This window comes from Dipodomys merriami, unplaced genomic scaffold (assembly GCF_024711535.1).
Source record: "Dipodomys merriami isolate MVZ:Mamm:240054 unplaced genomic scaffold, mDipMer1.0.p SCAF_26, whole genome shotgun sequence".
NCBI lineage: Eukaryota > Metazoa > Chordata > Mammalia > Rodentia > Heteromyidae > Dipodomys > Dipodomys merriami.
In genome coordinates, this window is record NW_027204048.1 from 4,353,332 (window position 1) to 4,421,916 (window position 68,585).

General features: G+C 57.0%; 2 protein-coding genes across 5 annotated transcripts in view; both read left to right on the forward strand.

The window, feature by feature from the left end:
• Positions 1–29,901: 29,901 nt before the first annotated feature.
• On the forward strand, positions 29,902–60,013 carry Eln (elastin). Of its 3 annotated transcripts, none has more exons than XM_070035540.1 (37): positions 29,902–30,067; positions 35,669–35,719; positions 37,068–37,100; positions 37,438–37,470; positions 39,598–39,624; positions 40,293–40,328; positions 40,720–40,815; positions 41,008–41,121; positions 41,203–41,265; positions 41,976–42,023; positions 43,052–43,123; positions 43,322–43,351; positions 43,966–44,037; positions 45,058–45,096; positions 45,297–45,341; positions 45,537–45,581; positions 47,344–47,469; positions 47,557–47,616; positions 48,387–48,524; positions 49,223–49,276; positions 49,587–49,757; positions 50,136–50,177; positions 50,450–50,563; positions 51,062–51,121; positions 51,798–51,863; positions 51,953–52,012; positions 53,047–53,154; positions 53,844–53,882; positions 55,608–55,661; positions 55,738–55,797; positions 55,940–56,041; positions 56,678–56,716; positions 56,829–56,882; positions 57,361–57,405; positions 57,579–57,608; positions 58,119–58,169; positions 59,226–60,013. In XM_070035540.1, exons 1-37 carry the CDS (start codon positions 29,986–29,988, stop codon positions 59,267–59,269), a joined length of 2,403 nt encoding a protein of 800 aa, XP_069891641.1. In that variant the 5' UTR covers positions 29,902–29,985; the 3' UTR covers positions 59,270–60,013. The 3 variants fall into 3 exon arrangements, with proteins under 3 accessions (XP_069891641.1, XP_069891642.1, XP_069891644.1); XM_070035541.1 differs by having other exon boundaries at positions 47,347–47,469; XM_070035543.1 differs by lacking the exon at positions 58,119–58,169.
• A 3,774-nt stretch (positions 60,014–63,787) lies between these two features.
• The window catches only part of Limk1 (LIM domain kinase 1), a 22,962-nt gene continuing 18,164 nt past the window's right edge, over positions 63,788–68,585 (forward strand). The window contains exons 1-2 of one of the 2 annotated variants that reach the window (XM_070035544.1): positions 63,788–63,966; positions 65,535–65,631. In XM_070035544.1, the coding sequence (XP_069891645.1) occupies positions 63,912–63,966; positions 65,535–65,631 (152 nt within the window). In that variant the 5' untranslated portion in view covers positions 63,788–63,911. Of the gene's footprint in view, positions 63,967–65,534; positions 65,632–68,585 lie in introns of those variants that run through there. The other variant, XM_070035545.1, reaches the window with a different exon arrangement.

Sequence of the window (68,585 nt, forward strand, 5' to 3'; positions counted from 1 at the left end):
TTCCCTTTGCAGCCTGCAGGGGTTTGGTCAGGTGGGGACAGGCCTGTGTTGTCCCCTACATCTGGGGTATGGCCCCCAATCACGGCAGAGGCTGGCCCGGGGATACCCCACCTTGTGCTTAGCCCCGTCCAAGCAGAGGACTGGGCCTCAGGGTCCCGGGAACCACCGTGAGCCTCAGGACTCATGACAGCACTGAAGACAGAGACGGCGGTTTGCACCTCGTAAATCACAGTCCCGCTCCCCCTTCCCTGTGTCACCCCGCCCCGGCCCCCTTCCACCAGACGCCCATAAATCTGTTGAGCTGGGTCCACACGCGCTGCCTGGGAAAGGGCAGCACGCCAGCGTCTGCACCCCTCCCCGCCCAGCGCCTCGCGGAGTTTATGATCTGGGATTAGTGCCTTGGCCTCCAGGGTCCCCTGAGGTAGGCAGACGCTGAGAGCGGCCAGAGGTTTGGGGTGACCCCAGCTTCACCCCTTGCCTGGCTGGACAGGGGAGATCATGCACAAGCCCGACGTCCACCTCTCTGGGGGTCCTGGGGAGCTGACCTTGGGCTGTGCCCACAGCGGCTCGGGACCGTTTTCCTCTGCTGCAGCTGCACATCCCGCCCACCTTCCAATCGTGTGTGTGTGTGTGTGTGTGTGTGTGTGTGTGTGTGTGTGTGCGCACGAGTACACACATACCAGTACTGGGTTTTGAACTCAGGGCCTGGGCACTATCCCTTAGGTTTTGTTGTTGTTTTTGTTGTTCAAGGCTGGTGCTCCATCACTTGAGCCACAACTCCACTTCTGTTTTTTTTTTTTGGTGATTCATTGGAGATCAGAGTCTCATGGACTTTGTTGCCTGGGCTGGCTTCAAACTGTGATCCTCAGATGTCAGCCTCCTGAGTAGCTAAGATGACAGGCATGAGCCTCAGTTTCCCCACCAGGATGAAAGTTAATGCTGAGCCTCTGTGTGTTTGTCCCTTCGTGTCTCTTGCCCTCAGAAGTCACCTGTGTCTGTCAGTGAACAGCCTCGCCCATCCCTCCCCCATGCCCTCAGATCAGCTGCCAGGTAGACTGGCTTCCCAGCATCCCAGACTGTCCCCCTCCCCAGGCCACATCCAACCAGTGTACATCGGTTTGTTTGTTTTCTCAGGGCAAAGAATTGAGGAGACTCTATCTCAAAAGAAAAACAAGCCAGGCACAGTGGTGCATTCCTGGAATCCCAGTTATTCACAGAGGTAGAGGCAAGAGGATTGAGAAAATGCTTAAGACTTAATCTGGAAAAAAAAAAAAACACCAAAAGACTGAAGTCAAAAGAGTTCAGGATGTGGCTCAAGTGGTAGGGCACCTGCCTTGTAAGGGCGAGGCCCTGAGTTCAAAGCCTGGTACTGCACAGAGCAAGCAGGCGTACAGTTCCACCCTTGTTCTGACCAAGTAATACCCACACCCCTTGGGGTCCCAGTCAGGACACACACACACACACACACACACACACACACACACACACACACACACACACACACACCTACAGAGCTATGGCCAGGCATAAGGAGAGTTCAGAAGGAAGTCTCCAGCTCCTTCTGCATCTTCCATTGGAAGCCCTGGGCAAGGGGGCCTAGGGAGGTCAGCTCTGTGCACCAGGGCCAGTAGGGCTGAGTATGGTGGTGGGGCAGGGGGCACAGAATAGTCAGGGCCGGGGCCACCTTTGCCCCCGTTGCATTGTTCTTCATTAGTGTATTTTTTTCCATGTCCCCCAAACATTCCTATTTATTCACCTCATCACCCTCCTTTCTTGCATGGCTCTCCCCAAATAAAATAAGTCCCCCCTTTTACATTCTCATATGAGAGAAAACAGGAAACATTTGCCATACTGAGTCTGACTTTTCCCCTTTCACTTGATGATCTCCAGTTCCATTTGTGTTCCTGCAGATATGATAATCCCATCCTTCTTTATGGTTGAGTAAGACTTCACAGTCTGGAGAGAAGGATGCAGTCTTCTTCATCCCTTTGTTGGTGGTTGGGCCCCTTGACTGGCTGCCCCAGCTTGGCTCTGGTGAGCAGAGCTGCAGGAAGCTGGGGTGTGCCAGTGTCTTTTTGAATTTCCTTTCTTTCGGCTGTAGCCCCACCCTGGCCGAGCCTTTTGAGCAAGCTCCATAGTGGTCACCACAGCGGCTCAGCGGTGTGGGTGCGCACGCCCACCAGCCATGTGTGCAATGGCTGCCGTCCTAATGGGTGGCACTGAATCTCAGCATGGCTTTTGTTGATTTGCATTTCCTTTGTGGAACTTGAAATGGGGTACACAGGTTGCAGAGGGGAGGGGCCTGTGGTTCAAGGAGGGTCCCCCCACCTCTCTCTCTCCAAATGGTGACCTCAGCCTGTCCCTCCTTGAGCCAGGGCCCCGGGCCCGGCCACCTCCCTGTCTGGTGGCTCCCCGTGGCTGTCACGTGGCCCTGGCTGACAGATGGGGTGTCTGCAGGCCGCGGCTGTCACTAAGTGGCTTCCTGGCAGAGGACCAGGGGTCACCTCATCGCTGCTGCACTCCAGGCAGCACTGGCCTCTTTGGGGGGCACCTCCCACAGCCAGTCCCACCCACACGCAGCTGTGTTTAGTATCGGTGCTGAATCTAGGCCTTGCTGGTGGCTGGGCCCGACGGCACCCTGGCCGGCAGTCCTGGCCCCCGGTGTGAGCCGCTGGGGCTCTCCTGATTGCCCAGTGCCATGCAGGAGGCCTCGCATGGAGTTTCTAGGCCACAGCCTGTGGACGAGGCCTGGGCACAGTTGGAGCATGGCCAACCTGAGAGAATTCTTCCTTCACTGCATGGTGATGTGACCCCATGGCCCCACAGCTCAGAGACAAATCTGAGCCCAGGGAGGCCTCCCAGTCCACACTAGAGCTGGCGGGAGGCCAGGCAGAAAGGAAGCCATGACAGGCATTTCAGATGGGGCAGCCAGCACGTGAGGAGAGAGGGGTGCTGGGGAGCGTGGGGGGCTTGTGGTCTAATAGAAATACAGGAGGGATAGCAGGAAGTCATTTGGAAAACCCTCAAGATAGCCGGGCATGGTGACTCATGCCTGTAATCCCAACTGCTCAGAATGCAGAGATTGCAGATCATGGTTTGAGGTCAGCCCAAGTGAAAGCTTAGAGAGCCCATCCCAATGAACAAGCTGGATGAGTAGAGTGATGTGCACCTGGGGTTCCAGACACGAGGGAGGTGTAGGTAGCCAGAGGGGTCCAGACCAGCCTAGGCAAAAATGTGAGACTTAGATGAAAAATAACAAAAGCCCCAAAGCACTGGGGCTGTGGCTCTAGTGGCAGAGCCCCTGCCTGGGAAATGCTGGGTCCTGAGTTCAAATCCCAGCATTGCCCCTGAAAAGGAAGAAAGGGAAGAGTCTAGGATCAGCAACCTGGCCAGCTGGAGACTCAGCCCTTAGTGGACAGGTGGGCAGGACGGGAGGGGGTGTATGGGGAAGACAGGTGGAGGACAGGTGTGGTCATCTGAGGGGTCGCAGAATAGATACTCAGGCCGCAGCACCATCGCCCAGACAGGCTGGTTACAGAAGAGGCAGGGGAGGCCAGGCACCGGTGGCTCACACCTGTAATCCTAGCTACTCAGGAGGCTGAGATCTGAGAACCACGGTTCAAAGCCAGCCAAGGCAGGAAAGTCTGAGAGATTCTTATCTCCAATTAACTACCAGAAAACTGGAAGTGGCACTGTGGCTCAAGTGGTAGAGCGCTAGCCTTGAGCTGAAGAGCTGAGGGACAGCGCCCAGGCCCAGAGTTCAAGCCCCACAACCGAAAAAAAAAAAAAAAAAGAGGCAGGGGAAGAGAGAGAGAGAGAGAGAGAGAGAGAGAGAGAGAGACTCCATCTCAGTTCAGGGCCGAGGCAGCTTGGGGACTATTGAGGGGAGCAGCTGAGATTGGGAGAGCAGATAGGCATTCTTGGGGTTCACACCCCACCCAGGTCCTGGTTCAAGCTCCACTTAGGTGCCCAGTGCTACTCGGGCATACAGATCCCGTCGCACCCCTCCCTGCAGGGCCAGCTGGCCTGGCTTTCCCCGGTCTCAGGCAGCGGGCAGCGGGCAGCGGACACCAGCCGCACACTCACTTCTTGTCCGCCTCGCAGTGGGAGACGGGCCAGCCTGGAGTCCAGCCGGGTGGCAGTGCGAGGTTTCTGGGCATCTCTGAGGGGGGGATCATGATGGCTCCAGGGGCCAGGAGCTGGTCCTGGGTGGGGGGACGTAGGGCAACCACAGAATGAGACAACTTTTCCCCATCCCAGTGAGTGCCAGGTCTGGGCAGAGAGGGGAAGCCCCAGAAGCTGGGGCTGGTGAGCCCCCCTAACTCGCTCCAAATAGTTTTGGGGTTCTGGATGCAGAGCCCCCAAGCCTCCCCAAAGCCCAGGAACAGACTTGAAGTCACCCCTAGTAGGGGGTGGTGGGGAGCAGCCAGGACAGGGTCCAGGCGGGGCACAGGGCTAGCGGGGCTTGGATCGGGAGCCGCGCCAGGCCGGACTTGGCCCGGGCCGAGCCCCCCGGTGCCTGGCGCAGGCCGAGGCGGGAGACGCTTGGCCCTTCCTGAAGCCCTCTGGCGGGCAGGCCGGGCAGGGCGGGCCCCCTATCTCCCCGTTACTTCATCTATTTTCCTCTCACTGATCCTTGTTTATCTTACTGGGAATGGAGCCGCCGGGCAGCGGGGGCCAAGGAACCTCCAGAGTCTGGGCCACCTCCGGCTATTCAGGGCTCCTCACCTTACTTCACCTGGGGCCTGGGGCCTGGGGCCCAGTGCACCTGGGGCCAGCCAGCCACCGAGGCCCTGGCCCCTCATGGGGTGCGGAAGCCATGTCCAGGGTGGACGCTCACACTCAGGCTGTGCAGCCTATGCTGGGGGACTTGGGGGACAGTGGATAAAGGGTCTCTGTCCTGGCTTTATCTGTCACCCCAGGTGCCCAGCACAAAGCTTAAGAAGGTACCTGCTGGGGGCTGGGAAGTTGGCTCAGTGGTAGAGCGCTTGCCTTGCAATGCATGAGGCCCTGGGTTCAATTCCTCAGCACCACATAAGCAAAAAGAAAAAAGCCGGAAGTGACGCTGTGGCTCAAGTGGCAGAGCGCTAGCCTTGAGCTGAAGAGCTGAGGGACAGCGCCCAGGCCCAGAGTTCAGGCCCCACAACCGGACCCAAAAAAAAAAAAAAAAAAAGAAGGTACCTGCTGTCCACCTGCAGCGCTCCGAGCCCACTCTGCTGGTCCCAGAGGCCCCCCTTTTTAAATTTTTTTTTGGCCACTACTAGAATTTGAACCCAAGGCCTCGTGCTTGCTAGGCAGGCGCTCTATGGCTGAGTCATGCCTCCAACTCTGTTCTTTGCTGGTTATTTTTGAAGTAAGGTCTTGCTTCGGGCCCAGGTATGTTCCTGGACTGTGATCTGCCTATTTTAGACTTCTCATTGTGGCTGGGATGACAGGTACCTACCACAGCACCCAGACTCCTTCCACCAAGCGGCAGTCTTCTGCCTTGGCTAGCCCGGAACCATGATCCTCCCAGTAGCAGCCTCCTCTGTAGCTTGGGACAACAGCGGAGAGCAACCCCACCCCTCTATCCTTCTCTGTGGGGTGAGAAAGGATTTTAGGAATTTTCTCGCCTCTGCTGGCTTCAAAGTGAAATCCTCCCACTATTGGCCTCCCAGATAGTTAGGATTGCAGGTGTGGGCTACTGGCCCCTGGATCCCTGAGGTCCCTTCTTGGGTTTCTGAAATCTCATTTTAGAGATAAATGGAGAGGGGTCCAGTGCTTCCCAACAGCTTTTATACTCAAGGCTGGTGGTCCACCACTTGAGCCACACCTCCACTTTTAACTTTTTGGTAGTTAATTGGAGATAAGAGTCTCATGGCCTTTCCTGCCCAAGTTGGCTTTAAACCATCATCCTCAGATCCCAGCCTCCTGAATAGCTAGGATTGTAGTCATGAGGCACTATGTAGCACAAGTGGCCTGGAGCTTGAGATCCCCAATGCTGAGATTACAGGCATGCACAACCATACCTGGTAGTCCTTAGGTGTTAACCAGACCTGTCTCAGCCCTTATCCTTAAGGATGATCTCAAGATCACAAATCCGCAGGGAAGGCGCTGCTGGCCACCATCAGATGTGGACAACAATGTCCTGAGAAGGGGATTCAGTTCCTAAAAGTCACACAGCTGTGAGTGGCAAAGCAAAGCCTGAAACCTTCCTTTTTTCCCTGCCCTCTCTCCACTTCCCCCTTTCTCCCCTCCCCTCCTTTGCTTTTTCTTTGTGGTAGTACAGTTCAAATCCCACCATGAAATGACCCAGATCCCTGTCTAGAACCTGGAGCAGGATGAAGTCATCTCTTCCGGAAAAGATGCTCCAGTAGAGATGACAACCATTGTCCCCTTTCCAGGCCTCCAGCCAGTCCACCCTCAGCCACACCCTGGGCGGCAGCCCTGCCACAAGTCCCCTGGGCCACCATCTGCTCAGAGAGATTCAAAGCCTGCTCCCTTCCTGTGGGTGGCGCTGACAGGAGCCAGTGCCCCCATCAAAGCTTTGTTGGGGTGTCTGGGACAGAGGCTGCACAAGTATTTCCCCCCTCGATGCTCATTGCCCCCCTAAAGTGGCCTTTATAGCTGTGACAGCTATACAGAGTCAGAGCATGGGTCCTGGTCCACCCAGATCCTGACACACTGGTGTGGAGAGGGAAGACAGGAGTTAACTGGGATCTTTTTGTCTTCTAGAGTTCTGCAGCCAGGTAGGGCACTCGTAATCCCAGCGACTCAAGAGGAACCTAGAGGCACACTGTGGACTACCAGCACGGGGCAAAAGCATGAGACCCCATCTGAGACATGAAGAGCACCAGGGTGGGACGCAGCTGGCCAGCCAGAAGCCTGGGTTCTGTGAAAGGGCCAGGGGCACAGGCCGCACACATACTCAGAGTCCTGAGCTCATACAAGGTGGGAATGGGCTTCAAGAGTTCCAGGACACCACGTGGCCTGGCTGGCTCTCACGGCACCCCGGGCCCAGCCTACCTTCCGTCTCCTCTGGCAGGAAATGGCCCCACTGCCCGCCCGAGGCTCGGGCCAGCCGTGGGGGAGGCAGGCGTGGTCCTTCCTGTCCTCGCCTGCTGCATCCACTGCCAGGCCAGGGGCTCTTACTCCAAGGTAAACGCCCGCATGCCCTCCTGGCCCCAACAGGCTCCAGCCCAGCCCGGACCTTCCCAGCCTCCAGCCTCCCTCAGCCTCTTCCTCTGTTCCCCACATAACCCAGGTAGGAATGGGGGTCACTTGAGCCACCCAACCCCCACAACGACACCCCTACATTGCCCATGCACTGAGCACCCCTTCCTCTCACGCAATTATTTCCTCTTCTGTAGAGAGTTCCCACTCCAGGCCCCTCCACCTGGAACCCTTCCCCTTTGTCCCTCGGGGGACCCTGTGCCTCAGTTTCTTGTCCTCCCAAAATAAGCCTTCTCTCCTAAAAGTCTCAATTGTCTCCTTGCCTTAAAACTTTACAGGCAAGCAGGGCGCTGGTGGCTCACGCCTATAATCCTAGCTACTCAGGAGGCTGAGATCTGAGGATCGCGGTTCAAAGCCAGCCCAGAAAACCGGAAGTGGCGCTGTAGCTCAAGTGGTAGAGCGCTCGCCTTGAGCTGAAGAGCTAAGGGACAGCACCCAGGCCCAGAGTTCAAGCCCCACGACGGACCAAAAAAAAAAAAAAAAACTTTACAGGCAGATGTACAGAGGGCTCTTGTGTGGGTCCTGGGGCTTGAGCTCCGGGTCCTATACTCTCCATAACTCTTTCACTCAAGGCTGGCACTCTACTACTTGAGCCACAGCTCCACTTCAGGTTTTCTGGTGGTTCATTGGAGATAAGAGTCTCACCACAGACTTTACTGCCTGGGCTGGCTTGGAACCGTGATCCTCAGAACTCAGCCTCCCGAGAAGCTGGGATTACAGGTATCCACCAACAGCCGGCAGGCTGAGTACTTTTGATATAATAAAGAATTTTAAAATTACAAAAAGAATCCCCAACTCTATATTTAGAATCCAATTTTTCTTCTTTTATTAGCCTTCATTAACAGTCTGAGCGTCTTAGGGCCTTTATGTGCTCATCCTGGACTCCTCTCAATACCATGACTGGATTACTATTTTTCCCCCCTGGTGCTGGGGATTGAACCCAGGGCCTCCTGAGTTCTAGACAAGCACTGAACCACTTGAGCTCCAGCCCCAGCTTTGTTTTTGCTTCTGTTTGCTAACTTTGTGTAGGCTGGTCTTGAACTCAAGATCCTGCTTCCTCTACCTCTGCAGTGACTGGGATTACAGGCATGCATCACCTCACCTGGCACCTCCATGCGTCTTCACAGGGTGGACCTGGCCAGCTGTAAAGGGCACTGCCGGGCTCCCAAGCCACTCTGAGTGGTCACAGCCTCCTCAAGTCCCCTCCAACCTACCAGCCCAGCTTGGAAGTCATGGATATGGGGCTGACTGAGAGTCAGTGAACTGCGTGGTGTTGAGAGAACAAAACCTACTCAATCCTTCCGGGCATGGCAACGCACCCCTGTATCCCAGCCACAGGGGGTGGCTGAGGACAAAGTGATCAAAATCCTACCTCAAAACGCAAATAAAGCTGGGTGCCAGTGGTCCAAGCCTGTAATCCTAGTTACTCAGGAGGCTGAGATCTGAGGATCACAGTTCAAAGCCAGCCCTGAGCAGGAAAGTCTGAGAGACTCTTATCTCCAATGAACCACCAGAAAATGGGAAGTGGCACTGTGGCTCAAGTGGTAGAGCACTAGCCTTAAGCTGAAGAGCTGAAGGACAGCACCCAGGCCCAGAGTTCAAGCCCCAAGACCGACACACACAAAAAAAAAAAAAAAGAAAAAGAAAACAATAGGGCTGGGAATGCAAGACTCTGGGTTCAAGCCCCAGGAAGTCTGAACAATACTTGACTTTGGAAGAAACCGATCAAGGACAATGGAACATGATGGGGTGTGTCTGAGCGCAACAGCGGGACCCCAACCCTGCAGGGGAGGCAGCCTCCAGGAGACGGGGTGGCTGAAGAGGACCCGGGGGGCAGGCAGGGAGCCACCACTCAGGCCAAGCCACGCCCACCCTCCTCCCTCCCCTCCAGGGAGCCACCCAGAGCTCTGGGGCTGGAGTTGAGATGGAGTCTGGCCAGGCCAACGAAGGAGCTGGGGCGTCCCCTGCATTACAGGAGCCCATGAAGTGACCATGGGCAGCATGTGGCAGGGTGGCATTCCCATGTTAGAGGTGTCATCAAGAACCTGCCTCCCCCTTGGGAAGGGTGACAGATGGCATTGGGTCACACCCTGGCTGGGGGGGGGAGGAATGGAGGGGCTCCCTTGGCAGAGCTGGGTGCCCTGGGGCAGCAGGGTGGAGGGGAGGAGGGCGGTGTCCCCCGCCCAGGCCTGGGAACGTCCGGCTGGCCAGGGGCCCGGCGGAGGCTGGTGAAAGGCCCACTTACCATGACGGATGGGGGCCCCGCCAGGCCACGCCAATTAGGCAAGATGGAGTGCCAGGCCAGACTATAAATATCTGGACTGAGGACTGGCCCAGGAATGTAAATGGTGGTGTGGAACAAGCAGAAGAGAATGTTCCGCTTAGACAGGACAGGTTTGGGGTGGGGGGTTCACAAAACACGCTGTTCCCTGCACCCAGAGTTCAAGTAGGATGACCGCAGGGCTGGTGGGGGCGGAGTGGGGTCCTCCAGCCTCCAGTCCCTGTTCAAAGTCTAAGACAACGCTTCCCCTCACCCCCCACCACCCCAGCAGGCTTGGCTGGATCAGAGGGTGCTCAGGTGGCCAAAGGTGCACCCGCGCAGATAGATACAATCCCCTGACCTTGGTTTGTCCTTCAGAGTGACATTGACCTACAAGATTGAGGCCTCTGCTGCCTTGTGGGGGTCCAAGAAGGATCCACAAATCTCAGGCCGCCCATCTCTCAGGGCTGTGGGCACCCCCGCCAAACAGGCCACTGAGCCTGTGGGGTGCCAGTGTGACCGTGGGTGATACTACGCAGAGTCCCCCCGCGAAAGGTGCTTTGCATTGAGATTGCAAACCAGGCGCAGATGTGAGGGACCAGGGGACTCAAGGCAGAGCTGGCCCCCAGGGGCCCCAGGGGGACCGGCCTGTGAGCTCACCCGTCTGTGGCGGGGTTGGCAAATATCTGCTGAGAATGTGGCATGTGCCTGGCACCAAAGCCCCGGACATGCAGCCAGGAAGGGATCTGGACTTCCAGAAAAGGGTTCTCAAGGAGACCAGAGATGGCACAGGCTCCGGGCCCACTTCAGAATGGGGGAGAGCCAGGCAGACCCCAATTTCTGAGTTGGACCAGCATAAGCAGCCTGGGCTCAGTGGGCAGGGACAGAACCAAGATGCACAAGGCCGGGACCCACGCTGCCCAGGCCTGCAGGCGGTGTCCTGCTTGGGCGGGGCAGGGTCTGGGGTGAGCCTGAGCTCCCCACACTGAAATCACAGGCTTCCTCTGGGCCAGGCAGCCTGGGCGGGGGGAGGGGCTGCAGGACCCTCCACTGTGATGGAATTTGTGAGCATCATGGTTGCCCACGGGCGCCCAGGCCATCCAGACAGATGAGCCTCAGCCCGTGCCCAGGTCTGCGCAGAAGATACTCCTCCCAGGGACTCTCTGAGGACCAGTTGGGCTTCGTGGTGCACACCTGCAATTCCAGCTACTTGGGAGTTCGGGAGGTAGGAGGACCTCGAGTTTGAGGTCACCCCCTGGGCAAAAGCAGACCTTACCCTAAAATAAAATAAAGAAAGAATATGCCAGAGGACTAGAGGATGTGTGGCTCAAGTGGTAGATCAACTGCCTATCCAGAGCAAAGCCCTTGGGTCCAATCCCCAGTGAGCAAGACTCCAGCCGGGAACCATTCCATCAGGAGAGCCTCAGGATGCAGGGTACTGAGGGGAAGCCTCCCCCCGCCCCCCGCCCTGTGTGGCCCCCAAGGGGGTGTCCAGAGAGCTCCCTGTGGGCCCCAGGGAGTTCCAGTGTGCTGCTATCCATGACTCCATCTCACACGTTCAGTAAGTGCCTGTAGCGTTCTTCTGCAGGACCGGCCACGCTGTGACCCCATGATAATTGCCCCTCCTGTGCAACACAAAGCATGTGGCCGGAGATGTCCTTCCTTTTTTATTTTTTCTTTTCTGTGTGATTTCTCTTCTTACTTGAAAACTTACTTTAAAAATAATAATAAAAACACCTCCTCTATATGGAAGGGAAGTGGGGCAACACCTATAAATGCTTTTCCAGAGGGTATAAAAGGATTCCACGCGTCTCCTCCTGGCTGCTCTGGGGCTGGCCTCGCAGCTCGCGGCCACTTGGCATGTGTTTTCCACTCTGCGATCACTAGTTCGTGTTGGATACCGAGCAGCTGCTCATTCCCCTCTCCCCCCCTGAGCCCCGGGCCCTTTGCTTTTCGCCATGATGGAAGCCGGTTTATTGTGTGTTGCATTTTATATGTGATTGGTTCTATTCTGCTCCAGGGTTTGTGTTCCTACCCTCGCGCCAGGATTGTTCCTCTCGAGCGTGTTTTATTAAAGGCTTTATAGTGTAATAATTAAGATGATGGGCTTTGAAATCCAACTGGCATACGCATTTTGCCACTTAATAAACATGCAACCTGGGGCCAGTGACCTCACAGCTCGTCAAGGGTGAAATGGAATCTTGGGAGACTTATAAAAATAATAATAATAATAATAATAATTCCCTTCACAAGCTCAGAACAAGCTGGGAGCCTCATATACCATTTGGTGAGACCACAATACAGCACAGGGGATCTTACAGAGTTCAGGGCTGGGGATTCTGGCTCAAGGGCGCAGTGCCAGCTGAGTAAGCAGGTGGAGCCAGAGCAAGGCCCTGAGTTCAAATCCCAGGCCTGGCCTGGCCTGGCCTCTGTGGGGTGGGGACGGGACCCGCGCAGGCCCTGTCTGCATCCTAGGTCCAGCAAGGACGAAGGGCAGAAGCTGGGGGACTGTGGGGGAGACAGGATGCCCAGAATCAGCCTGGGGCTAGGGTCAGAGGTCACTACAGGTCACAGGTCATGGTAGAACCAGAACCTAGACTGAGTTCAAGACAAGACTCAGCTGGAGAGTTGGGAAGGCTTTGTGTGTACTGGGGAGCAGGTGGTTAAAGTCCAGAGCAGCCCCCCCCACCCTCTGGGGTCAACCCCAAGCCACAGAGGTCAGAGGTGAGCTCCCCCACATTCTCACCGTCCCGAGGTCTGCCCTGCATCCACTTGTCCACTTCCATCCAAGAGCTCTCCACCCCAGGGGGAAATGCCAGCCCACACCCCCACTCTTTCTTCAGGCCCGAGTGCCCCCCCAGCCCAGGCCCCCCTTCCCCGACAGTTAGGCGGGGAGCCCAGTCCTACCCCGCCCAGACAAGGGTGAGAATTCCAGCCCGCGTCCCTGTGATGTGGTCACGTCGGAAAAATGCTAATCAAACCTTCTCCTTTCTTTCCCAGGCCGGATTCCTAGAAGACAGGAATTTATGGTGTGAGAGGCCGCGTGCCCCACAAAGCCCGCCAGGGCAGACAAGCAAGCCCTGAACCCCAGGCCCCACACTGGGGCTCAGCCAGAGCCCCTGCCCAGCCTGGGGGGACCACTGTCTGGAAGGAACGCCCCTTCCCGGAGTCAGGGCCTGCAAAGCCTGGGGAAGTCACCCCACCCGAGCCCCCCACTCTGTACCCCCACCTGGCCCCCAGGGGGAACCGGCCAAATGTGAAGACTGTGGGTCTCCTGGGGGATTTGGGGTGCTGCCTGGGAAGGGGAGAAGCAGCCTGCACCCCACTGGAACCCCTACTCCGACATGAGCCCCCACCAGTGCCATCCAGGGCTGGGGTGTCTGAGCACCCACACACCTGATGTTGAACCTCACTGTGTGCCTGGCACCTCTGGACCCCACCACTGAGGGGAGGGGAATGCTGGGTCCCCCCTTCCTGTGGATCGTGACTCGGTTCACCAGGAGGACATGGGGGGGCGGTATCCAGCCCAGTCTCCACATGCGCAAAGGCCCCACTGTTTATACCTTGGGAAGACTTTTCATATAAATAAATTCTCAAATAAAATGTACAAAAAGGTCAGTCTTTGGCAACGCCACATGTCTGGATTTCGTGCTTAGAAAAGGAGGCCCCATTGTCCTTCCAGGGTTTCTGTGCTCTAGTTCTCTCTCTCTCTCTCTCTCTCTCTCTCTCTCTCTCTCTCTCTCTCTCTCTCTCTCTCTCTCTCTCTCTCTCTCTCTCCCCCCCCCTCTCTCTCTCTTCTCCCATGCCCTCCTCACCCCCATTTCTGGGGCTTGATCTCAGGGCCTGGGTGCTGTCCCTGAGCTTTTTCACTCAAGGCTGGTGCTCTACCACTTGAGACACAGCTCTGCTTCCAGCTTTTCACTGGTTCAGTGGACATAAAAGTCTCAGCTTTTAGCCTTGAGCTGAAGAGCTGAGGGACAGTGCTCAGGCCCAGAGTTCAGGCTCCACGACCGGACCCCAAAAAAAAAGTCTCAGCTTTGTGGGGCTGGGAAGGTGGCTCAGTGGTAGAGCACTTGCCTTGCATGCCTGAGGCCCTGGGTTCGATTCCTCAGCACCACATAAGCAAAAAGCCGGAAGTGGCGCTGTGGCTCAAGTGGTAGAGCGCTCGCCTTGAGCTGAAGAGCTGAGGGACAGTGCCCAGGCCCAGAGTTCAGGCCCCACGACCGGACCCAAAAAAAAAAAAGTCTCAGATTTGTCTGCCCAGGCTGGATTTAAACTGTGATCCGCACATCTCAGACTCCTGTGCTGTTGCGGTTACTGGTGTGAGCACAGGTGCCCAGCTCCTCTGTGCTCTCTCTCCCTCCTCCCTCCCCCCTTCCGTCTTTCAATCTCTCTTCTCCCTCTCTCTCTGCCTTGCCTCTGGCTTCTGTTTTATTTTTGAAGCCTTACGTGGGTCTCAAGCACACAGATGGTATGGGACCCGTCTCCCTTGTGGACACCCAGAACCATGGCCTGCCCTGATTTCCTGTGTGCTTGGCTCTTCCTGCGCCCATGGAGATATCACCAGAGCTCATTTCTCTCTGGTATAGCAGAGTGGCAGGTCTGTTTTACACTTCCAGGCCTTATTAAGTACAATGGATGTTACTAGGTTACTCAGACACAAACACTGCAAGATACTGACTGTAGGTTTGAAAACAGAGGCAGCTGCTACTGTGCTGGCAGCATATACAGTGTGGACCCACTGGATAAGGGGTGATTGGTGCTGGGTGATCTGTGCTGAGTGATCTATGCTAGGTGCTGGGTGCTGGGTGATCTGTGCTCAGTGCATTGCAGGTTGAGATGGCAGGAGAGATTTCATCATGCTCCTCAGAATGGATACAATTTAAAGCACAAATTGTTTATTTCTGGAATTTTCAGTTGTGTGTTTTCAGCCTGTGGTTGACCACAGTAGACCACAAGTGCAGAAAGGACAGCTGGAGAAGAGGGGTCAAGTGTATTCACTCAGCCCCATGGCCCTGGTCCCCGGGACAGCAGAATGAGCCACATGACATGGTTCAGGGCTGCTTTTGGTTTGGGGTTTTTTTTGAGGGGGGAGGGTGTGGTCAGTTGTGGGACTTGAAGTCTGGGCCTAGGTGCTGTCCCTTAGCTTTTCAGCTCAAAGCTAGCACTCTATCAATTGAGCCACAGCGCCACTTCTGGTTTTCTGAGTGGTTTATTGGAGATAGAGTCTCACAGTGCTGGGAATGTGGCTCAGTGGTAGAGTGCTTGCCTAGCATGCATGAAGCCTTGGGCTTGATTCCTCAGTACCACATAAACAGAAAAAGCCAGAAGTGGTGGTATGGCTCAAGTGGTAGAATGCTAGGCCTTGAGCAAAAGAAGCTCAGGGACAGTACCTACGCCCTGAGTTTGAGCCCCAGAACTAGAGGAGGAAAAAAAAGGAATGAACTGGCATGCCAGAAGCTGGTAGCTCACTCCTGTAATCCTAGCTAGATCTGAGATCTGAGGATCACAGTTCAAAGCCAGCCCGGGCAGGAAAGTCCATGAGACTCTTCTCTCCAATTAACCACCAGAAAAGCGGAAGTGGTGCTGTGGCTTATGTGGTAGAGCACTAGCCTTGAGCTGAAGAGCTGAAGGACAGCGCCCAGGCCCAGAGTTCAAGCCCCACAACCGACAAAAAAAAAGAAAAAAAAAAAAAAAAAAAGAATCTCACAGACTTTCCTGCCCAGGCTGGCTTTGAACCACCATACTCAAATCTCAGCCTCCTGAGTATCTAGGACTATGGGCATGAGCCACTGGTGCCCAGCTATTGCTTTTGTTTTGCCTGTACCTGAGTTTGAACTCAGGGCCTTGTGATTGCTTACAACTGGCACTCCACCGCTTAAGCCATACCTCCAGCCCTGCTTTTTGCTGGCTATTTTGGAGATCAGAGTCTCACAGACTTTTTTTTGATCAGGCTGGCCTTGAACTGCAGGCCTTCCAGATCTCAACCTCCTAGGTAGCTAGGATTACGGGTGTGTGTGATTGGTGCCCAGGTTAGGATTTGGTGCTAGATTTTACCTGTTTCGAGGGGGACTTTTGTTGTCGTCTTATTTTGTCATGGTGGTACTGGGGTTTAAGCTCAGGGACTTGCTCTCACTAGTCAGGTGCTCAACCATGTGGACCATGCCTGAGTTCCTTTTGCTTTAATGACTTCTCAGGCAAGGTTTTGCAGTTTTGTTCAGAGCCAGTCTGGATCTCCATCCTCGTTCATACGCTTCCGGCGTGGCTGGGACACCAGGCGTGTGCCCCCCCACAAAGCCTTTCAATCAGTTGAGATGGGGGAGTCTCGTGAATCTTTGCCCAGGCTGATGTTCTCCTTCTCAGCCAACCAAGTAGCTGGGACTACAGGCATGAGCCACTGTGCCTGGCTGAGGGGAGTTTTATTGATGCGATCGTATCAGCAGCAGGGAGGTGGTTTGTGACTGCCTGGCCCCGTCACAGATTTAGATGGAATATTGCTACCCTGGAAATAGATGCAAGTGCAGAGTTGAAACGTTACAAAGGTCAGAGGTCAACCGTCCCCCACCGCCCCACCCCGGCCCCATGGTCCTACCAATACTTGGGGTGGTCCCACCGATGGGGGCCGCGGTGTAGTTGGGGCAGAATAAATGTTGGAGAAGGCCTTGGGAGCACAGGGCCAGGGAAGAGCTGTGCAAAGAGAACTCCCCGTACCCAAACCGAAGGCCTCAGCCTTATCCACAGGAAGCGGCCTTCCTCCTGGACAGGACGCGGCCCTGCCCCAGGCTGGCAGCGTGGCCGCCCTTTCCGTCCTCTCCCGGGGGAGCATGTAATCCCACCTTATCTCACCCGCCGCCCGGCAGACATGAGGTCAGGGCTGGGGGCCGGGATGGCAAGGGTCAGGGAGAGGGCAGGGGTCTCGGGCCAGGCTGCCTCTGGCATTGGGGGCGCAGCAGCCTCTGGGGGGCTCCAGCCTGCCTCCGGATCTAGGGCTGGGTACGGGGAGCAAGGACAGGGGCTGGCAGGGAGACCGTCTTTAAGGTTGAATCTCCAACCCTGAGACCCCGTCAACCCCCTCCCCCCATCCTCTATCATTTTCCTCTCTGCAGCCTTGAACCTGTTGGAGGTAATCACCCAATGTCCCTGGCATCAGCGCCAGCCTGTCAGGACAGTGCACCCTGGGTGGTGCTGTGACGCCCAGGGCTGGGGGGTAACATGGAAGGGATCAGTCAGTCAGTCAACAAACATCTGTTCAGGCCTGGAGATGTGGGCTGAGGGGCAGAGGACCTGGTTGGCTTCTGCCTAAGGAACTGGAATGGGGAAGGGCCAGGCCCTGTCCTTGGGCCCGCAGGGTACCCCGCAGCTCTTCCCTGCCATGGGGTGTGTGGGCCTGTAATATGCCCACTTCACAGACATAGCACATGAGGTCTACAAGCCGGTCCATTTGGAGCAGGGCCTTCCAGGTCCATGAGTGGAAGTGGACCTGGGATGACCCCAGTCCATGCTGGCCAGTCCCTCAGGGAGCCCCAGTGGGCCAGGCCGGGCTCCGCCATCCTGCTGTCTTGGGTACAGTGTCCACTGTCCTCCAGCCACCTGGACCACAGTGTCCACACCTCCTACAGCTCACTCACTCCTCAGTCAGGCCCTGGAGTCCTCAGCCTGGGCCTGACCCTGGTCAGGAGCCCTGGGAAGTCCCTCCTCCCTGCCTTCCACCCTGCTCATGCCCAGCTTTCCTGGCAGCCTGCACTTCCTGCTTGTACCCAGTATTTTTTGCTACCCCTGGGCCTTTGCACCTTGGGCAGACTACACGCCACCCCATGCCCAGGCCCTACTCTCCCTGAGCCTCAAATCTTATGGACAGGGTAGAGGCTGAGGCCGGAGGCTCCAGAGTTCCAGGCCAGCCTGGGCTACACAGTGAGTGTGGGTCTTCATTTTATTTAATTTATTTTATTTTATTTTTTTGCTGGTCCAAGGACTTGAACTCAGGCCTGGGCGCTGTCCCTGAGCTTAAGTACTCAAGGCTACCTCTTTACCAGTTTGAACCACAGCACTATTTCCGGCTTTTTGCTGCCTAATTGGAGATGAGTCTCACGGACTTCCCTGCCCGGGCTGCCTTTGAACCATGATCCTCAGAAATCAGCCTCCTGCATAGTAGCTAGGATGACAGGTGTGAGCCAGGGGCACTGGCTTCTGTCTCAAATTAAAAGAAAAAAGGGCTGGGAAGGTGGCTCAGTGGTAGAGTGCTTGCCTTGCATGCATGAGGCCCTGGGTTCGATTCCCCAGCACCACATAAGCAGAAAAAGCCAGAGTGGCGCTGTGGCTCAAGTGGCAGAATGCTCACCTTGTGCTGAAATAAATAAATAAGTGGAGGAAGGGCCAGGACAGCTTATAAAATGTCACCATGGCCCCCCAGCACCCAGCTAAGCCCCAGCCTAGATCCTGGAGGCGTCCAGTCTCCTTCCTGTCCCAGACTGTAGGGTCCCCCATGAAAGCCATGACCACAAGCCCTCCGTCCTTCCTCCTCCATCACTGCCCTTGCACTATAGGGTGACCCAAACAAGGTGAGGTCTCTGCTCTCCTGAGGACCCAGGCACAGCCCTGGGCAGCCTCTGATGGGCTTCCCTGGAGTCCCCAGGTGGCCAAGGAGAGAAGAGCAAGGCGCTGCACTTTTATAGCCCCACTCAGTCCTCAGACAGGCTGGGCCCAGGTTATGGCTCAGGCTGTGAGGTCAGCTAGCAATCTGCATGCAGGCAAAGCCAGGGAGGAATCCAGGAGGAGGAGGCTGTGCAGGAGGGACAGGCTGCGGGGGGGGGGGGGGGGGGGGGAGGGGGGAGTCTCTCAAAGCTGAGATAGGTGCAGCCCTCACTCCAGGCAAAGAGAGCTCTCACCTCTTCTGTTCCCCGGGAGTTGGAGATCTGGGGGTTCGGTTTGGTTTGGTTTTTGCTGATTCTAGAGTAAAGCTGTTTTGCTTCCTTTCTTTTTAAATCCTGGGACTTGAACTCAGGATCTCACACTTGCTTCAGCTTTCTTGCTTTACAGCCAATGCTCGACTGCTTGAGCCATACCTCTAGCCTGAGTTTTTTTGTTTTTGTTTTTGTTGATTATTTTAGAGATGGAGTCTTGGGGACTTTCCTTCCCCAGCTGGCTTCAAACTATGATCCTCCAGATCTCAGCCTCCTAAGTGGTTAGGATGACAGGTATGAGCCCTGGCACCCAGGTGAGTGATCTGAGGCTTATCGGGCCTCTTTCTCAGCTCTGTGTATCAGGCACCTGCCGGGGGCCCTGGGGCCGGTCTGCAGGAGGGGGTAGAGGGAGGCTCCTGGCCTCACCCTCTGCCTGGCCTTCAAGCACTGGGAGCCTCTAAATGCTAATCCTCCACCCAGTGACCTTCCCTCTGGCTGGTCAGCTGGAGTCCAGAGGGGATGCTGAACTTGGTCTTGCACTTGGATTTCTTGTCCTGCCGGGCGGCCCAGCCTGCCTGCCCCCTGCCCAGCCTCGTTTGCCTTGGCCTGCCTCCCCGCCAGTCCTCGGAGGCCCGGGGGTCTGGAGGAGGTCACATCCGGCCTCGCCGTCTAAACAAGCCTGAGGCCCTAGCGCTCCGGGGCCCAAGGGGAGCCCAAAATAACATCAGTGTCAGTGTCCCTGCAGACACCTCCTCCCCCTTGCCCCCCACCCCGGCCGCCAGCCCAGAGCAAGGGGCCAGGGCTGGACCCAGCCCAGATGAGGCCCAGCCAAGCCAGGCAGCACCTGCTGGAGGCTGGCAGCCGGGGGGGGGGGGGGGGGAGGGCGGGGAAGGGGAGACAGGGGAGGGAGGCCAGGGAGTAGAGAGAAGAGGGGCGGCCTTCCACAGGGGGCTATGATCAATGGCCCTGAGAAAGAAACTGGGGGTTCAGGGAGATGAGCCAGAGCCCAAAGCCCAGATGGGGGTCAGGGACAGGTGGGTCCTGAAGGGTGGGTTCAGGGCAGAATAGGGGGGACACAGCTGCAAAGGGGTGGCGACAGACATCCCCATGAGCAGAGTCAAGCCCCATGTCAAGTTGGGCCCCTCTGCCCCCCAGCAATCGGACAGGCATCCTATAGCTTTGACCCCAGCTCTGTCACCCCAAAAGTTCCTGTGACAGGCAGACACAGAGGCCTGTGTACCCTAGCAGGGTGCACAGGGCCCCGGAGAAGGGGCCACCCTCTTGCCTGCACCCCAGGATGGGCCAGGCCCTGGACCTTCCACGGCCAGCAACACATCCACAGGGTCTAGTCCAAGCGGGCTCGGGACGAAGCCCCAGCCCACGCAGGGATGCCACCCCGGGCCATGAGACCCAACCGTCCTCACTTGACCTCAGCTCACCCCACAACGCTGGCCCCGAATAGGTCATGTCCCAGTTCCCAGGGGTGACCGGAGCTGGGGAGGTCGCCCAGTCCCCGGTCCACAGGCTGGGCAGGGCTCCCCGGGCCTGAGGGCTGATCCCCGGCTTTCCTGAGAGCGGCTCTGCTGTCCTTGGCCCAGGGCCTCCTCTGAGCCTGGCACGGCCTGGGCTTGGCACAGCCGGGCTTGGCACTGGGCAGCGAGTGAGACCTGGCTGCAGCCCAGCCCGGGTGGCCGCCATCATTCAAACACAGAACACAGCCCCGTCAGGCAGCAGGGGTCTAGCCAGGCTCCGGGCGGTGGTCTTCACCCCTCAGGCCTTCCCGGTCCTAAAGGGGTGCACAGCTTTGCTCCTGGCCCCCTTGACAAAGGGAACACACAGGCTCTGGCTTCCCAGAGAGAATGAACGAGGCAAAACCCACGATCCCACCTGCAAGCCTGAGGCTCCGCTCGCCAGGTGAGGGGCCACACTCCAGGCAGGGGCACAGATCTTTCCACGGAACTCCTGCTCGGCAGTTTCACAAGGTGCCCTGGAGCCGGCCAGCCGAGGGGCTGCAGGGAGACCCAGCACCGACACCCCAGAACAGGCACAGCTACTCAGCCCTCTCTAGCAGTGGAAACTGAGGTAGAGCAAGTCACGTTTCCAAAGACAAATGGATCCTGGGGAGGCAGGTGGGATTTAAATCCGTGCTCTGTGGGCCAGAAGCTTGGCTTTGAATCTCTCTGGAAAGGAGACAGACAGACACACACACACACACACACACACACACACACACACACACACACAGAGTGTGAAACAATGCAGCCCCACAGACCGACCTGAGGATCTGCTCCTGTGCGAAGCCCACGCTCACAGCGCAGAGACCCCAGAGTCCCCCCCAGTCTCAGCCTGGAGACAGAGATCTGAGGATTGTAGTTCAAAGCCAGCCAGGGCAGGAAAGTCCATGAGAGTCTTATCTCCAATTAACCACTGCAAAAGCAAGAAATGGAGCTATGTCTCAAGTGGTAGAGCACCAGTCCTGAGCAAAAGAAGCCTAAGGATAGTACCCAGACACTGAGTTCAAGCTCAGGACTGGCACTAAATAATAAACAATCAAACAAATAATGTGATTTGATGCCACTGGGTGATCAGTGACCTACTAATTCTGCATGTGACTCTTGGCGTTAGGAAATAGCGCCGAGCCCTGAGCTGCACCCCAGGCCAACAGTTCAGACCCAAGGCTGTGTCACACTGGGTCTATTCACCCTCAAATTCTCAATGCCCACAACAGAGCCAGAAATACATCAAATGTCCAGTCAGTATTTATAGAACTGTCTGGTGTGATAGTGCACACCTGTAATCCCAGCATTCAGGAGGCTGAGGCAGGAGTATGGGGAGTTTGAGGCCAGCCTAGTCTACACAGTGAGACTCTGTCTCAAAAAAAAGGAAAAGGAAAACAAGAAAGAATAAGGGAAGGGAAGGGAAGAAAGTTGGGATGCTACAATCCTAGCTACTTGGAAAGTGAGATCATGCTTCAAGGCCAGCCCTGGGCAAAAAGGAAGTTTGGTAGACTTTATCTTAACCAATGGCTGGGCACGGTGGCCTGCCCCTGTAACCCCAGCTACTACAGGTCAGGCACCATGGTGTGAGCACCTGTCATTCCAGGGACAGGGGAAGCACAGATAGGAGGACCCCAGCTCAGGCCAGCCTGGGCCTCAAGCCAGTGCCACCCACGAAAATAACTGCAACAAGGGGCTGGAAGTATGGCTCAAGTGTTAGACACCTGCCTAGCAAGGGCAAGATCCTGAGTTCAACTCCCAGCACACAGAAAGAAGAGGGGGGAGTATGAGGGAGAAGAGGAGGAGACGGAGAACAACCGTCTCTCCGTTCAATGGATAATACATGAATTTCCAAACCCACTCTATTATTAATCCATCCCTGAGGTCCCCTGCTGGGAAACTGAACCAGACTCAGGACATCACAGGCACTGCCTGCTCCCAGGCAGACATTACTAATCAACCACAATCATATGATTGCATTTGGCTGCAAGTAACTCCAGAATCCTTATTCTCAGGCAGTTAGACTCCGGGGCTGATGGAACCCCTTTGCCGTCCAGGGATGGGGTGAGCTCTTCTCAGCCCCGATATTCATGAACAAGTAGAGAAAAGCAAGTAGGAGATTAGAAGAACTGATAAGGAGGTTCCTGGGGTTCCTCCAGGCAGTCTGGGGCGCCCGGGAGAGATGTTTGGGAAAGGAAGCCCTGGGTTGGTAAAGGAGATAGAGGCCCCCTGCCTTGTTCCCCAAGTCCTGGCAGACATCAGAATCCGCTGTCAGCCTGTAAACCACAGCTTTTATTAATTCCAGGGCCCTGGCCATAAGCTGTAAGTGGTGCCAGGCGGGAAGCACAGGCTGGGGAGGGTATGGCGGGCAGGCGGGTGGGCCAGCCCTGACTGCTGAGACCGTTGCCTTGAATGTGAGAAAGTCTTCTAAAATAAAACAGAGCATTTCTGCGTGGCCTTTGGGGTGGCAAATGTTTCCTAAAACTCAGAAAAGGCACAAACCACTAGAGACCAGCTTCCTTAAAATCAAGGACATAGCCAGGCGTGGTGGTGCACGCCTATAATCCCAGCCAAGGGGGATGCATAGGCAGGAAGATCGTGCAGTCTGAGGCCAGCTCAGGCAAAAGCCAGACAGCTGCAGTATTGTCAAACTTGGAGACATTCGCTGGGGTGTCTGCCTTGGCCTCCAGGGTCTCCCTCCACCCTGGGGGCTTCCTCCTGGTCTTGAGGTTCAAATCCCACCCACTGTGACGCAGTGTGATACCATTGTACCTGATCCTATCGGCAAAGACACCCGGGCCTGGGACTCCATGGTGACTTTGGATCTAATGACAGGAGCCCCTGGAGCAAATACACACTCGTGCACATGTACACACACACACACACACACACACACACACACACACACACACACACACGCTTCTTCCTCTTCTTCCTCTCAGTCCCCCCCTGAGTACAAACAGGCCTGGGCTGTGAGCAGGACACTGGCCTTGACCTACAGTCCAGCCTCCTCAAGTCTGAGATCCACCATTTCCTGACTATGGAATCCTGGGAGGTCGCTGAGCCCCTCTGGGCCTTTGGCTTTACTGATTAAAACCTCAGGAGTGAGGGTGATTTAAAATATGAGTCTGTTTATAGTTCAGGTTTGTGGCCATCCACAGATCAGGAGACCATTGCCATTGAGAGCTAGTTTGGAACTAGGTGTGAATGGCACTTGCCTGTAATCCCAGTATTTGCCAGGCTAAAGCAGGAGGATTATGGTTTGAGGCTAGACTGGGCTTCAAACTCTGTCAATTAAAAAAAAAAAAAAGGAGCCAGGTGCCCGTGGCTCATACCTGTAATCCTAGCTATTCAGAAGGATGAGATCTGAGAATTACAGTTCAAATCCAGCCCAGGCAGAAAAGTCCATGAAACTCTTATCTCCAATAAACCACCAGAAAACCGGAAGTGGTGCTGTAGCTCAAGTAATAAAGCGCTCGGCTTGAGCTGAAGAGCTCAGGGACAGCGCCCAGGCCCAGAGTTCAAGCCCCATGACTGACAAAAAAAAAGGAAAACAGAAAAGACAGGGACAGAGGGGAAGAAAAGAGAGAGGAGAGGAAAGAAGAGGGAGAGAGGGAGAAAGAGGGAGAGCTATAGAGCCCAGCAGAGGATTTACTCCCCTCTGACCTCTCTAGGCCGGCAGACAACTGTGTAAGCTCATACACAGTTTCTTTTCTTTTCTTTCTTTTTTATTTGGTCAGTCGTGAAGCTTGAACTCAGGGCCTGGGCATTGTCCCTGAGCTTTTTTTGATCAAGGCTAGCGCTCTCTACCACTTTGAGCCATGGTACCACTTCTGGTTTTCTGGTGGTTCATTGAAACTAAAAGTCTTATGGGCTTTCCTGCCTAGCCTGACTTCAAACTGTGATCCTCAGATCTCAGCCTCCTGGGGTAGCTGCGGTTACAAGCGTGAGCAGCTTTGAATACGGTTTCTTCAACACATTTTGCTTCCATACCATTTTAAAGTGGAAAAGTCGGAAGTCCAGCCTGGGCTGTGGGGGCTCTGATTTCCTGTTTCATTCTGTTCTATTCTGCACCCTCTTGAGATGCCCTTCCTCACCCATGAACTGGGTGTCGGGCATCACAGGTGGGCCACAAGCAGCCATTTGCAAAGGTCTGGCAGGGCGTGAGAGGCTGGTCATCCTGCTTCTTGGTGCAGAACCCACGGCCCCTGGCGGACCGAGCCTGGGGCAGACCCTCCCAGGGGAGGGAGCTCCCTGACTCCCTTGCACCCTGTATCCCCGGACTGCAGGCACAAGGGATGCACAAGGGGTGAGGGTCCCCTCTGCCAGCCTCCCCAACCAAGGCCCAAAGGTAACCAAGGACACCGCACCAAGCACTGCCAGTAATCCCCGCACTCAGAAGCCAAGGTAGAGGACGGAGACTTCTGGACCACAGAGTAAGACCCTGTCTCACAAAACCAAAGCAAAAGGATCCCCAGCCCCTGTGGCTCATACCTGTAATCCCAACCACTCTGAAGGCTGAGATCTGAGGTCATGCTTTAAAGCCAGCCCTGGCAGGAAAGTGCATGAGACTCTTCTCCAATGAGCCACCAAAAAGCCAGATGTGTGCTTGTGGTTCAAGTGGTAGAGCACCAGCATTGAGGGGAAAAGTTCAGGGAGCACGCTCAGGCCCTGAGTTCAAGTCCCTGGACTGGCACACACACATTATATATAGATAGATAGATAGATATGGAATACAGCGTTCAGGACAGAGATAACAGAGACACCCCCCCTTCACCCCTCCCCGTATCCTGGCTGCTTCCCCGGCTACTGCCTCAGGATCTGCCCGGCTGGCTGCAGTTCCGGGCATGGGTGGAGGGCGCTGCCAGGGCTGGGCAGGGTGGAACGTGGTGTGGGGATGGAGACAGGCAAACACCGAGGAAGAGTCCGCACCTGCCGGCCTTGGCAGGTCTCCTAGGCACGCAGCACAGATAAGCCCGGGCCAGGGCGCCAGCAAGGCGGGCAGTGGCGGGCAGGGGAGCCTCAGCTGCTCTGCCCACTGCTGGCCAGCCCGGGGGTCCCGGCGGGGCTGGCGACTCAGTCCCAGAAGAGCCCAGAAACATCCCAGCCTGGGCAGTGGTGGACACAGTGCCTTTGAACAACCTTGGCCCGTGCTTTCTGGAGACTCAGTTCCTCAGTGGTATGGCTCAGGAAGTTCTGAACACGTAGGTGTCCACCTCGAACCCCTTTTCTCCCACACCTTTTTAAGCAGCACCCCACAAGGGAGGATTTAACAGAAAGTCATGAGTTGAAAGTACCTCCAAGGTGGGCTGGGAAGGTGGCTCAGTGGTAGAGTGCTTACCTTGCATGCCTGAGGCCCTGGGTTCGATTCCTCAGTACCACAGAAGCAAAAAGAAAAAAGCCAGAAGTGGTGCTGTGGCTCAAGTGGTAGAGTGCTAGCCTTGAGCTGAAGAGCTGAGGGACCAAGGGAAAATTCTATTTCTTCTTTTTCTCCCCCTCCTCCTTATGTGCCCATTCTGGGGCTTGAATTCAGAGCCTGGGCGCTGTCCCCAAGCTTTTTTGCTCAAGAATGGTGCTCTAGCCAGATGCCGGTGGCTCAAGACTGTAATCCTAACTATTTAGGAGGCTGAGATCTGAGGATCTCAGTTCAAAGCCAGACCGGATAGGAAAGTCTGTGAGACTTTTTTTTTTTTTTTGTCAGTCGTGGGGCTTGAACTCTGGGCCTGGGCGCTGTCCCTCAGCTCTTCAGCTCAAGGCTAGTGCTCTACCACTTGAGCTACAGCGCCACTTCCAGTTTTCTGGTGGTTTATTGGAGATAAGAGTTTCCTGGACTTTCCTGCGCAGGCTGGCTTGGATCCACAATCCTCAGATCTCAGCCTCCTGCGTAGCTAGGATTATAGGCGTGAGCCACCAGCGCCCACTCTGTGAGACTCTTATCTCCAATAAACCACCAGAAAAGCGGAAGTGGTGCTGTGGCTCAAGTGGTAGAGCGCTTGCCTTGAGCAAAAAAACTCAGCAATAACGCCCAGGCCATGAGTTCAAGCCCAATACACATGAGAAAAAGAGAGAGACAGAGACACAGAGAAAGAGCCAAGGGCATGTTGTAGAAGGTACGATTCTGGGCCGAGCTGGGCCGGGGAGGTGTGCTCTGCAGGTCTGCTCCGGGCTGGGGTGCACTCTGGGACTCTTGCTAAGGTTGCCTCAAGCATCTCCCCAGCCAGTATTCATTTCCTTCTCAAACCTGTTTGGTCCCCATGAAAATTCCTGTTCTCCCACCTAATGTAGCATCGAACACATTTCTTTCATGGCTGGCTGGAGGGCCCTTGCTCTCACACAAGTGTAAATGACTACCAGCAGGTCTCCAGCAGCCCTGTGGCTGTGCCCAGGCTATCCCAGCTGCCCGTCCACCCCTTGCTGTGTGAGCGGCAGTGTGTAGGCTACCTCTCCCATCGATGGATTTGGCGGCAGCCCCTATAGGGGTGCCTAGAACCTTCTGGAATGCCTGTTAGTAGAGATCTAGGACAGGATGGGACCCAAGCCCTGGTAGCAGCCTGGAGTCTACCCAGGAAAACGCCCTCCAGCCCCAGCCCAGCCCGGAATCAATCAGGCTCTGAGTCGGTTCCGGCCCCTGGCATGCCCCTGGAAACATGGGGCCCGCTCCCCACCGCGCCCCAATTCCCTCCCTGGCTCAGGGCCTGGACCTGCCCCAGCACCTGCCAGGAACGGGGTCCAGGCCCTCAGAACCCCACTAGGCTACCCCAAACCCACACACACACATCAACCCAGAGCAAAGTCTTCATATTTTCTCTGTCTCTGTCTCTGCCTCTGTCTCTCTCTCCATTGCTATGTTATGTGTGCATGTGTGTGCATGTGTGTGCCAATGGTGGGGCTTGAACTCAGGGTCTGGGCACTGTCCTTAGCTTTTTCCCTCAAGGCTGATGATCTACCACTTGAGCCACAGCTCCACTCTGGCTTTTTGGTGGTTCACTGGAGATAAGAATCTCACAGGGGCTGGGAAGGTGGCTCAGTGGCAGAGTGCTTGCCCTGAATACATGAAGCCCTGGGTTCGATTCCTCAGCACTACATAAGCAGAAAAAAAGCCAGAAGTGGTGTTATAGCTCAAGTAGTAGAACAATAGCCTTGAGCTGAAGAGCTAAGGGACAGTGCCCAGGCCCAGAGTTCAAGCCCCAGGTCCGACACACACACACACACACACACACACACACACACACACACACACACACACACACACACACACACACCTCACAGATGTTCCTGCCTCAGTTGGCTTTAAACTGTGATTCTCAGATCTCAGCTTCCTGAGATGCTAGGCTTACAAGTATGAGCCGACACTCCCCACTTAGTACTGAGTTTGAAGTCAAATCCTCACATTTCCTTAAAGAGGTGCTCTGCCACTTGAACCACAACCCTAGTCTTCCCTCTTTCTTTCTTGAGACACAGACTTGCTATGTAGCCCAGGCTGGCCTCAAACTTGTGATCCTCCTGCCTCAGCCTTCCAAGTAGCTGGGATTACAGACATACACCACAGCATCCATCTTTGAACTGACCAAAATTCTGGAGTATTTCCATAACTAGAGACTCAAGGAGGACTAGAAACCAGAAGACTGCTACTCCAGGAACAGTAGTGAGTGCAGCCCAGCTGGTAACTATCATGGCAGTATGGGATGCAGATAAGACTTTTTTTTTTTTTTTTGGTCAGTTGTGGGGCTTGAACTCTGGGCCTGGGCGCTGTCCCTTAGCTCTTCAGCTCAAGGCTAGCACTCTACCACTTGAGCTACAGCGCCACTTCCGGTTCTGGTGGTTACTTGGAGATAAGAGTCTCATGAACTTTCCTGCCTGGGCTGGCTTTGAACCTTGGCTAGGAGATAAGACTTTTTATAAAGAATTTTTTTAATCTGGCATGCACAGGGCACAAATAGAAGAATCCATTTTATCTATATTTGCAACAACCTTGCCAGGTAGGCCCAATCACCATCATTTAGCAAATGAGAAATAACTCCATTTTAAAAAAAAAAGTGGCTCACGCCTGTAATCCTAGCTACTCAGGAGGCTGAGATCTGAGGATCACAGCTCTAAGCTAGCCAGGGCAAGAAAGTCCATGAGACTCTTACCTCCAATAAACCACCAGAAAACCAGAAGTGACGCAGTGGCTCAAGTGATAGAGTGCTAGCCTTGAGCTGAAGAGCTGAGGGACAGCATTCAGGCCCAGAGTTCAAGCCCCATGAGGGAAAAAAAAAAATACTAGAGGGGCTGGGAAGTTGGCTCAGTGGTAGAGTGGTTGCCTCACATACATGAAACCCTGGGCTTCATTCCTCAGTACCACATAAGCAGAAAAAGGCCACAAATGGTGCTGTGGCTCAAGTGGTAGGGCTCTAGCTTTGAGCTGAAGATCTGAGGCTCTCAGTTTGAAGCCAACCTATGCCAAGAATGTCCATGAGACTCTTACCTCCAATGAATAACTAAAAAGCCAGAAGTGGAGCTGTGGCTCCAGTGGTAGAAAGCCAGCCTTGAATGAAAAAGCTAAGGTATAGCACCCAGGCCCTGAGTTCAAGTCCCTGGCACAAAAAAAATGAAAAAGTACTAGAGTCAGTCAGGTGTAGTGGTAATCCCAGGCCTCCAGCCAATGGAGGCTGTAGAATCTGGAGCCCCAGGCCTGTCCTTCTAGCCTCTGCTCTGGCCTTCTCTGGGCAGGTGGCTGGGTGAGGGCTTTTAATCGCCCACCCCCACCCCCCAGGGCAGGGAAAAGCCCCAGGACACATGGTCTGAACTCCCCCCTTCCCCCCCAGGACAAGTAGACCGTTTCCTCCCATCTCACATTCTCACTCACTAGTGTGGGCTCAAAAGGATGTGACCTTCTCTACCCTCCTCTGCCCCCCCTGCTCCGTCCCCCTAAAACCTGGGGATCCCCCTTCACCTAGGACAGGCTGGCCGGCTCCCCTGGCTGGGCTGGGCTGGGGTGGCTCGCCCCCTCCTGGTCACTAGAGGAATTGCAGCCCTGGACATTCCCAGAGACAAAGGTATGTGTGTGCATGTGATGTGTGTGTGCCTGTGTGCATGTGTGTGCATGCACATGGGTGTGCGGGTATGTGTGGGTGTTGTATGTGCAAGTGTGTGTGTGCACATGTGCATGGGTGGGGGGACACCAGGGGCTCCTGGATCCATGGGGGTTACTGGTGGTGACCCTGCTATGGGGGGCTTCGTGCCATGGGGAAGGGGCTCGCTCCCCCATTCACAGGATGCAGGGTGCAGCCTGACCTTTGCCAGAGGCTATGCAGAGCCTGAGCCCTGTGTGTCTGGGTGCCCTCCGTGCCCCACGTGTCCTCGTAGAAGGCACTGGCCTGGCCTTCGCTTGGGACAGCCCACCCCGCTCCTGCAGTGCGGACCCCACACCTGTGTGGCTGAGCCCTCGGCCTCACTGGGTGCACCCTGTCCCCAAGGCGCCCACCTGGCAGGGCCAGCCTGCTGTCCCCCATCAGCCCTTCACCCGGGAGCCCCAGGCCTACTTCACCCCAACCCCAGTCAGGACAGAGCTTGTCTGTAGCCAGGCCTGGGGTGGGAGGGGGGTGTAGGGTGTCTGAGGGCCAGGGCGGAGGCGAGGCGCGGGACAGCTGGCCCGTGTCCCCACACTGGGCCCGGGGCCCAGCCGGAGGGGGGGGCGGGGGCCTGGCCGCTGGGCCTTGGCTGGGGCGCAGGTTTTTGGCGGCCGGGCCGGGCCAGGCCTCCCTCCCGCTTCCTCTCCCAGGGCTGAGCTGGCAGAGCGCCCCTCGCACTTTGGGGCGGGATCCGGGCCAGCCGGGCCAGAACAGCCACACAGGGAAAGTGGGAAGGGAATGGGAGGGGGACGTGTGTGTGCGCGCGTGTGCGTGTGCGTGTGTGTCTATGTGTAGGGGAAAAAAAAATCCCAGTCGGGGCAGACCCAGCCCAGCGGGCTCGCAAGCAAGCGGGGCCTTTCGTAACTGCCCCCTCCCCGCGCCCCCTCCCCCAGCTCCCCTCCGCCCGCCCTCCCGCCCTCCCTCCCTCCAGCCAAGGAGGCTGCAATTAGGCCTTGGGGATAAAACGAGGTGCAGAGAGCAGGCTGGGCGCATTCCTCCCCGAGATGGCGGGTCTGTCTGCAGCGGCCCAGCACCCCGGATTCCTGCTCTTCTTACTGAGCCTCCTGCACCCCGCGCAGCCTGGAGGTAAGGGCCCCCACAGCAGCTCTGGGCCCTGGGCCCTGCCAGCCAGGTGGCTGGACTGACAGGAGGCCTGGCAGCTGGAGGGGGCCAGAGGGAGCCCTATACCCCGAGGTCTCCCCACCAGAGCCAGCCCCGCTCTATAACAACCTGCCAGACAGACACCCCAGGATCCAGTGTCTGCTGCCCTCCCCCCCCAGGGTATGGGGAACCCAGCTTTCCCAGGGGTCCCACGGGTGGGCAGACAAGGGCCCCCTGCACTCCTGGGAAGAGGGGGCGGGTGACTTCAGCAAGGTCCTCATCCCTCAAGAATCCCTCAGTTCCCCTGGGATTGGAGAGTCTGTGGGTAGAGCTGGGTGCGGGGGGGCTCAGGTCCGAGCGTGTGTGCGTGTGTGAGGTGTGCAGGCGTGTGGCAGGTGTGCAGAGGTGTGCCTGGCTTGCAGATGCTGAATGACTGACTGCAGATGCCGGGCGCTCAGTCCACACCTGGGACCTGGGCAGGTGGACATCTAGGCTCAGGGCAGGGTGTCTGGGATGGCAGCCGGGGTGCAGAGCCCCGCAAGGATAGCGAGGCTAGCTAGCGGGGGACAGTGGAGCTCAGTCCTGCTGGCTCTCACAGGGGATGCTGGGGGCCGGGGTGGGGGACCAAAGCAGGCCGGAGGGGCGTGGCCACTGCTCCTGCAATTGTGAGGGGCGCTGCTGGAGTGCAGGAGGGCCCCATGTTCCTGGGCTGGGACAGTGGGGGTCAGAGGGCACAGCACAGACACCTGACTCCCTCCTTCCCAGGCATCCAAGTGTTGTCCTTAATCCTGGGAGAACCCAGAAATGTGAAAATCATCCCCTGAAGTGGGGAAACTGAGGTTCAGGCAGCCCCTGGTGGAGGTGGGGGAAGGGGGAGGAGATGTCTGAGCAGCTAGTTGGTAAATCAGCCAGCTTGTTTTTCCTGGTCAAAGGACAGGGGAAGCCAGACATTGGTGGTTCCCACCTGTAAGTTTAGCTACTCAGGAGGCTGACAGCTGGAGGACTGAAATCGGAGATCAGCCTGGGCAGAAAAGTATGCTAAGACTCTATCTTCCAAATAACCAGAAAAAATGCCAGGCTAGAGGTGTGGTTCACATGGTAGAGCACCAGCCACGAACAAGCAAGCCAAGTAAGCATGAGCCTCGGAGTTCAAACCCCGGAACCACCCCCCAACCTCCCCAAAGACAAGGAAGGTGGAGGTGAGGGGCCAGGCAGCCTCTGGGGTGGGGCAGGCCTGGCTGAGTCCCACCACTGTGTGACATCGCTGGGCTCTGCGGCTCCCTCCCTGCAAGGATAAAGCTCAACTCAGCTGACTTCAATCCTCCATCTCAGACCTCAGCCTCCTGAGAGCTGGAATTACAGGAGTGTGCCACAGCACCTAGCTGAGCCTTCTCTTATACATATAGGCGCTCAGGTGTCTATGATGAGCCACCAGGCCACACAGCTCAGGTTCAGTTTGATCTCTGGGCTGCTGTCACTAGGGCAGGAGGGCAAACATTGTCCCCATGGGGGCAGGGACAGTCACAGTCACCCATCCACAGAGGACAGCTTGGTTTTGAAAAGCCCTTGGCCATGCGCGGTCTTATCTGCTTACCAGGTGGGCCCCTGGACTTTGGTTTAGCAAAGCCTGTTGCTAATGCCTGCTGGCCCAGCCCTCACTTACCAAGCCGGCAGCCTGTGGGTCTTTGAGTCTGGAGCACAGTGTCCAGGCAGGGTTTATGTGACCTGTATTTACTGACCTGACATCACTGTAGTTTGGTCCCATGTTTAATGTTTAGGGTTGATTTCCTTTGGGAATGGGAGACAGGCAGTTGATGTAGATATAGATGAAGAAAGCAGCCAGGCTGGGGCAAGAAGGGAGCCCCAGAGGAGCCCCAAGAAATCCAGGAGGGCTTCACGGCAGAAGGGACATCTGAGTTAGAACTGGAAACCAAAGTGAGTGTTGAACGAAGTGCAAGGGGGCATGCCTGTAATCCCAGAACTCAGGAAGTGGAGGCAGGAGGGTTGTTAGAGGCTGGCCTGGGCTACATAATGAGACAAGAGGGGCAAGGAGAGAAGAGAAGGGGAGGGAAAGGAAGGGAAGGGGAAGGAAGGGAAGAGGGGGGAAGGGAAGGGGAGGGGAGAGGAGTCAGCAAGTGGACAGAGGAGCAGGCCAGGGGAGATGGCAGTGCCAGGCTGTGTCCACTTTGGAAGTCAGGCATGGGTGACCTCATAGTTGAGGGTAGCAAGCGCCCATCAGGGCCGTGTGCAAGCAGAAATACTAGGGCTGTTTGAGGAAAAAGCTCCAGCCCAGACCAGAAAATTGTTCTGATCCTGATTCTTAGACGCGAGAGCAGAGTCCCGCCCCAGGCTGGCCGGTGCTGCGAGCCAAACCCACATAAAACAAGACGAACGTGTTCCAGGCTCGCTGCTTCGGGCCAGACAAGCCGCAGGCAAGAAGAGCCCCGGGCTCGGGAAAGCTGGAGGGAGATTTGAGCTCAGCCTGGGGTGGGAAGGATTGGCAAGCCGGGAGGGAGGACATTCCTGGCTTGTGCCAAAGAGCGGAGGAACGAAACAAGACTGGGCTGGGCATGGGGTGGCATGGGAAGGGCTAAGACCTTCTGGAAACCCTTCTACACACTGCTTATGTGATCCTCACCTGTCCCACACTTGAAGAGACACAGGCAGGGACCTTGGCACCTTCTCCACTTCCTCTGCAAAATAGGGACAAACAACAACAACAAAACCCACCAGGTCCAGCCAGGCACAGTGGCCCGCTCCTATCATCCCAGATAACTTTAGAGGCAGCGATCAGGAGGCTGGAGATATTAGAGGCCAGCCAGGACACCAAAGTTATCCAGATTCCCAACTCAATCAATGTGAGCCGAGCGTCGTGGCACACACCTGTCATCCCAGATACTCAGAAGGCAGATGTGCAGGCTGAGGCCCCGCATGGACACAATTGCCAGGCACTGTCTGAAAAATAAAGGAAAAAGAAGACTGGGGGAGGGCGTGGCCCAAACTGCATGTTCATGGAGTGGGCGAGGCTAAAACCACAGGGCGTGGCTCGCGGTGGGGGCGTGGCTAAAACGATGGGCAGTGGCTGGTCTGCTGTGGGCGTGGCTAACACAAAGGGCACGGCTCGCTGGTGTGGGCGTGGCTAACGTGGTGGGCGTGGCTCCCATGGTAAAGCGGTCTGCAAAGCAAATGTGAGACCCTAGAGTTGAAACCCCAGGACCAGCAAAATATAAAAATACAAATACAAAAAGTAGCCAGCTCTCTCCGGTTCGGGTGTGGCATTCAGCCAAGGCTTTGGGGTTGTGAATTGTGGGCGTCTTCCTCCGGAAAGTGCCGGCCACAGGCAGGGTAATGAGAGAACAAGAACCCCAAGAGAAAGGAAGTGGGGTTCAGCCAGGCCAGAGTGCTGGACAAACACATCAGGAAGACAGCCCCGCCTGGGCAGTGCAGGGTCAGGAGATGCAGTGGTCTGCCTTTCCCTCATGTTACTGATAAATTGAGCACCTATTATTTCCTCTGCCCTGGGGACCAGGTACTGGGGCAGCAAAACAGGAGAGAATGGAGATTTCAGGCCACCAGCTTTTTATGTTTGGGGCAGCCAACAAACACTTCCTTCTCAAAAAGAATAGAATGAATGCAGAATTCTTTTCATTTGGGGTTGGTTTTAAGACAGGGTCTCACCAAGTAATCCAAGCTGTTCTCAAACTAGAGATCCTCCTGCCTCAGCCTCCTGAAATGCTGGGATTACAGGAGAGCACCACCACACTCAGCTGGCCATCTGATACTCTGTGCTAAGTATAGACAAGTCACGGACCCTTCCATACCCCCCCCCTTGCAACGCGATGAGGCAGGATCAGAAGGTGAACAAGGTTCCGAGAGTTTGCATGACTCCCTTGGGCTCACACAGATGAGCAGGATTCAAATCCAGAGGCCAGGCTCCAGGTTCCCACACTGTTCCTGCCCATCTCTCTGTTAAAAGGCCATGAATGAGGAAAAAGAAAATCCACGGGGAGGCGGAGGGAGGCAGAGGCGGAGAAAGATGCGCTCCTAGCTGGAGGCCCAGTGGGGGAGGCACGGAAGGCCTCAGACCAGCCAGCCAGGGGTGGGTTTGGCAGCCAATGACAGGACCAAAGGCCTCCTCCCCACAGCCTGGGCCCCCTGTGGCCACGGCGCTGAGCTCTGGATGCTCTTCCCAACTGGCTGACACTCTTTGGGCCTGAGTCCCTGGAGTGGTGCCAGGCTGTGGCATGAAGTGGCTTGACAGCCGGGTGCCCTGGGCTCTGGCTCTGGCCAGTGGCTCAGCAGAGCTGACCACGTCTAGAAGGTGGCTAGCGAAAGCTGGGTGGCATCTTCAGGCAGACCTCAGGGACCAGATGGACACCATGCTGAGCCATGTCACTGCTTCTCCCTGTATCCCGCAGATTCTCCAACCCCATCCTGCCGGGAGGGGCCAAGGTGACTGGTCCAGGTTGGAGACATTTTGCAGTGGAGTCCAAATTTGGGACTCTATGAGTTGCCATGACAACAGCTAGCATTGTCAAACTCCCCACTGTGGCTTCATGGTCCCAGACCAGGAATTGGCTGTTCCCACCCAGCCTCCCCACCCCACCCCCAGCCAGAGCCACACCTGAGCACTGTGGCCCAGTGGCTGAGGGCTCACACGCCACACCAGCCTCTCAGTGTGCAAAAGGCTGTGTTTTCCTAAGGCTCGCTGCTGCTGAGCCTGCCCAGCTGGCCCTCTCTTCAGTGCTCCCAGCCCACCCCACACAGGGCCCTTTGCCTCCTAGGAAAGCCAGGCAAGCACAGGGCCAGTCATTCACACTCAGAGCAGCAGCTGGAATGCAGTCCAGGCCCTGTCTCTTTCAAGCTGTGTGACCCCAGACACCTCACTCAACCTCTCTGAGCCTGATTTCACATCTGTTAAAAAAAAAAAAAAAAAAAAAAAAAACATGATGCTAATCCCGACCTTTCCATCCTCCCAGAGCCATCTGGAGGAGGAAGAATGAGATGATATGAAAGGCACACCTCTAATTCCAGCATGCAGAGGGCTGAGTCAGGAGAAGCTCCAGTTTGGAAGACCAGGCTGGGATAGATAGTGAGACCCTGCCTCAAAAGAAAAACATTTTAATTATAAAACAAAACAGAGCCAGGCGCTGGTGGCTCATACCTATAATCCTAGCTGCTCAGGAGGCTGAGGTCTGAAGATTGCAGTTCAAAGCCAGCCTGGGCAGGAAAGTCCGTGAGACTCTTATCTCCAATTAACCACCAGAAAGCTCTGTGGCTCACTTTGAGCTGAAGAGCTCAGGGGCAGCGCCCAGGCCCAGAGTTCAAGCCCCATGACCAAAAACAAACAAACAAACAAACAAAAAACAGAAAGAGTGAAGAGGAGGAGAAGGAGAGGGAGAAGGAAAAAGAGAAGGAGAAGGAAAAGGACGAGGAGAAGGAGGAGGAGGAGGAAGAGGAGGAGGAGGAGGAGGAGGAGGAGGAGGAGGAGAAGAAGGTGGAGGTGGAGGAGGTACAAATTGCTTGGTTGACCAGGCTGAGATCCTCACAGGCTCGGATAGCTAACTCTACTTTCCTTCCTTGCAGGGGTCCCTGGAGCTATTCCAGGTGGAGTTCCTGGAGGGGTTTATTATCCAGGTAAGGTACTGGGACTTGACACCCAGCCACAGAAGGCCGATTGTACCTGGCACTGGTGGCTCATACCTGTAATCCCAGCAACTCAGGAGGCTGGGATCTGAGGGTCATGATACAAAGCCAGTCCTTTGCAGGAACATCTGTGAGACTCTTATCTCCAACCAACCACAGAAAACCACAAGTGGAGCGAGCTGTGGCTCAAGTGGTAGAGCACCGGGTGCCTTGAGTGAAAAAGCTCAGGAAGGGCTGGGAAAGTGACTTAGTGGTAGAGTGCTTGCCTAGCACGCATGAAGCCCTGGGTTCAGTTTCTCATTACCACATAAACAGAAAAAGCCAGAAGTGGTGCTGTGGTTCAAGTGGTGGAGCACTAGCCTTGAGCACAAAAAGGTTCAGGAGCAGAGCCTAGGTCCTGAGTTCAAGCCTCAGGATTGAAAGAAAAAGAAAAGGCTCAGGGGCAGCAGCCAGGCCCTGAGTTCAAGCCGCAGAACAGGGAAAGAAAGAAAGAAAGAAAGAAAGAAAGAAAGAAAGAAAGAAAGAAAGAAAGAAAGAAAGAAAGAAAGAAAGAAAGAAAGAAAGAAAGGAAGGAAGGAAGGAAGGAAGGAAGGAAGGAAGGAAGGAAAGAAAGAAAGGAAAGAAAGAAAAGAAGGGAGGGAGGGAGGGAGGGAGGGAAGGAAAGAATGAGGGAGAGAGAGAGGAGAGAGAGAGAGAGGTGGATGGTGAAGGCAGGCAGGCAGGCAGGCTGGGAAGGAAGGGGAAAGAGAAGGAAAGAAAAAAGAAACCTAGGTGCCAGTGGCTCACGCCTGTAATCCTAGCTACTCAGGAGGCTGAGATCTGAGGATCACGGTTCAAAGCCAGCCCAGGCAGGAAAGTCCATGAGGCTCTCATCTCCAATAAACCACCAGAAAACAGAAGTGGTGCTGTGGCTGAAGTGGTAGAGCGCTCGCCTTGAGCTGAAGAGCTGAGGGACAGCACCCAGGCCCAGAGTTCAAGCCCCACAACTGACAAAAAAAAAAAAGAAAAAGAAAAAGAAAAAAAGAGGTCTTTGAGCCAGGCATAGTAGCACACATCTGTAATCTCAGAATTTGGTGAAGGCAAGAGAACCACAAATTTGAGGGCAGCAAAAAAGGATTGGGGTGTTGGAATTGAGTGTTCTGACCTGATGAGGAATAGGAGAGACACCGGTGCTCACCAACCTGGGGTCATTGCCCCAGTGGACAGACAGGAAAACTGAGGCTGGTACAGGTTGACTTACCCAGGGTATGCAGCTAGCTGAGTGGTGGGCTGGCCTGGCTGGAAGAGTATGGAAAAACCATTGACACACTCACCCCCCACCTCTCTCTCTCTCTCTCAGGGGCTGGTCTTGGAGGCCTGGGAGGAGGAGGAGGTAAGTTCAGAAAGCAATCTTGGCTTCTCCCTGCAGGGATCTGGGTGTCATCCTGACCCCGCCCCCCTCCAGCCCATCCTCAGCCCTGACAACCCCCAAAAGGCCCCAGGCCCTCATTTTATCCACTGAGCACACCGCCCTGGACTGTCTCCTGACCTTCTTCCCCAAAACGCTGAGGAAACAGCGCTCAAAGTGAAGAAGCCACACAAATGCGGCAGAGCGGGGCTCCTGGGGCTGAGACAGGGTGGGGAACCACAGAGCCCACACTCTGCCTCAAGAGGGGGAGGGGATCAGCCCTAAGAGGGGAGGCCTTGACCTCTGTCTTTTCTCTCTGCAGTGCTGGGTCCTGGAGGCAAACCACCCAAGCCAGGTAAGCCCCTGCCACGGAAGGCCAGGCCACAGAAGGGCCTACCACGTGAGATCTCAGGGCTCACAGGCCTCTGAGAAAAGGCTGAGAGGCAGGGGAAAGGTCCCCTGAGCTTGAACCTGGCAGGGGAGCCAACAGATGGGAAAGAGGGAAGGAAGGAGGGATGGACAATGACACCCCACTACCGGAAGACCAAACCCGGCTCCCAGAGATGTAGGCTAGCAGGTTGGGGCGACTCAGTGCACCCCTCTGTCAGTTTCTCCAGAGATGACCTCTGCCCAGGGCCTCAGGAACAGCCCAGTAGTGGGCAGGGGTAGAGCCTAGGGTCCCTGTGGCCCCCAAGCCTGTAAAATAGCACCTGGGGATTCAGACCCCCCCAGACTATGCCTGCATTCTAACCCCAGGCTGAGCTCTGAAGGGGCCACCACAACCCCCTGCCTTCTCCTCCCTGGGCAGGACCTGCCACGGGTGGGGGGGGGGACACTGGGCTCCAGGGAGGGCGTTTCCCCCCCAGGGGGCCCTGGCTGAGGCCCCGGGCATCCCCACCCTGTCCCCATGCCCTGCTGTTCTGGCTCCAAAGCCCCAGCTGGGGACAGTGCCCTGTCCAATGGCTCTTATGAAATTTCCACGGCCCCTGATTCAACTGCACATGAATCTGAGACCCGGACTCTGGATTGTGAAACTCCTGGGCTGGGCCAGAGCAAGAGGACACAGCAGGCGGGCATCAGGGCAGGGAGGGTCCTGGGGTCCGTGGGGATGACAAGGCTAGGGTCTTGGAGTTGGTAAGATCCAGAAACTCTGGGGTTTGCTGCTTCCCCCCCGCTAGGACCAGCAGCAAATCTTCTGGAGGGTGCTACTCTCAGAAGGAATTTTTTTTGGGGCGGGGGGATGTTCCCAATTCTGGGACTTGAATTCAGGCCTTTTGTGCTCAAGACTGGTACTCTACCATTTGAGCCACAGCTCCACTTCCAGCCTTTTTCCCTCTCCCTCTCCCTCTCATGGACGTTCCTGCCCTGGCTGGCTTTGAACCTGAGCCTCAGATCTCTGCTTCTTGGGTAGCTAGGATGGCGGGTGTGAGCCATCACGCCTGCAGGGTGATAGCAGTCAGGTGATGTGGAAAGGGGGTTTTCTTTAGCCAGGAAGACTCAGGAATAGAGAGAGGGGCTTCTTTGAGGTCACACAACCAGATAGTCTCTACCCAGAACACTGCCACAGCGCCCCACCAGGAGCCGGACCTCACTAAGGCTTTGCCTGATGAAAGACTCAGGTTAGATTTCCAAAAGAACTAGCTCAGGCAAAGGAACAGGCTGGAAGGAAGGCAGAACCCGAAAGCCTAGTTACATTCATGCCTCAGAACTCAGGGCTACCAAGCCTCCCCCAAGAATGTTCTGCCCCCCCCCACACACACACATCTGGCTGAGGGGCTAGGCCCTGGGCGTGCTCAGACAAGACACAATGGGGCACCCAGGGAGAGCATGGTGTCACGCTCGGGAACAACTAATCCCTTGGCAGTGGAGGGTGGGTGGCCTGGCAGTGGCTTGTCCACGTGGGCGCCCTCCTTCCTTGGCTCGCAGCAGGGGACCCAGCAGCTTGGAGCTAGCAGGAGGCCAGCCACCCAACCAAAGGACAGCAAGCCAAAACAGGAAGGGGTCGGGGCACCCCTAGGTCCCCGATGTGCCACACATCCTGGGGGCTTTCTGCTCACAAACTGACTTTAGGATGGTAGGAAACACACAAGCCACGTGGAGATGGGGGAACTGAGGCACGGGGCAGGGAGGCCATTTGCTGGTACACTCAGACTAAGTAGGTGTTGGATCACTTGAGCCTTGGCCTCAGTCCTTCTTTATGTGTTAGCTATTCCTCAGGTTTTTGTCCAGGGTTGGCCTCAGACTGCAATCCTCCTCTCTGTGCCTCCTTCAAGCATACATCACTACAACTGGTTTATTGATTGAAGTGAGGTCTTGCTAACCCTCCACCCCCAGACTGGCCTCAAACTAAAATCTTCCTCCTTCTTGCCTCCTGAGTAGCTAGGATTATAGGCATAAGCCACCACTCCTGGCCTGTGTTCAGAAGAAATGGAGGCGAACTGGTGGGGCTGTGGTCAGCTCATCCTGTCTTCTTTCTTTCCAGGTGCTGGAGTTGGAGCATTTGGGGCAGGTAAGCCTAGAGGAAAGTGGGTGCTGGCAAGCCACCCTGGGATCAGGGACATCTGGGGGAAAGATGGAGGCCCCTCCCTCGCCCAGCTACCCCTCCTGGCCTTCCCACTGATCACATCTTCCCCTTGAAGCTCTGGTGTGGAAGGGAGGGCCGAGTGCGCTCACTGTCCGAGGCTGAGTTTGAGGGCAGCAGCTGACAGAGCCCTGAGGGGTGGGGGGCCCCTGGGAAGTTCCCCAGCCTCACCTGTCCCTGAGAGATGCAGGCCCCCGGGGGAGACGCGTGGGCAGGAGGTGCAGCTGGCCCCAGCGGTCAGCAGCCCAGTGCTGAGGGTCCCCAGCCCTGGGACTCTGCACCCCGCAGCCGGAGCTGTCTCCTCCAGAAACTAGAAAACAACCCATCATGTCTGGGACGCCCACTGGCCTGACTCCCCACCAGTGGAATGTCACCTGTGGGGCTGGAAGAGCCAGGGTGCCCGGATGTGGCACCTAGAGAAGGAGCTGGGTCCATTTAGCTTTTCGGTTTCATCTGGACACGAGGCCCAGACAGACAAAGGGGGACAGAAGAGGCTCCCAGCAAGGAAGCCAGGGAGACCCGGAGGGACTCTGTGAACCCCTTCCCTGTGTGGGCTCGGGTGGGAGCCCCCTACCCATCCTCACCTCTTCCCACAGGTCCTGGAGGGCTTGCTGGTGGAGGCCCTGGGGCAGGTAAGTGAAGGCCCCGGCGGGATGCCCACCCACCCACCCCCAGCCCAGTGCCGGCACCTGGCATCAAGGGCAGTCAGGGCAGAGCATGACAGATGCCAGCCTGGGCACCCGGTGGCTTGGTAGCATCTGTCTAAGTAGCTTCCAAGGGGTCCCCTGAGGGCTTTGGGCATGGTGAAGACCTGCAGATGAGGGCTAGGTAGAAAGTCCCAGCCAGTGGCATACAGAGACATCTTGGCGGGGGGTGCTGGGTCAGGCTCCACACAGCTGCCCAGCAGCTGGCTCCAAGACAGAACCGGGTCGTGGGAGTTTCCCCTGTGCTTCCTGGGTGGGGTGGGGTGGGATGCAGCAGACAGGGCAGTATGTGACCCCACCCCCTCCCCCCTCTCCCCAGGCCTGGGGGCTTTTCCTGGAGGTGCCTACCCTGGGGCGCTGGTGCCCGGTGGGGCAGCCGGAGCTGCAGCAGCTTATAAAGCGGCTGCCAAGGCGGGTGAGTGGCATGGCCTGGGCCCGATCCTTCTCCAGGTCTGGGAAGGGGTGGACAGGTCTGCATTTCCAGCCCAGCAGGGCTGAAGGAGGCAGCTACTATGCCTGGCTTGAATGGACTGGTGGCAGGGTGGTGGCGGAGCCCCCAGGGCAGTGTGGGCCCCCAAATGTCACCTCTGGCTCTTGGGCCCTGCAGGTGCTGGGCTTGGAGGTGTTGGTGGAGTTGGTGGCCTTGGTGGCGTCGGTGGCATCGGTGGTGTTGGCGGTGTTGGTGGCCTTGGTGGAGTCGGTGGCTTAGGGGTGTCTACAGGTAAGATGGCTAGAGCAGGGTTCCTTTGGTGAAGCCCCCAGGACACCCCCAACCAAGTCTAATGCACCCCTTTCCACACAGGTGTGGCGGTGCCACAGGCTGGAGTGGGAGTCGGAGCTGGAGGAAAGCCGGGGAAAGTTCCGGGTCAGTGCGGATACTTGGGGGGCTGGAGGGCAGAGGTCAAGGAGGACCAGCGCATCTCCTCCATGGCCAGGGGGCGGGGCATGGGCTCTTAGGGGGTGGGGCCTGATCACATGGGGCATGGCCTGACTGCCATAGGGCAGGTCTGACCATCAGGGGAGGGGCCTGGCTGTTGTGGGCAGGGCCTGGCTGTCATAAGGCAGGGCCTGACATGGGGCAGGGCTGACTATCTCCAGTATGAGGATGAGGCTGCCTGCCTTCCAGGCCCTGCTAAGATCAGAGACCTCAGAGACCAGCTTTATGGCATGGTGACTCAGCATGAAGAGAGTAAGAGCCTGAGGGCTGAGGAGTTGGTCCTGGCAGAGCTGGGGTGAGCCTGACACCCCATCTGGAGCTCATTGAGCTGCTCCGGCTCTGTAGGAAGTGACTTCAGGTTAGACAAAGGCTGCCTGAGTCCACAGCAGGGGAAAACATCTGGAAGCTGTTAGCCAGGGAGAGGTGGGCTGGCCGGGAAATAGGCTCCAGGAGACGAGATAAACCAGCACGGAAAACAGTTGGCAGATGACTTCCTCATGGGAGCAGGGCCAAGGCCACCCTGCTCTATGTGTCCCCTGCAGCCCCGCGGGCATGCTGGCCCCTGAGGCCAGGTGGATGGAGGGGCTAGGTGGACTGGGGGCGGGGCTGAGCTCACGCCCCTCCTCCTTTTGTTACAGGTGTGGGCCTCCCAGGTGTGTACCCAGGTGGAGTGCTGCCAGGCACAGGTGAGGACCAGAAGGGAAGGGGGGGGGGACTTGTAGGAAGAAGGCCAGCCTCCCTGGCTTCCTCCTCAGCCCCATGCAAGAGCCACCAGAGACCGTGGTCCTGGCCCACAGCCATTCTGAGCTCTAACTAATGACTATTGGTCCCTGTCAAGCCCCACCCAAGTCCTGACCCCAGGCCCGCGCCCTCCCCTCATCATGGCCTAAATCAGGCCTCACCCCCCCCCAACACACAAGCCCAGTCCCCCAGAGTGGGCAGCTGTTTCCCAAAAGCCATGAGTCACCAGGGGCCCCACCCAGCCAGCCTGCCCCACAGGGGACCCTAACAGCTCTCTACTCCCTTCCCTGCCAGGGTCTGCCACCCCACCCAACCTGAAATCCCCCAGACTTGGGCCTCTCTGTGAGATTTGCTGGCAGAGTGGCCGCCTCTCCTTCTCCCTGTTCTGAGGCCCACCGCACCTCGCCATACTGGCTGTAGGTGGACTTAGCATCAACCCCAGTTTAGGAATGAGGCCTACTGAGGCATGAGCTCACCCACAGGCAAATAAGATTAAAATGTAGAATCGGGAAAGCCAGTTGCCTGTGGCTCACATCTGTAAACTCAGCTACTCAGGAGGCTGAGATCTGAGGATCAAGGTTCAAAGCCAGCCTGGGCCAGCAAAGTTCTTGAGACTCTTATCTCCAATGAAGCACCAGAAAACCAGATGTGGCGCTGTGGCTCGCTGGTGCAAGAGAGAGCCAGCCTTGAGCTTAAGGCCCTGAGTTCAAGTCCCAGTACTGGCAAAAATAAGCAGAACGTGGGCTAAGGACACAGCACAGTGGCAGAGCCTCTGCACTATGTGCTTATAGCCCTTATTCCATCCATAGCATAATTAAAACAGAAAATAGGATTTTCCTGATTTGGGGTCACAAAGCCTTTCTCTCCCTGCCCCCGGGCCACACTGGGGCTGATGGGCATGAGTGAGGGGACCTGAGACAGGATAGGTACCAAGGATCATTGCCAAGCAGACAGGTATCCCTTTGTCCCTCAGGAACTCGGTTCCCTGGTGTGGGGGTGCTCCCTGGGGTTCCCACCGGTACAGGAGTCAAGGCCAAGACCCCAGGTAAGCATGCAACTGGGGGGTGGGGGGGAGGTGGACCATCCTCAGGGCTGTGCTGAGGGTAGCGTACGTGGATGCCCAGCTTGTGAAGAGCCCTTTGGCGGGGCGTTCTCATGCCCAGGCCCAGGGAATACAAGGGGACATGGGCTGCCTGTCCATGCACCCTGCCACAGAGACAGTGACTACTCTTTGTCATTGCAGGTGGAGGTGGTGCTTTTGCTGGAATCCCAGGTGAGGCAAGGCTGGTTCTCCTCTTGTGGGCTGGGGAGGGCATGCCCATGTCCAGGTCAAAGGTCAACCCTGGGAGGGGGGTCAGGCACCCCAAATCCCACCCAGGCCTGGCCTTTTCACAAATGGCATTGGCCCAACTCCTATTCATACAGAGTCCAGCAGTTGTGTGAAGGGTTCTGGGGACTGACTGCAACCTGAGCAGTTAGCTGGGGGAAGGGGCCCTGGGAAATGTGCTGTTGACCCAGGACAGAGAGGCAGGGGGCACCTTTAGGATGGTTCCAGGAAACAAAAGGGAGCTGTTACATCTGCTCACAAGTGGCACATCAGAGATCCAGAGAGCAGGGTGATACACGCTGCGATCCCAGCTAGTCAGAGGGCAGAGACAGAGAAAGATTGTGGTGAGAGGCCAGCTCAGGCCAGGTTACCTTCAAACCCTATCTGAAAAAGAAACAAAGCATGGAGGCATGGCTTAAGTAGTAGAATGTTTGTCTGACAAGCATGAGGCCCCAAGTTCAAACCCCAGTGCCACAAGGAACCTCAGGTCAAGGGTTTGGAGGGAGGGGACTACTGGCTCAAGTCAGGGGCTTGACTTTTTGCTCTTTCTATTCCCATAGGAGTTGGACCTTTTGGGGGCCAGCAGCCTGGTGTCCCACTGGGGTACCCCATCAAAGCACCCAAGCTCCCAGGTGAGTCAGAGGGAGGCTTTAGGAGCCTTGGCTTAGCCTGCCTGCCTGGCCCAGAGGGTCTGTCTGTGGTATGGGCGAGGGGACTCTGGGTCCAGATGCCACCTGGTCCCCAAAGCCTGAGGAGGTAGTCTTGAGCTGTCAGACACAGGCCTGCACACATCTGTGCACACACACACACACACACACACACACACACACACTTACGTACACAGAGGCCCACAGCCCTGAGGGAAAGCCATGCTCACTGGTGGTTAAGAAACAAAATGCCAGCCAGACACCAACAGCTCACGCCTGTCAGCCTAGCTACTCAGGAGGCTGAGATCCAGATAATCACAACTGCAGGCCAGCTCAGGCAGAAACATCTGTGAGACTCCATCTCCAATTAACTGGCAAAAAGCTGGGCTGAAGCCTGGCTCAGGTGGTAGAGTGTCAGCTGAGCGAGCAAGCCCAGTGAGCATGAGACCAAATTCAAGCCCTAGTACTGCCCCTCAAAGAAAGAAAAGGAAGGAAGGAAAGGAAGGAAGGTACTGGTGGCTCACACCTGTAATCCTACTATTCAGGAGGCTGAGATCTGAGGATTTCCAGCCTGGGCAGGAAAATTATGAGACTCTTACCTCCAATGAACCACCAGAAAACTGGAAGTGGTGCTGTGGATCAAACTGGTAGAGCATTAGCTTTGAGTGAAAAAGCTCACCAACAGCATCCAGGCCCTGAGTCCAAGCCCCACAACTGACAAAAGAAAAGAAAAGGGAGGACAGAGAATGGACCATGCTTACGAAAGACCCTTCCCAGCTCAACCACCCCCATTTCCACCCCTACCTGAGCAGTCAGCTTCCCTGCAAGGTGACAGACAGTATCAGAGCCTAGGCCCAGAGCACAAGCAGGCCTGAATTTGCAGAGGGCCAAATGTCCCATCAGTCCCTGGGGCAGGGCCACCCCCCCACCCCTCCCCAGGGCAGAGTCTCGGCACCTGGCCAGGCTTCGGGGCCTGGGCAGCCCTGAGTCGCTCTCTCTCCTCAGGTGGATACGGACTGCCCTACACCAATGGGAAGCTGTACGGTGAGTGAGAGCCTCCCAGACCTGGGCTCCCAGCTCCTCCCAGCTCCTCCCAGCTCCAGGGACCTGGAAAGGGAGCCTCAGCCTTGGGCTGCTTTTCCACCCTCCGACCCGGAGGGTCAGGAACAGTCAGGGACCTGTGGGTAGGGTGGGGCAGGGAGGCCCAGTGCCACTGGTGACCCCCAAGCCTCTCCTGTCCACAGGTGCTGGTGGAGCAGGGGGCAAGGCTGGCTACCCAACGGGGACAGGTAAGGAACCCCCGCTTCCAGCCAAACAGGTGCTGGTCACCCCAGAGCTGGGACCTCACCATCCCACTGTGGAAGCCAGTGCAGGTGGGGCAGCTCTGAGGCCTCTGCCTGCCTAGAAGCCCCCAGCTGTGCCCAGCTGTCAAGGCCTGGGGCTGGACACAGGTGGGCTCACCTCCTTCCCCCTCTCCTCCTCAGGGGTTGGTTCCCAGGCAGCTGCCGCAGCTAAAGCAGCCAAGTATGGTGAGTACCTAAGGTCTCTGCCAGCCTCCAGCAGCCCCCGCCGCCCCCTCCCGCATCTTGTTGAGGCTGCCTCCCTGCCCAGCTATCATCACCCATCCTTCCCTCAACTCTTCCTTCCCTCCCCATCCACCCATCCATCCCATCATCCATCCTTCTATCATCCATTCATCATCCTTCCTTCCATCATCCATCCATCATCAATCCATCCACCCATCCGCCCATCATCCATCTGTCATCCCATCCATCCATCATTCTTCCTTCCATCCATCCATTCAGCCAGCCATCATCTTTCCTTCCATCCATCCATCATCCTTCCATCCCTCTGCCATCCTTCCTCCCTCCTCCATTGCTCCCCCTGTCTCTTCCCCATCTGTCCATCCATCCCTCATCCCCCCTTTTCATCCTCCCCCAATCCCTCCTCCCTCCATCCTTACCTCATCCCTCCCTCCTTTCCTCTGCCCATCCACCTCAAGGACAGGGACAGGTGAGTCTGCTAGACAATAAAAGACATTTCTGCCTGGGGGCAATGAGGGAGACTCCCAGAGAAATGAACATTGGGTCCAGGTTTTCCAATAGAGCTGAGTGTGTCACATGCTTAAAAAGGGAAGGAGCAGCGTAGCTGGTGGCGCCAGGTAGTTAAAAGCCGGACCAATGCTCACACCTGTCATCCTAGCTACTCAGGAGACTGAGATCTGAGGATCGTGGTTCAAAGCTAGCCCGGGCAGGAAAGTCAGTGAGACTCTTATCTCCAACAAACCACCAGAAAACTGGAAGTGTCGCTGTGGCTCAAGTGGTAGTATGCTCGCCTTGAGCTGAAGAGCTTAGGGACAGCGGGGTTCAAGCCCCACAACAGCAACAAAAAAAGGGGGGATAATTGTAAGTGACACCTAGACAATTTTTTTACATATATTCACACATCAATTTACCATGTACTATAGAAATGTAACTTGTTCCCCAAGCCCAATGGTGCCCCATATCCTCACCCTATACAGAAGCGGTGGGCAGAGTGGGGGACCTGTGCACCCCCTAGAAAAGCCTATGGACCCCCCAGTCCCTCCTCCATGCCCAGAGTCTCTCACGATGGCTGCCATGTGCGAGCTGGAGAGCTGGCAGCCAGGGGTGCCAGAGCCTGGAGACCAGACACTTGGATTACAAACTTGGCAGAGTCCTTGGAACACAGGGAAAGGAAACCTGGAACATTCCTTAGGGGCCCCCTGCTGGCCTAGAGAGCAGCCGCAGTACTTTCTCAGTATGTGGCAGTGGAGGGGGTGGGGAGCTGTCTGAGAACACAGCTCCCTTAATGAGCATTTAAAACTTGGGAACCATCAAGGAACTTCAGGGTGGGGGCTACCCAGGCAGACTCAAGTGACAGGCCAGGGCCTCCTCCCCCTGGGGCTAGCTAAAACACAGCATCTGGGGCACCCCTCTTCCCCTCCACCCCATCCTTCCTCCCTTCTTGCCATCCTTCCTTCCTCTCTGCCTTCCTCACTCTCTTCCTTTTTTCCTTCCTTCCTCCCTCTCTTCCTTCCTCCCTCCCTGCCTTTTTTCCTTCCATTCTTCCATCCATCCATTCCTCCTTCCTTCCATCCATCCTTCCTTCTTTCCTCCCTCTGTCCCTCCCTTCCTTTCCTCCTCCCTCCCATCCATCCATCCTTCCTCCCTCCCTGGCGTCCCTCTGTCCTTCCCCCTTCTTCTTCCATCCCCCTGCCGGCCTCCAGGGGCCCTGGGAGGAAGCGGGCTCACCCTGTCCGCCCTCTCCCAGCAGGCGCGGGCGGAGCGGGCGCCCTCCCGGGCTTCCCCGGCGTTGGAGCGGGCGGCCTCCCCGGCGGCCTCCCCGGCGGCCTCCCCGGCGGGGCTGGCGCCATCCCCGGGATCGGAGGCCTGGCAGGTAGCGCGGGCGGCAGGTGAGGGCGGAGCGCCGGGGCGGCCGCGGGCGGGGCAGGCAGCCCCTCACGCTCTGTGCGCGTCTCTCCAGGGGCGGGGACGCCCGCGGCGGCGGCGGCGGCCAAGGCGGCGGCGAAGGCGGCCAAGTACGGTGAGTGACCCGGGAGGCCGCGCCCCCAGTACAGACCCTCCCGCCGGCCCCGCCCTCCGCGGGCTGGCCACGCCCCCTGCGACCTTGCCACTGCGGCCTGGCCACTCCCCCTTCGACCTGGCCCCGCCCCTGTGACCTGCTCCTGGTCAGCTGCCAGAATTGAGATGTCCTTCAGAAACTGATCACCTACTCAGAAGGCTGAGATGTAAAGATGGGGTTCAAAGCCAGCCCTAGCAGGAAAGTTGAGGAGCCTTTTTTTTCCGTTCGTGGGGCCTGAACTCTGGGCCTGTGCGCTGTTCCTCAGCTCTTCAGCTCAAGGCTAGCACTCTACCACTTGAGCTACAGCGCCACTTCCGGCTTTTTCTGCTTATGTGTTGCTGAGGAATCAAACCCAGGGCCTTATGCATGCAAAGCAAGCGCTCTACCACTGAGCCACCTTCCCAGCCCTGAAGAGACTTATCTCCAACCAAAAAGCTGCCAAGTGTCAAGTGGTGGAGCGCCAGATTTGAGTGAAAAAGCTCAGAGGCAGTACTCAGGCCCTAAGTGCGAGCCCCAGGACCAGGACATGTTATCATGTGTACACATGCGTGTGCCACTCACATGAGCTAGGCTCCTTCAGGAGAGCTGTTAGCCCACCTGCTGTCACCCCAGAACCCCTCCCCCATTACATACACACACACACACACACACACACACACACACACACCACCCCCAGAGGCCCATCAAGGTCCCCAGGGCCCAGGACAAGGACAATCCTTTTCCTTCCACAGGAGCTGCTGGAGGCTTGGTGCCTGGCGGACCAGGAGTTAGGGTCCCAGGCGTTGGGATTCCTGGTGTTGGGGTCCCAGGTGTTGGAGTCCCAGGCGTTGGAGTCCCAGGTGTTGGGGTCCCAGGCGTTGGGGTCCCAGGTATTGGAGGCCCAGGCATTGCGGGTGGACCAGATAAGCTGGGCTCTTCGTGTGTGTGTGTGTGTGTGTGTGTGTGTGTGTGTGTCCTCCCTCCCTCATGCTACAAAAACCTATGTGGTGACTGGCAGAGAGTCTCTAACACCCCCCAGGTCCCCTTCCCCAGCAATCTTGTCTTTCTCATCTCTGAGTTCCCAACTGAGTATGCGCTCAATGAATGGCTGGCGGATAGGCGGGTGGTGGATGGGCAGGTGAGCAGGTGGACATGTGGCGAGCAGGCAAATCGATGCAGGAAGGAGTGAGGACAGGAGGAGAAAATTCAAGATGGCATGGATACAGGGACAGACAGATGGACAGGCAGGTAGAGGCCACACAGTACATTACGAGGATGGATGGATGGTGGTTAGATGGGAGATGAGCAGATGGACAGTGAGGGCTGGAGAATGTGAACGGGTAACTGGATTGGTGAGTGGATAGATAGGCATATAGGTGCATGAGCTGATAGGTGGATGGACAGACTGAGGTCTAAGGACAGACAGACATGAACAGACAGATGGGACAATGGATGAATGGATTGAAAAGCTCTATATTGGCTCCAGAGATATAAAGCAAAGGGACCAAGAGGCAGGCGGACAGATGGACATGGGCTGGGCCCCTCCCCTCTCCCCCACCTAGCTATGTGTGTCCCCTGGTCTTTCCAGGAGCTGTGTCACCAGCTACTGCTGCCAAAGCAGCCGCCAAAGCAGCCAAATATGGTGAGTGCTGTCCCCTCTCAGGCCTGGAGTCTGCTTATCCAGGTCTGAGAACCTAATCCACTCCCTCAGAGAAGTGGCATGACTTTCCTAGCATCACACAGTAAGGGCAGGCCCTGGGCCCTTGTGGGACCCCAGGAGTGTTACTTCACGACCCCAGTGTGACCCTTCTGCTGGACCAGAGCCCTCTTTGTGGGGTCCAGGCCCAACCGTGGAGAAGGGTCCCCACAGACTCACCACACAGGGTTCTTCCACTGGTTCAACTGGTTCTCCATTCACTGGTTTTGCCCTCTGGGTTTTGACGCTTCTGTAGGAGCTCGAGCTGGAGTTGGAGTTGGAGGCATTCCTTCTTATGGGCTTGGCACTGGAGGCTTTCCTGGCTATGGTGTTGGACCTGGCATAGGAGGGGTTCCTGGTGTCGGAGGCGTTCCCGGAGTCGGAGGAGTTCCTGGCGTGGGAGGAGTCCCTGGAGCTGGCATTTCTCGTGAGCCTCAATCTGACCTTGGAAACCAGTGGAGGGATAGGAGTTGTACTGGGATTTGAACTCAGGGTCTTGCACTTGCCAGAACAGATGCTCTACTGCTTGAGCCATACTCCCAGCCAGGCTGTGCTTCCCTGACTCCCTGGGTTGCCCTCAGGCCAGGATCCTCCTGCCTGTGGCTCCTAAGTGGCTGGAATGACAGGCATAGGCCACAGCCCTCAACCCTCAGGATGTGAGGAGTTCAGACTGGGCTTTAGGGTGCCCAGGGAAGTTTGGAGAGAGACCAGGGAAGTGCCTGGGGCTGCTGGGGGTGGGACAGCTGGACTCCACACCCACTGGGGCCAGGATCCCATAGGCTCCTTCCTTCTCTCTTGCTTGCAGCTGCAGCTCAGGCAGCAGCCGCCGCCAAAGCTGCTAAGTATGGTGAGTGCCCACCTTGTGCGTCCCTAGCCCCACGTGCCCCCCGCCCCACCCGTCCCAATGCCCTGCCCTTCCCCACGCCCTGAGCAACCTCACCAAGTGCCAGGACAATCCCGCCCAGCCCCTTTGTGGCCTAAGCCACCTCAATTCTTCTGCTCCTTTCCAGGGCAATTTACCACCCCCAAATAGCAAACTGAAGGTGCCAGCCAGCCCCGCTGTACCTCCCATTATTATACCCTCAAGGGGTGGCCACTCGATGCATGTCTCCCCTCCAGGTCCCGGGGGAGCTGGAGCACTGGGAGGGCTGGTGCCGGGCGCGGTGCCGGGCGCGGTGCCGGGTGCAGTACCAGGCGTGATCCCTGGAGTGCCAGGCGTAGGAGGGGTACCAGGTAAGCAGTGAGGTCCCAGCCAGGAGATAGGACTGGTCTGTCCCCCTACATGGCCCTGGAGGCTGACTGCAGTGCTTCACAGATGGGGAAACTGAGTCAAGGGATAGACCAAGGGAGTTCAGTCCCCTCTAGAGCAGTCACCCTGACCACCACTGACCCCCAGCCATCCTGTCACCCCTGGGGACCAGCAATTTCTGCCAGCCACACCCCCACAGCCTTGCACAGTGGTGACCGGGCCTCCTGGGGCACCTCAGGACCCCACCAGAGGCCAAGGGGTAGAAGTCAGGTGACCATGACATTCAGGGACACCTCTTAGGCCTAAGCCTGAGAGACCATCACCATGTACCTGCCTGTCACCCTCGGGCTCCCAGGGGAGACAAGCAGCAGGAGGGGGGCTGGGGAATCAGACCCCCACAGGGCCCAGAGAGGCTGCTTCGCAAAGGATTGTGGGAGGAGTGGGCAAGATGGGGACCCTCAGCCTTCCCCTCCCCCACCTAGGAGTCGGGACCCCAGCTGCTGCCGCCGCTGCCAAAGCTGCTGCCAAAGCCGCCCAGTTCGGTACGTGGCCCCTTCCTCTGAGCTCTCAGCCCATCTGAGACCAGACCATGTTTCTGAGTAGAGAGGCAGCTGGAAGGCGCTTCAGTCCTGGCCCCCAGCCCCATCCTGAAACCCCTAGGCCCCCATGCTGGCTTGGGCCCCCCTTCCTGGTCTTCTTGAGGACTTTCTGCCCCACCTTCTCTGTTTTGACCCCCAACAATGCCTCTGTTTCTTGCTCCATGTGAGGGATGCCCCGCAGGCCCAGGGAGACACTTCTTGAGCATGGAACTCCCCAATTTGGAGGCCCACTGAAGATGGAGGAGCACCTATGAATCTTGGCCCTCTGGTCCCACAGCGAGCAAGATTCTGATCAGAATCTCTAGGACTGATGAAAGCCAGGGAACACCTAAAAGCAGCTTCCCTGTCCTGGCCAGACATGGTGGCACACACTTGTAATCCCAGCTACTACAGTGGCAACTCAATGATGGCCGAGATGAGATTCAAACCCACATCGGCCTGCCTTGCTACCTCCCTCTGTCCCCCTCATGCTCAAGTCTCCGGGGAGGGGGGAGGGGGGCCCTCATCCCTCAGGAATTCCTGACTTTACACACCTGGTGCAGGATCACACCACGGCAGGCCAGGGCTAGGCTGGGAGCCTGGCGCCACACCTGGGGCCCAGCTATTGCTGCTCTTGTAGGTTTGGGACCACGTGTGGATTCTGGAGTTCTTCCTGGTGCTGGTGTGGGCCCTGGGGGTATTGCAGGTGAGCAGTCTGAGAGGGGGGCTCTGGAGGGGTCCCCTGGAGCCTCCCTGTGCACCATCCCACTCCTGATCCCCTTTGCCCCCTTCCAGGAGCAGGAGCCTTGGCCGGAGGAAAATCTGCTGCGCAGCTAGCTGCCAAAGCCCAGTACCGTGAGTGCCAAATACATCTCAGTCCTGGCCACCTAACCATGCTGACCTACTGCTGCCCCCAAGCTGGGCCCCCAGAAACACAGGCTCTCAGACCCTTGCCCCCCAAAATCCTCAGGTCCCCCACAGCAACTGGCAGAGGGCTCAGATGCACAGATTCAGTGTGTTCAAGGCTTGGCTCCCAATTGGCCGAGTGATGTCCAGGCCTCCCCATAGGACTGTGCCAAGTGCAGCAAGGGCATCACCTGCACCATGAACAAACTTGTTGGGAGGATTAACCAGGCTCAGGCGTGGCCAAAGAACAGGACGTGAGGCAGGAAAGGGAGTGGCTGGCCGCGTAGGCAGCCCCAAGTCCACCTAGAGTGGTCTTGGGGGCCAATCGAAGGTCTGAGGAGAACCATTCTAATGCCGGCTGCGTTGGCACATGCCTATAATCCCTGCTACTCAGAAGGCAGAGGTAGAAAGACCACTCTCCATACCAGCCTGGGCATGAATACAGAACCCTATCTAAAACAATAAGCCAGGCTCTGGTGGCTCACCCCTGTAATCCTAGCTACTCAGGAAACTGACATCTGAGCATCTTGTTTTGAAGCCAGTCTGGGCAGGAAAGTCTGTGAGACTCTTATCTCCAGTTAAATGCTGAAAAAGAAGTGGAAGATGGTAGAGCACCAGCCTTGAGCAAAATAGCTCGGACAACACTCAGACCTAAGTTCAAGCCCCAGGACTGGCACAGGAACATTCTTGTGCACGCGTATGCATACACACACACACACACACACACACACACACGCATAGAAGTGAAGCTATGGTTCAAGTGTGAAAAAGCTAAAGGATTGCACCCGGGCTCTGAGTTCAAACCCCAGTACCACCAAAACAAAAGATGGTTTTTACACAGCCTGGAGTGTGGGTGCAGGGGCATCTGCGGGGCGCGGAGCAAAGCCAGCCCTCTTCTCTGAGGGCCTGGGCCAGCTCACAGGCTAGCCCCTGGGCGGGTGCCCCACCCACCTAAGGTCACATCCCACTGTCTGCGTCTGTAGGGGCCGCGGCGGCAGGACTTGGCGCTGGGGTACCCGGATTGGGAGCTGGTGCCGGGGTGCCTGGATTGGGAGCTGGCGCTGGTGTTCCTGGGTTTGGGGCAGGAGCAGGTAAGGAAAGTTCTAGGGGCTGGGAAGAAGTCTCCCCCTGCCCAGTTCAGAGGATGGAGAACCCCCTCTTCCCAGTGCCTGCCCCAGGACCCCTCACCACCCACAGATGCGTAGCACATCCCTGTTGAGTGTCCCCATCTTCAGCAGGCCACACAGCCTGAGGGGGAAGGGCCAGACAAGGCCAGGCTGCCAGATTGCAGAGCAAGGGTGACAAGGCTCCAGACTGGGAAAAGCCTCCCTACCAGCCCACAAATGCAAGCAGCAGTCCCTGGATTTGAGGGGCTTTGATAGGCCAGCCCAGATCTCCTTCAGCATGCTCCATGGCAAAGGGACCCTAGGGACTCATCGGGTTGTCACTGAGCCCTTCTGTCCCCAGCTTCAGGCAGGCCATGCTGGGCCCAGAGGGGACAGGATGGATGGGTGGGTGGGTGGATAGATGGATGGATGGAAACAAGGAAGAATGGAAGGAAGGATGGAGGGAGGGATGGATAGATGGATGGATGGATGGATGGGCACACAGTGCAGGCCTCTGGCACCCCCAAAGAAAATTGGTGGTGGTATAGTTAGATACTGGAGCCCTGTTCCATACTGTGAGGCAGCAATGCAGATGGAGAAAGTCAGGGCGGGCTCCCTGGAAGAGGCAGGAGAACTCCAAGCACAGAGCTGACCCCTCCTTCCCTTTTCCCCAGCACCTGGATCTCTGGCAGCAGCTAAAGCAGCCAAATACGGTGAGTGCAACCCTCTGCCACGAGGGTCCTCCACCAGCCTGGACCACAGGGAACAGATGGGCAGAACAGATTAAAAGCCATACCCGTAAACCCAACTTCTCAGATGGTAGAGACAGAAAGCTCATGACTTTGATGTCTGTCTAGTGAAAGCAAGATCTCAAAAATCATATTTCATGTTGGGTGCTGCCAGTGGCTCACGCCTGTCATCCTAACTACTCAGCAGGCTGAAAGCTAAGAACTGTGGCTCAAATCTGGTCTGGGCAGACAAATCTGAGAGATTCTTATCTCCAATGGACCAGCAAAAAGCTGGAAGTAAGCCGAGCGCCCGTAGCTCCCGCCTGTAATCCTAGCTACTCAGGAGGCTGAGATCTGAGGATTACGATTCAAAGCCAGCCCATGCAGGAAAGTCTGTGAGACTCATCTCCAATTAGCCACCAGAAAACCGGAAGTGGCACTATGGCTCAAGTGGTAGAACGCTTGCCTTGAGCTAAAGACTGGAGGGATATTGCCCAGGCCCAGTGTTCAAGCCCCACGACCAACCAAAAAATAAAGCTGGAAGCAGAGCTGTGGCTCAACTGGTAGAGCACTAGCCTTTAGTTGGAAAAAGCTAAGCAAGAGCACAAGGCCCTGAGTTCAAACCTCAATACTCTCTCTCTCTCTCTCTCTCTCTCTCTCTCTCTCTCTCTCTCTCTCTCTCTCTCATACACACACACACACACACACACACACAATTCTAGTGATGATATGGCTCAAGCGATAAGTTCCTGCCTAGCAAATGTGAGAACCTGGTTTCTAACCCTAGTACTGTGTAAGAGAGACAGACAGACAGACAGACAGACAGACAGACAGACAGACAGAGGGGAGAAAGGAGAGGGAGAGAGAGAGAGGGAGGGAGGGAGAAACAGCAATTTTTAGGACCTCTTTATGCAGGGTACCTATGCATTAGCCCCCTGTGTGCCTCCCGCGGTGGCATTCCCAAGCCCCCAGCCTGGGGCAGTTCCTTGGCCCGTCTGACCAGAGTTTCCACAGGAGCCAAGACTGCCATTGGCTCCAGGCAAATGGAGGCCTCTGCTTCCTCCCAGCCCATTGGCTGAGCTGAGCTGTCAATATTCCTCATCCAAGTCCCCCGTGCCTGCCTCCCTTTCCGTCGTTGAGACTGCACGCGTCTGCCACGGGGCAGCCGGAGGACGTGGCAGCCTGGCCTGCTGTGCCACCTGGCGCTGTGGCAGCCTCAGCTCGCCAGACCCAGGAGCTCCCCACTCCTGGGCTCCTGGGAGCCAGGCCAGGGGCCTCTGTCAGGGAGGGACCAACTGGCCCCAGTCTGTCCACTCAGGGCCAACTAGCTCCACCCGGAAGGAGCCCATCTTCCACAGGGCCCCAGGGCCCCAAGGCTTCCTTGTGGGTTCCTTACTGGCTGCTTGGGCTGGCACCTGCAGCCGGCACCTGAGTAACCATGGGGCCCCATAGCTCCTCAGAGCTGACCATTCCCTGCCCAGTGGGCCTCCAGCCTCCAGCCCCGTCCTCTGCCTCCACCTCCACCTCATGGCCCCCATTTTTTTGCAATGCATAGCCATCGGGCTGAAATACATGGCTCCCTAGAATTGGAGCCATCCAAAATCCCATCCAAACCCCTGCCGGGCTGGGAAGAGGGTAGGAGGGGAGGGGAAGGGAAAGTGGGGAGGGAAAGGAAGGGGAGGGGAGGGATGATTCTTGGCCTCTCTACAGGTGCAGCTGGAGCCGGAGGTCTGGCTGGAGCTGGTGTTCCAGGCGGTGTAGTGGGTGAGTTACACCCCAGATGCACTGGGTTGGGGGAACGAGCCCCTGGCAACCCTGCTGAGCCCCTCTGTGTCTCCAGGAGCTCTACCCGCCGCCCAGGCTGCTGCTGCCAAAGCCGCCGCCAAAGCAGCCCAGTATGGTAAGCACAGCTTGGTTTGGGGGAGACTGAGGCCTGATCCCCACCCTGCCTGTCTGTGCTAGGAGCTCAATCCCCACTTAGGGCTCCTGAGACAGCCAGGGGCCCACCCTGTTACCAGACTAACGCATGCTTCTCTCTGCAGGCCTGGGAGCCGGGGGGCTCGGAGCCGGGGGTCTGGGAGTCGGGGGCCTTGGAGCTGGGGGCCTTGGGGCTGGAGCCATCCCAGGTGCTGGCGGCCTTGGAGGTAAGAACTGCTGTGCAATCATGAGTCATGTGTGATGGACAGACAGACAGACCAGTGCAGATGGAGCTTCTGCCCCACCCCACCCAGCACAGCCAGTGTCTTATGCTTGCATAAGACACATGTGGTCCCTTTAGGGACATTTATCCTTGGAAGTTTGGGCCACCTGTCCTCAGCCACCTGTCCTCCTGCCCTGCCCTGCCCAACGCAACCCCCCACCCCCGCGCATGTGGCCTCCAGGGTCCTGTGGGCCCTGCGTTCTCCTCTGGGATCCTGCAGCATTTACAGAGACAGGCATGGTGGTGCACACCTGTAATCCCAGCACTCAGGAGAGCAGGAGAAACAGAGGCCAGAGGGTCACAGTCTAAGCTAGCCCTTAGCAAAAACCCAAAAACATCCCAAGACTCTATGTGAAAAATAACCAAAGTACAAGGGACTGCGGCATGGCTCAAGTGGTGGAGAGCCTTGCTTAGCAAGTGTGAGACTCTAAGTTCAAATCCCTAGTTACACAGCATGAGAGAGAGAGAGAGAGAGAGAGAGAGAGAGAGAGAGAGAAAGAGAGAGAGAGAGAGAGAGAGAGAGATCCTCATATTCTCCTCTCCCTCACCCTCCAACCCCCACTTGTCCCCCCCTCTCCAGGTGTGTCTCCAGCAGCCGCTGCTAAGGCAGCTAAATACGGTGAGTGCCCCCTGACCCTCTAGGAGGCTGGAAGCTCATCCCTCAATCCCCCACCCACCCACCCCCTCCCAGGACCCCTGTCTCCATCTGACCCTGTCTGTCCTGTTCCCAGGTGCTGCCGGCCTCGGAGCCGGCCTTGGAGCTGGCAGGCCATTCCCAGGCGGAGGTAGGCGCTCCGGTGAAGACCCAGCCCTGAGCCCAGGCGTGGGCACCTGTCTGGCTATCAGAGGGCTCCTGGACCCCAAGTCCACTTGAGGAGCCAAAGCTGGGGCAGGGGTGGACAGGGCCCTCAGGACAGGACATGTCAGGGTTGGGGACAGTAACTGCTCAGATCATGGCCATGGGCCGCCACACCACCCGGACAAATATAGTCAGGAGGGCTTTTGTGGCCCACCCCTGGTGGCTCATGCCTGTAATACCAACTACTCAAGAGGCTGAAATCTGAGGATCACAGTTCAAAGCCAGCCTGGGCAAGAAAGTCTGTGAGACTTTATTGAGCCAGCAAAAAGCTGGAAGGGGAGCTGTGGATCAGCACCAGCCTTGAGCTGAGGGGGACACGGGAAGCAGGTGGCCCCAGACATGAAGTCCTGGGTGGCAGTGAGGAAAAGGCACTGGCCTGCCACCAACCCAGATCTCTCCTTCAGGAGTGGCAGCGAGACCTGGCTTCGGACTGTCCCCCATCTACCCAGGTAACCTGGGTGCTCTGCTCCCCACTCTGCCCAGGGGGTGAACCCAAGGCCTCAGACCCCTGTAACCTGAGGTCACCCCGGGAACCAAGCCTGAGTTCCACTGGGCTGCACCTCCGGGGGAACTTGGGGTCCCCAGTTTTGAGGCCACTCACAACCGCATCTGTGTCCTGCAGGTGGTGGTGCTGGGGGCGTCGGATTCGGTGGTAAGTTTCCCCTAAAAGCCTTCCCATCCCAGGGGCCCAGGACCCTGGGATCCTGGGTACCATGTAGCGGTGGCCACAACCTCTAGTACGGGGTGGTGAGGGAGCCCCCAGGGGAGCCGCAGAAGCTGAGCCTTCAGCCCCAGTATGTGGGCACTCAAGTCACAGAACTAGACAGGGACCTGTGCTCAGCCTGGCCCTGGAGTCCGCTAGGACATGGGCCAGGTCCCTGAGACAGGAAGTGCTTTTGTGAGGGGAGGGGACAGAGGAGGCCCAGAGCCCTCCAAGGGGTCAGGGGCTACCTGGGAGGAGCGTGGGGTTGGATCTCCAGGAGAAGGCTGGTTTAGATGGAAGGACGAGGCGGGGGGTGGCGCGGGGGGGGGGGTTCATAGAGAGGCAAGGGTGGGTGGCTGGTGGACAGGGATGTTCTGGAAACCTGCAGAGACAGAGCAGGCCGGGTGCAGGGAGGGGGAGACAAGCCTGCCCACTCCCCACCCCACCCCTGCCTCACAGGAAAACCCCCGAAAGCCTACGGAGGAGCCCTTGGAGCCCTGGGCTACCAAGGTGAGCGAACACTCAGGGCCAGGAAGAAGCAGGGGACAGGGAGGGCCAGAGAGTCAGGGACAGGCCACTCCAGGGTGCACTTGGACAGTCAGGAGGTTTGGAGCCTGGAGACCTCCTTCCTACTCCATCCTCCTATACCCAGAGCTGCCCCAGGCTGGCCCTGGCCCAGGCCTGGACATCCCAGCCCACATCCCTGAGCTGCTGTCCACACTACCAGCAGGGAGGAGCCTGAGCAGATGGATAGATCTCAGAGGGACAGGAAGGGGTATGCACAAGACACACAGAACCCCAGATCCCAGGAAGACAGAGGCCCACCACACCTGGCTTAAAGATGCAACAACCTAAGCAGGGTGCTGTGGCTCACACCAATAATTCCAGCTCCTAGAGAGGCAGAGACTTGAGGATCATGATTCAAAGCCAGCCCTGGCAGGAAAGTCTGTGAGACTCTTATCTCCAATGAACCACCAAAAAGCCAGAAGTGGAGTTGTGGCTCAAGTGGTACAGCACCAACCTTGAGTGAAAGAGTTAAGACAGCACCCAGGGCCTGAGTTCAAGCCTCAGGACTGGTGCACATGTAAAAGATGCAACCTAGTGTCTGGGCAGGACAGGGAATAGATGCTGATCACCCCTCTCAAGGTCCTGCCGTACCCTCCAAAGAAGCTGCAGCTCCACCTCCATGGTTCCTTGGGGCTGGGAAGTACACACACACACACACACACACACACACACACACACACAACTGCTCAGTCAGAGTCAGGGTCAGCTCTGGGAAGTACACACACACACACAACTGCTTGGTCAGGGTCAGCTCTCCAACCCGTCTTGTCCCCTTCTTGCCACCAGGTGGCAGTAAGGAGCCACGTTTAGCGCAGGCTCTCCTTCCAGGCTGAGCCCCAAGACAATATTGCTAATCAGATCTGGGTTCCCCCTACCCCCAGGCCCAAGCCAGCGCCTCTGCCTCCGATGTCAGTAGACAGAGCCTGGGGGGAGTGGGGGGAGTGGGGGGAGTAACCCAGAGGGGCCAAACTTGACCTTGACCTCGGTTCCCCAATCTAGGTGGGGCCTGCCTGGGGAAATCCTGTGGCCGGAAGAGGAAGTGAGCCCCCAGGACCCCGACTTCTCGACCTCATCAACGTTGGTGCTACTGCTTGGTGGAGAATGTAAACCCTCTGTGACCCCCCCACACCCCAGCCCCCACCCCGGGAGGGGACGGCAGGAGCCCCCGCGGGCCCGGAGTGCCCCACCCACAGCCTCCTCCATCGGTGCTACCTGCTGGTGCTTCATGGCTGGTGCTTTACCTTCCTGGGGGAGGGAGAAGGGTAGGGACACCCTGGGGTCCCCCCCACCGCCTGGGGTCCCTCTGAAGATGATGGGGCCTGCCCACCAGGTGCTACCCCTGGCTGTGTCCAGTTGGTACCCCAGTTCCAAAACCTCAACGCTGGATTCGGTCACACCGTCCCCCTGTGCCTTGGGGTCCACTAGACCCCTCTCTCCTTACCAATACCTGGCTCCCCACCCTCGATCTAGGGGAATCCATCCACCCATCTGTCCGTCCATCCTTTCTTCCCCCCAGTTGACGGACGGCTCAGTGCCGCTGACTGGCTGGGCACACCTGCCATCCACCTGGCTTCCTGTCAGCCCGGCCTGTGCCCTGCCCCCACCCCACTCTGCACCCCTATGCTGGCCCAGGTCATGGGGGGAGTGCGGACAGGGGGGGTTTCACACACAAGTACTGTATCCCCAATCCTTCTCCAGGCACTGTGCTACAAGGCGTGTCCCCTCCCGGCCCTCCCACTTCCTGGTGTCTCGCTGTGATCAATAAATATTTTATTTTTTGTCCTGGATATTTGGGGATTAATGTTTGATTGTTGATGTGCTCTTGGGGTTTTATTGTTGTGGTTAGTTGAAGAAGAAAAAGTTGTGTTGTTTTGTTTTGTTTTTTTTCTAATCTGGGGGAGCTATATCCTCCGTAGAAAAGCTCATTTTAATCACTTTGGTATAACTCTGAATGGAATACACATTTTTTTTAATAAGAAAAGAGAATTAACTGCTTCTGAACAAACTAATAAATGAAAACCTTTCCAAGGAAGTGGCCTCAGGTTTCTTTGTGTTCTGGGTTTCAGCATTTATGGAGGAGTCTGCCAAGGCCATGTGCCCGCTGGCTTCCAGGGTACGGTGGAAAGGGGGTCGCCCACCTGGCCACAGTCCTTGGGCCCAGTGAGAGGTGGCAGCTTGGGCTGCAGAGAAATGTATGCCAACATATTCGGAAGAATCAAGAGAAAATAAATCAATTTCTACCAACATACAACCTACCAAGACTGAATCACAGAGTAATAAAGAACGTGAACAGATTGAATCTGTAATAAAAATCCCAACAAAGCAAAGCCCAGGACCAGATGGCTTTGCTGGAGAATTCTGCCAAACACTTCAAAAGAACCAACACCAACCCTTTACCCCAAGGGACTGCTGCAGAACGATCACATCTGCTTTTGTGTGAGTGTGCCAGTCCTGGGGCTTGAACTTAGGGTCTTGGTGCTGTCCTTGAGCTTTTTTTTTTTTTTTTGGCTCAAGGCTGGCACTCTACCATTTGAGTCACAGATCCACTTCCGGTTTCTTGCTGGTTAATTGGAGAAAAGAATCTCAAGGACTTTTCTGCTCGCACTGGCTCAGAACTGGGATCCTCAGACCTCGGCCTCCTGAGTAGCTAGGATTACAGGTGTGAGCCACTAGCTGCAACATCAGCTTTGTTTCTGGACTTCCCAGGGAGAGGCAGGTGTGTGGGTCAGGGCTGGAGGCTGTGGCTAGGTGGCTCCTGGTCAGCAGGGAAGGCCTGTCTTCTCTCACCTGTGGTTCTGTCTGTCTGTCTTTCTGTCTAAGCTGGCTATGATCCAGGGCTCCCCACAGAGGCCGACAGGTGGCCATGACATGCACCAGCTGTCTACTGGGCCACTATGTGCAAGCCCTTGTCATCCAGCATGTCATTTAGGTAGTGCCAACTGTATGCTGGACTGTTTCAGGTAGAGCCCTTGTGGGTCTTGGGGTTCTGCCCTACTTGGCACCTGGTATGACCACATGTTCAGATGCAACTTGCTGGGTGGAGGCTGTGACATTTCCTATTGTCACCTGCATTCTCTGGGGCAGAGAGGTTCTGGTACTGCACTCTTCTCAGTCAGATGAGTAGTTCCCACCATCACCACACAGGGGCGCTGGCCCTAAGGCTGAGGCTGGATGGGGGGGGCGGGGAAGGGGGCAGCTCTCTGATTGCCCCTAGAGCCAAAGCACCCCGATCATCATGGCCATCCTGTTGGACCTGCTGGCCATCTTCCTCCCTGCCCTCCTCATCCTATCCATCCACACGTGGTAAGTGGACAGGTCTGGATCCCTCCAGGCTGTCTGGCCTTGTTTCCTCCTCAAGGCCACCTGTGGGACAGGTCCCTAAAGGACAGGCAGGGTTAACACTCACCCCCTGGTGGCAGTGACTGGAATTGCAAGTGGGTGAGTGGCAGACTTAAGAGGATAGATGCTTAGTGCTTAGCATTGTCTCCAGGTTTCAGACCCAGTCCATGCTGGGCCTGGCAGAAAGGGGTTAGGTACACAGCTTTGCAGAGGAGAGATGCCTGGCTCCTGGCAGGGCTACGATGGCAGCTCCAGGAAGGAGGTTAGGAGGTGGGGGTGCAGAACAGTGGCTGGCAGCCTGGCAAGAACTGGACTGCATGGGCTGGGAAGGTGGCTCAGTGATAGAGCGCTTGCCTTGCATGCCTGAGGCCCTGGGTTCAATTCCTCAGCACCACATAAGCAAAAAGGAAAAAACTGGAAGTGGCGCTGTGGCTCAAGTGGTAGAGTGCTAGCCTTGAGCTGAAGAGCTGAGGGACAGCGCCCAGGCCCAAGAGTTCAGGCCCCATGACCGGACCCATAAAACAAAAAACAAAAAAAAAAAAAAACAAAGGACTGGGAATGTGGGTCAAGTGGTAAAGCCAAGGAGGCAGAGATAAAATGAGGCACCACAGACAACCTATTCTGCTTTTAGTTAATTCACTAACCCAGGAAAGGAGTGAGCAACTTTTTTTTTTGGGGGGGGGGGTCCAGTCGTGGGGCCTGAACTCTGGGCCTGGGTGCTGTCCCTCAGTTCTTCAGCTCAAGACTAGTGCCCTACCACTTGAACCACAGTGCCACTTCTGGCTTTTTTCTGCTCATGTGGGGCTGAGGAATTGAACCAAGGGCCTCATGCATACGAGGCAAGCGCTCTCCACCCCTGAGCCACCTTCCCAGCCCAGGAGTGAGCAACTTTAAGAAACAGCAGTTTTAAGTTCCTGTTGTGACAGCATCCTGAGCAGAGAGACGATGTTGTGGGGTACACCTGTGGGGTCAGGGGGGGAGGGCTGTTCCCTGCCCAGGTCTGGCATTCTAGAATTGTCCAGCCTTACCCTGGCATGGGCTGCTCACATCTGTGATCCTAGCTACAGTGGTGGTTCACAGCCGGTGGAGGCAGGAAAGTCCGTTGTGAGACTCTTACTTCCAATGAATCAGCAAAAGGCCAGACGTGGAGCTGTGGCTCACGTGGTAGAGCACCAGCCTTGAGCCAAAAAGCTCAGGGACAGTGCCCAGAACTGGCAAAAAAAAAAAAAAAGAGCAGAACGTGCGGCCGGGCCGATGGCCGCCTCGGTGACCGCCTGGGTGACCGACCGCCTGGGTGATGGCCTGGGTGACCGCCTGGGTGACGGCCTGGGTGATGGCCTGGGTGACCGCCTGGGTGATGGCCTGGGTGACGGCCTGGGTGACGGCCTGGGTGACCGACCGCCTGGGTGATGGCCTGGGTGACGGCCTGGGTGATGGCCTGGGTGACCGCCTGGGTGATGGCCTGGGTGACGGCCTTTCTGGGCCTCGGTGACGGCCTGGGTGACGGCCTGGGTGACGGCCTGGGTGACCGCCTGGGTGATGGCTTTTCTGGGCCTCGTGACTCCGCCACAGCCCCTCGGCCAGGCCCTCGTCCCGGAGCTTGCTCGCGCTGGGCAGCGCGGGCTCCAGGTGACCAGGACCGGACACGGACCTCGCGGACAGCCTCCGCCCGCCCGGCCCCGCGTCCCCACGCCCCGCCGGGATGGCGCCGGCTCTGCGGTGGGTTCTGGGGGATCAGAGGGAACGGAAGGCCCCGCCGGGCGCGGACGCCGCGCGGGCCAAGCGCCCCACCCAAGCCCGGCCGCGCCTGACGGGGAGTCGCCGCGGAGGATGAATGAAAAAAGGAAAGGGCGGGGCGGGGATGGGGCGGAGCCACTCAGACACGCAGCTCAGAGGTGTGGCCCCGCCGCCAGGGGCCGAGACTGGAGGGTCGAGGGCGTGGCCTGCCCGCCGTGGAGGCGGGGTCTCGAGCTTAGAGGCGGGGCGAGTCGAGTACGCAGGCGCCGGCTGCCAGGCCGGCCCGCAGAGGGCGGGGCGGCGGTCGAGGGGCGGGAGGCGGAGCCGCGCAAGGCCGTTCCCGCCGCCGGACCGCGCTCGCCCCGCCCCTGCTGCAGCTTGCAGGCCCCGCCCCGCCCCGCCCCTCCGCGCGCTCCCCGGGCCGCCGCGGCGCGGAGCCGGTACCCGAGCCGGTGTCCCGGAGAAGGCGGCGGTGGCCGCGGCCTCGCCGAGAGCCCCCGAGCGCCCGGGCGGCGCGCCGCGCCCCGCCTCCCGCGGCCGGCGGCGGACGAGCTCGCGGCCCGGCCGCCCCCAGCCCCGGCCCCGCCGGCCCCGCCTCCCGCCGAGTGCATGAGGTTGACGCTACTTTGTTGCACCTGGAGGGAAGAACGTATGGGAGAGGAAGGTGCGCGGGCCGGACGCGGGGCGCGGGCCGGGCGCGGGCGGGGCGCCGGGCGCGGGCCGGGGGCGAGGCCTCGCGGCGGCGAGCCCTGGGCGAGGGGAAGCTGCCGGCCGGGCCTCCGCGCGGGCCGCGCCCCTGCCTCCCGGGGCTGCCCCGCCCGCTCCCCTCCCTCCGCCGCCCCCTCCTCACCCGGGGGTGCGCTCCCGCGGGCAGGGTCCTCCTCCTTGGCACCCCGGGTTTGCTTCATCCCTCTGGCTGCCCGTGGTCCCAGAGGAGCCCAGGCACTGTCCGCCCAGCGCCGGCCTCCATCCGCTGCTCCATCCTCCGTCCGCCGGGCCTCGCCCTCTGGAGCCGCCCCTGACCCAAGTGTGGAACCCTGCCTGGGGAGAAAGGGGGTCCACAGAAGCCGCATTCCCTGGGTTTGAGTCACTGCCCCGCGCCTGCAGGGCTCTGTGACCTTGAGCCAGGCATTAACCCTCTGAGCCTCAGTTTCCCCGTCTGTACAGCTGGCGATCGTGGAGTTGGCCCCTGGCACTAGTGGTTGGTTGGTGGCTGGACAGAGTGCGGCGGTGCATCCGGGGAATCCGTGACAGTTCACTGCGGGGACCCCGCCCCTCCCCCTCTCCCGCACCAGACCCCAAGCCCTGCCGGGCAGCAGGCTGGCCTTCCTGCCCTACCCATCTCCCCAGGGCGGTGGGCCCCCAGGCCAGGGCTGCCCCCACCCCCGTTAGGGTTCAGACCTCCCCTCCCACAATCCCCCAGTCCGCCTGGGACTAGCTGGGGTCTCCTTTACAGAAACACAAGCATTTCTGGTATCAAGACACCTCTTGATGAGGCAGGTTGCAGGCGAGGGAAGGGGTGCCAGTTCCCACCTCACCATCCCCCAAGCCCAAGAACAACTTCTGGGTGCCGCCTCTGCCTTGGGACCTTCCCAGGATCTGACTGTGTGACACAGCAAGAGGCCCTTCTGTGGGGGGCTCAGCGTCCCTGTCTGCACAACAGGGAGGGTCAGGCTGGGGGCATCTTGCAGGCCCCACCACCTGCAGGGGTGCTAGGCCACAGGGATGACTAAGCATGCTTCGTGGTTGGCATCAAGAGGTGTCTGACTGGTGACTGACTGGCCACCCCAGCCCCTCATGAAGCCAAGGCACTGCCAAGTTCAGCTACTGCAGACCCATGGGCCCAGGACACCCCAGCCCTGGCCAGGCCCTGCCCTTTGAAGGAACCTTTACCCCTTCTTCCTGGGCATACTAGAGGGGAAAGGACAAGATTCCCCATCCCCCCTCTTGGCTTTCTTTGTCCCCGTGTTACCTTACCAGCCCCTGAGTTGAAGAACGCCATGCAGGAGGGTGGACATATGATCTTTGTCCTCAGGTTACCAGTGGGGACACTGAGGCAGGCGCAGAGCAGCTCAGTAACTCAGCCAGTCTCTGAGCAAGACATTGGTCCTTTCTCTTCTAGCTCAACACAGGGACCACTTGGCCTGGGGACTGCGTTTGTGTCTACTGGGTCCACAAGGGGTCTATGCCAGAATACCTCCAAAAAGTGACTCATGACTCTGCTCCCCACAGGAAGTGAGCTGCCCGTCTGTGCAAGCTGCGGCCAGAGGATTTATGACGGCCAGTACCTCCAAGCCTTGAACTCCGACTGGCACTCAGACTGCTTCAGGTAGGCTGGGCTACCTGGGCAGAGGCCCAGGGACCTGGGTTCCCCCCCTGGCGCTGTCCCTGCTTCTTTATCCCTAGAGAGTCCCTGATGTCCAGCTCCCTGCTAGTGAAAGGTGCTCTGACCAATGGGTCCAGCGAGGACTTCCTGTTTGGTTATTTGGACCTCTAGAGGGCTGGGAAGGTGGCTCCGTGGTAAAGCGCTTGCCTTGCATGCATAAGGCCCTGGGTTTGATTCCTCAGCACCACATAAGCAAAAAAGAAAAAAGCCGGAAGTGGTGCTGTGGCTCAAGTGGTAGAGCACTAGCCTTGAGCTGAAGAGCTGAGGGACAGAGCCTAGGCCCAGAGTTCAGGCCCCATGACCCGACCCCCGCAAAAAAAAAATTGGACCTCTAGGGAGTGAATGGGAGAGATATTTGCCAGCCAGCACAATTGTCCTCCAGGACACACCTCCAGATACAAATCCTTCTAGGGCTGGGAAGGTGGCTCAGTGGTAGAGCGCTTGCCTTGCATGCATGAGGCCCTGGGTTCAATTCCTCAGCACCACATAAACAAAAAGAAAAAAGCCGAAAGTGGCACTGTGGCTCAAGTGGTAGAGCGCTAGCCTTGAGCTGAAGAGCTGAGGGACAGCGCCCAGGCCCAGAGTTCAGGCCCCATGACTGGACCCCCCCCAAAAAAGTAACAAAGTAACAAATCCTTCTAGAGTTGCCTGCTGGTGGCTCACACCTGACACCTTAGCTACTCAGAAGGCTGAGATCTGAGGATCATGGTTCAAATCCAGCCCAGGCAAGGAAAGTCCCTGAGACCTTTATCTCCAGTTAACTAGCAAAAAGCCAGAAGTAGAGCTGTGGCTTAAGTGGTAGAGTGCTAGCCTTTAGTGAAAGAGCTAAGGGATAGTACCAAGGCCCTGAGTTCAAGCCTTAGAACTGGCTTTTTTTTTTATAAAATGACAGTATGTTTGTATTTAATCTATGTGAGCTTCTAGTACATGACATGGTAGGCAGGGGTTGTCTGTGTGCCTAAAGCTAGCCTTGAACTGCTGGGGCCTCCTGAGTAGCTGGGGCTATACACCATACCACCATGTCCCACCTTCCCCAAATACTTTCTAGGTTATTTCTAATACCTACTACGATGTAAATACCCTGTGCTAGTTGTTATACAGAATTGTTAGGGGATACAGCAAGAAAAGAATCTGTGCATGTTCAGTTTGTTTTTCGTGAATCGTTTTGATCCGGGGCTGATGCACACCCATGGATGGGGTGAGCTGGGGTGATAGGAGTCCTCCTGGCAGCTAGGCAGGGGAGGGCTTTTCTGAGTGGCCGATGAAGGGGAGAGGAAGACAAAGCAGGCCTGGGAAGGAGATGAGCCATAGCCCCTGGGCCCCAGCTGGCTTTCCAGAATGATCAGCCCTGCCCTTCATCCCAAGGTGAACATGGCAGGGGTAACGCTGAGACCCATATACTAGAGTACCATACATGGAGACCTGTGTGGGCATCCTGAGAAGCCAGTTACAGGGTCGGGGGTGGGGGGGAGCAGCAATGGGACCAGAGCCCCCCTCCCTGGGCACACAGGCACGCACACACATGCGTGCTCCCAGGCACAGTGGGAAGGGACCCCAGGCAGACCTGCTGGCATCCGGTGAGTGTTGGGGACACACAGTACCCACCCTGGCTGTGAGGCTGGAAGAGAGGTAGGCCCCTTCTCCTGGAGTAAACTCAGGGACTCTGAAGGCCTTCAGGGAACACTGGGCACCCTTGACCAGGACACAGGCAGTGCAGACCGTGGGGAGAACAGGCAGGGCATTCTGGGTGGCAGCAGAGTGAAAGAAGGTTGCAGTGCCGTGGCAGAGTTGAGACAGGCTTGGGAAGGTAAGCAGACAGTGGAGGACATGCCACCAACCAGTGCCACTCCAGAGGGCCAAGGGACCCCTTGGCAGCAAAGGGACTGATTGTCATTGAGGGGCTGCGCTCCTGGGCCTGGCATTCAGAGGGTCATTTGAGGTGGAGAAAGTGATCTAGAGAGAATGGCCTTTGGCAAGTGCAAGCTGAGCATCCCTAATCCAGAATGTCCCTCAGCCCAATATGATGCCACACATACAGCGGCCCATGCTTGAGCACTTTTGACAGACCACAGGCAGAACAGTCAGACACTAAATGCTTTGCACACAACTTCTTCCAGGAAGACAGGCACAGACACCCAATGCCTGTCTGTAATCCCAGCTACTCAGGAGGCTGAGATCTGGAGGACTGAGATTCAAGCCAGCCTGGACAGCAAAGATCCCCTCCCACCTCCAAAATAACCAGCAAAGAGCTGAACTGGAAGTGTGGCTCACATGGTGGAGGACCAACTGAGCCAATGTTGGGCTCTGTGTTGAAAACAAACAACAAAAAAAAACAAAAAAAAGCCTTCAGGCTATGTATGTTGTAAGGTGTATACAAAACATGAATTTCGTATTTAAACATTGGCTTTTTTCCCAAGTGGTCTCATTTGTGTGCAAATATAATAATCCTGGGATATTTGGGATCCAAAACAACTGTGGTCCCAACCATTTCAGACTAGGGATTCTCACCCAGTTTTTGCCATATGAGATGGCATTTATTACCATCTTTTAATGTATTCATCCAGTTCACATGAGCAAAATGAGGGCTTGGCTTAAGCAAGTGCATTGCTGAGGTGGTAACAGCTTGGGCTGGGGTTGAACTTATGTCTTGCTGTTTCTGCACACTGCAGCTTTGAAGGGGCGGGGCTGGGAGTGGTGCTGGTGACAGGTCCTGGGCTCTGGAGGGCTCTGGCCAGATGTCTGAGGCTCCGTTTCCCTCTGAAAGCATTTAGTGGCAGGAGCCATTGGTGGCACTGAGTCCCTTGTCCCCCTCAAGCTGCTATGGCAGGTGGTAGAGGCAGTCTCTCTGCACACCCTTCCAGGTGGAACCTCCCCTCCTGGGTCCCGGAGGACCAATG

Excerpts from the sequence above, each read along its gene's own strand:
- Eln (XM_070035540.1), top strand. The coding sequence starts at position 29,986 with ATGGCGGGTCTGTCTGCAGCGGCCCAGCACCCCGGATTCCTGCTCTTC. Across the intron at positions 30,068-35,668 it reads GCACCCCGCGCAGCCTGGAG|GGGTCCCTGGAGCTATTCCA; the intron begins GTAAGGGCCCCC and ends CCTTCCTTGCAG. Across the intron at positions 52,013-53,046 it reads AGCTGCCAAAGCCCAGTACC|GGGCCGCGGCGGCAGGACTT; the intron begins GTGAGTGCCAAA and ends CTGCGTCTGTAG.